This window comes from Triturus cristatus, chromosome 2_2 (genome assembly GCF_964204655.1).
Source record: "Triturus cristatus chromosome 2_2, aTriCri1.1, whole genome shotgun sequence".
Classification (NCBI taxonomy): domain Eukaryota; kingdom Metazoa; phylum Chordata; class Amphibia; order Caudata; family Salamandridae; genus Triturus; species Triturus cristatus.
In genome coordinates, this window is record NC_140582.1 from 1244150973 (window position 1) to 1244223061 (window position 72089).

The 72089-nt window shown below is 47.6% G+C and overlaps 1 protein-coding gene across 1 annotated transcript; it reads right to left on the reverse strand.

Annotated features, from left to right (window-relative positions):
* Positions 1-17002: 17002 nt before the first annotated feature.
* LOC146863498 (uncharacterized) lies at positions 17003-39754 on the reverse strand. Its single transcript, XM_085643379.1, has 4 exons — positions 39600-39754; positions 26652-26761; positions 23425-24176; positions 17003-17267 (listed from the first exon to the last, which is right to left on the reverse strand). Exons 2-3 carry the CDS (start codon positions 26722-26724, stop codon positions 23452-23454), a joined length of 798 nt encoding a protein of 265 aa, XP_085499505.1. The 5' UTR covers positions 26725-26761; positions 39600-39754; the 3' UTR covers positions 17003-17267; positions 23425-23451.
* Between the last annotated feature and the right edge of the window lie 32335 nt (positions 39755-72089).

A 72089-nucleotide genomic window follows, 5' to 3' on the forward strand; every position in this document is an offset into this window, starting at 1 on the left:
AGGGCGCGGCAGCGCCAGCAGGCAGGGCGATAGTTCGCAAGGTAGGGCTACGGCAGCGCCAGTAGTCCGTCAAGGCTGAGTTCTCTCGGTGTCTCTCGACTCCAGGATACAACTGCCCCCCTGCTCCGGAGCTGCCCCAGTTATAGGGCAGGCGCCCTTTGATGTCCGGACCCTCGCACTTGGAGGTCGGAGGGTCCGGGATGAAGGTGTCCAGACACCCAGCAGGGGGTGGAGCCAGCGCCTGGGGGAGCTGGAGGCGATCGGCACCTGGCGGGGGAGAGTCCTTGGCGCTTCGTTCTCCCATTGACCTGCCAAGTGGTCCGCTCACCTCCTGGGTGGATGGTGGTGCCGGGATGTCGGGGCCGGCCAGGCCCAGGGTTAGGGTCGGATGGAGGCCACGCGGCCTCGTGGCGCAGGGCCCAAGATGGCGGCTTGACCCGGCCGGGGGAGCCGGTGGTGGCTTGGGTCCGTGATACATGGAGGTCCGAGGGCAGGAATTCCGTCGGGAGACGGGGTGCGGGTGATTCTCGTGGGTCACGCCTGGTGGGCCTGGGCTGGGGCCCTGTCATGCGGGGAGGGAGCCAGCCCTTCGTGTGGCCTGTCCAACAGGTATACTTTCCACGTTTTCCAGCTCTGGCAAGGTAGGCCCTGAATTCTGCCATCGAGCTTTTCCTGCTTCTGCCTCTGAATGCTCCAGCCTGGACCTGTATCTGTATCCATGACCTTTGTCTTGCTTCCTGCGCGGCTAACGGTGCCTGGCCCGGCCTGTTGCCTGCCAAAATTGTATTCAGCCTTCAAGTTATCTGCTCCGCTCCTCGAGAAACGCATTCCTGTCTAGTAGTTTAGGTAAACATCCTTCCAGCTACAGAGCAAAGGGCTCGGCCTTACTGTCTCCGAGCAAGTAATTCATGGCTTCTGTTGCCATGGTAGGCCCATGCCCCTCGCATCCCATGTAGATACGTAGACGCTTATACACGCACTAGTAGTTAGTATAGGATAGCCTCTGCCTGAGAGACCTTTCCTTCCAGATAATATAGTTCCTTAAACACAAGATATTAGATACGATTTGGGATTAGGTTGTTCTGACATCCCAGACTTCTGTCTCCTCATGTAGGGCTAAATGTCAAGTCCCCTTCACACTCCAGTTACACGTCAATCACACGTCATGCTACAGTGCGCGCATATTTGGCAAGTATTTCTGCTGACTTTGCAGGATTCTCTTATGGATCCACCCACTTGTGTCATCAGCATAATGACGTTTCTAGTACATGCCCTCATGCACGCCTATTGTAACGCCTTTTTCATTACGTATGTGTATTCCTATCTCTCTTCTCAGCTATAACGCCTTCTGCATATGTCTTCACTGTAATACATTTTACTATATATATGACAACCTGTCAATAAAGTATTGCTTCTATCCCTTCCCGAACCTTAGTGGTGACGGAATACGATTGCCTGGTTCGAACCAATTCCTTTGTAAGGAATAAACCCATTTTAAAACCTCAAATGCCACGGATTCTGCCTCTTATTTTTACTGAGTTATTCTTATTTAATTTTACCGCATAAATTAAGTCTAGGTAATTAAATTTACCACATAATTGGCGCCCGAACAGGGACACCTCTCACACCCCACGCGCCGGAGGTGCTTTGCAGACCCGGTCTCCTGCCACAGCCGGACGGACAACTACGCGTACCCGCAGGATTTCCTGTATCTCCCTCAGGCCAACGGGCGTGACTGAGGCTGCGATCAACACCCAGACGAGGCGGTGAGGAGTGCGGAGAATCCCGACCAGAGCCTAGCTGAGAGAGCAAGATCCGAGGTATACAGAGGCCCACCAGATTCCGAAGTTCCGAAGTATCTAAGTCACGAGTCGAGTCCAGTCCAGTCTGGTCTAGTCCAGTCCAGACTTCCGAGGCCTTCTGTTCCGTTCCGTGCTTCCCGGTGAGTACCGTTGCTGGGGACGCATCTAGACGTGCGCATTGGTTTGTGCCGGTCAAGACGGGTTTGGGTACACAGACCTGGTCTGCACTGTTTCAGCAGTGTATCTGTGCTGTTTAGCAGTACATCTAGTATTATGCAGTTAACTAGTTTTATTCTAATTATTATTGTTCGTTCTAAAATGTTTTGATATGTTTTAAATGTCGTGGTACGAGTGATTGTTCGATCTTCATTACTGTGTTTATTGTATTAATTGTGTTCAAGTCCGAGTAAGAACCAAGTAGCAAGGTTCAAGATGCCGTTATTCTCGAAATTAAGACAGATAAAAACTAGAAAAGGGATACTCGAGGAAGCTGTTCCCATTCCACCTAGGGACACTCCAGGGTACTTTATGTACCATAAACATGGCCTAGATGCCGTATTATATCTAGATTTATGGGTGGACTATACCAAGGATTTAGCAGAGAGTCAGAGATGGCCCGCTGCTGGAACATGGGATGCAGATTGCATCATGAGAGTAGAAGAAGTATTATGGAAAAAGAAAGCCAGACAGTCACAGAAAGATGCCATTGAATTATGGCGTAAAGAATCGCATAGACGCGCAGAGAAAGCGTTCAGAAAAGAAGAGAAAGGCAGGGAGAATTCAGACAAAGCCCGAGAAAACATATTAATTGACGAAGGTATCCGAGTAAAAACAGAACAAGTAGACAGACAACGAAACACTCTTCTGAATGGTATGTATCCTCTTCTGGCCGAGGGTTTGCCTAAGGCCACCCTGGAGGTACCAAAAGATCTGCCACCTCCATTACTCCCGATTAAGGTACATCCCAAGACCGCAAAGGACATTTTCCTTTCTTCCTATTTAGATGATGCCGCCCCCGAATATGCTAATGGTGCGCAGCCACGCGCACCACCTGTTGACGACGCTCAACCCCGAGATCATCTGCCCCCACCTCCGCAGCAACAATCTCCTCCTCACGTTCTAAACGTTCCTCCTGTTTCTACAGTCCTTCCTGCATCTACACTCTCTACCCTACATCCAACAAATCCTTTTGGACTTGGCACCTCAGGAGGTGCGACAGGAGGTGCGACAGGAGGTTTTTCCACGCCACCGCCAGCACCTAGGTTGACTTATAGGGATTTAGCACACCAACGTACACCCCAAACAGCTAATCACAATATATTTAATGAGCCTCTTACAGATTGTAGATATGATCCAGTGCCCGGTAAACACGACAGAATGTTGCTATCATCAGTACGTTTACGACGAGTTTCGACCTATCTAATGACGCTACCAGGAATGATTGGTCATCTAGACAAAATATATCACTTTATCCAAACAGGGCAAGGTCCTGAAAGTATTGGCGAGGCCATGGAATACCAGAAAGTGGACATGCAAAAATTATTGTTACGCTTCTTCATAAACTGCTTGATCAGAAACAGAGATAGGCCTGAGGTAGATCCGGAGGAAATGCAAGTACTTACCAGATGGGGTCAGAATATAGCAGACGGAAAACATGATAAACAGAAGAGTATAGAAGTTATGTACCGAAAGATCAGAAAAGAAGTAGAACGAATACATGAAAGAAGATTAGAGGCAGATAAAACTGAATCAGAGGGAGAGGAGGAGGAACAGTCAGAAATGACCACAGGACAATTAGAATTACCAGCTAGAGAAATGATAGCTTATGTAGGTAAGGGAAGATCTTTTAATAATACAATGCGTCCGATACGTCCAGAATGTAACAGAATTTTTCAAGCAGCTATCTCAAATCCAAGGACCCCTGAACACTTATTCCAGGCTACTGATAAAATACTCCGAGAACGAAGGGGGTACCATGTGCTCGATTCTATGGATGAACAAGAATCAGCCAGGTCAGCAGTACAATGGGCTGACAGTTCTGAAAAATACAGTGATGATGCGCTAGCACACACGTTTCTGAATCTCACACCAGACGAACAGCGTTTAGCTGGTATATACATGATACAACACCTCCTTATATTGTATAAAAACGAACACTCCGATCCTGGTCCCCTACCTGATATACTGATAGAATTACTCACGAATAAATGGAGAGGTATGGGTACCGATCTAATTAAAGAAATTCTAGAACATCGGCATCGATACAGTGCCTTCCTATGTCCAGAGCATGATTCAGCTCCCTCCATGGAAAGAAAAATGTATTACATAGACAGACAGAATCCCTTACGCGAAGTACACCCAGTTAGGAATGATGATAATACTTTTAGACGCGTGTTTGTGTACACGCCTATAACTAAAATAGAACTATTGGAAATGAAAAAATTAGTGCCCAGCCATGACAGAGATCCAGCAGGTTTTCACCGTGAAATAAAAGACATGTTACTCATGGGTGATTATACCTATCCTGACATTATGAAAATATTGAAAGTATTATTCGCTGCCGGTATTTACGAGAAACTCAAAGAAAAAGAATGGGAGGTGGGAGAACAAAAGATTGATTGGACAGCATTAGAAAACGAAGAAAATGCCCGAACTGCAGGCGTAGGGCTTGGAGACAAAACTAAAGCATTACCAGGATTATTAGTACAAGTATTGCCACGTTTATTAACTACGAAAAAGGAAGACTGGGGAGCAATATCAGCTTGCAAACAGAAACCCGATGAAGACACTAGTGATTTTTATTCCCGATTTGAAAAATGTTTTGGTATTAATAGCGGCCTGAAAGCAAGTAGCGATTCATATCCACATCTTTTTGTAACGAAACTAGTCGAAAATTCCTTGCCTCAGGTTAAGAACAGAGTATTGAAAGTAGAGAGCTCTTGGCAAGCTAATACCCCGTCACAAATGTTACAAATGTTACAGTATCACCAGAATAGAATTAGAGAAGAACAAGAACACGAACAAAGACGTATGAAAGACACGAAAATGAAAATGCTCGTCGCCCAGTCAGTTCCGGCTGACAGTCATAAAAAGGGTGCGACACAGTCCAGTAACTCAGCGGTTCCCGTTAAAGGGACATGCAACTATTGTAAACAGCCAGGTCATTATATAAACGATTGTGCAGTTCTGAAACATAATATCTCTACGGGTAAAACCAAGGAGAGACCACGTCCGCCTAGACAGGATCAGATCCAACAACAAGCACCTCAGAATGTACAGCCTATGCAAGCTGCACAACAGACCGTAGCGGTACCACAGTCACAGCCTATTGCCGCAACACAAAACACGACACAACAGATGTACCAGTATGCACAAAATGACTATCCAGATTATCAGCGATACACATGAAATAGCCTAGAGAGGGAAGTTGGCGTACCCCTTATTGAGGTTCCCGTAGATCAAGAGGGTCCTTATGTACAGAGTCAAGTATTAGGGAAGGACAGAAAATTTTTAATTGATACAGGGGCAAGCAGAACAACTATAAGTCACGACGAGGTTCCAGGGGCACCCCTCTCAGGCTCACAAAATGTTTCCCTTGGATTTTCAGGACAACCTATTGTTAACGAAGTATCGCAACCTCTGCCTCTTACAGTTGGTCCATTGACACGGACTACAGATCTATTGCTTACAAAATCATGCCCAGAAAACTTGTTAGGTATAAAGACACTGAAAGCTCTAGGAGCTGTAATATGTTGTTCCCCAGAGGGGGTACGACTATTTTTGCGTGACTTTAAAGGTCACTATGTATTTAGAGACATGGATCACAGTTTACAGAATGTCCCTGCACATTTGTGGGCACAAGGCCCTACTGATGTAGGTTGTATGCACATTACACCATATCGAGTCACACTCAAAACAGGAGTGGTATTACCACGAATTCGGCAATACAAGTTACCTCCAGATGCTGTAGTGGCTTTGCTGCAAATCATTGACGAGCTCATTGCACAAGGAGTGGTTGTGGAAACCGACTCCAATGTGTGTAATTCTCCTATAATTCCGTTTCTTAAACGAACTGATCCAAAAGCACCACCAGTTTATCGATTAATTATTGATCTGCGCGAATTGAATAAATGCATACCACAATATCCCGTGGTTCCAGATATCTCTTCATTATTGACAGCTATTGATTCAGAAGCAACGTTCTTTACTGTAATTGACCTCAAGAACGCCTTCTTTAGCGTCCCAATCGATCCGGAAAGCCAATATTTGTTCGGATTTAGTTTAAATGGACGAAGCTTTAAATTTGCACGCGCACCTCAAGGATTCACAGAAAGCCCCAGCATCTACAGCCAAGCACTGAAAAGACAACTTGACAGTATCCACATGCCTGTTAACACTGCACTGCTTCAGTATGTCGATGATCTGCTGATCACCGCCCGAAGCGAACCCGAATGTGAAAAAGCATCACTGACGGTTTTACATTTTCTGGCCGACAAGGGGCACAAGGTGTCCCCTTCGAAGCTGCAATTCTGTGTTCAGCAAGTTGTGTACCTTGGGCACTTGCTGTCCAAGGGGGGAAGACAGCTCACACCTGATCGCATCCAGTTAATTGTAAACATGCCACCACCCAAGACACAAAAGGAGGTGCGGGCCTTCATAGGTCTCACTTCGTACTGCAGACAATGGATTCCCCAGTATGCATTTTTAGTAAAGCCACTCATTCAGTTGACAACCCAGGAGGCAGCGACTTCGACTGTCCTCCCGTGGACTCAGGCACATACACAAGCTTTTGAAGACTTAAAGAAAGCCTTATGTCAAGCACCTGTTTTAGCGACACCATGTTACAGTAAGCCTTTTACACTCTTCGTTACAGAACGCGAAGGTACTGCCTTGTCAGTACTCACTCAGGAACAAGCAGGTTCACACAAGCCGTGTGCTTACTTTTCCAGCACATTAGATCCAGTAGCTCAGGCTCTGCCTACATGCCTGAAATCAGTCGCAGCGACAGCTTTAGCGATCAGACAAAGCGATTCCATAGTATTAGGACATCAATTGACAGTGCAAGTTCCACACTCCGTGGAAGTTCTTTTAAACCGAACTCAGACTCAGCACTTGACTATAGCACGACTGACAGGTTACGAACTAACATTGTTTCAGCCACACATAGAAATCAGACGCTGCAGTACATTAAATCCTGCCACACTTTTGCCATTAAGTGGAACAGACCCACTGGCACATGATTGCATTGAAGTCATTACTATTACGACAAAACCCAGACAAGACTTGACAGATGTCCCATTACCAGATCCAGACCTGACACTTTATGTGGATGGGTCATGCATGAGAACAAGTACAGGAGAATTAGTGACCGCTTACGCAGTCACGACAGACACCGAAGTCATTGAAACAAATTGTATTGACACATTATCAGCTCAAGCAGCAGAGCTCATTGCTCTGACACAAGCCTGTATTCAAGCCAGAAATAAAAGAGTCAACATATACACAGATTCACGTTATGCATTCGGAGTTGTACACGACTTCGGAGTCCTTTGGCGAGAGAGAGGTTATTTGACTTCTCACGGTGCCAACATTCAACACGGTCCCCTCATTCAAGCTCTGTTAGATGCAATACATCTGCCTACTACGATATCTATCATGAAGTGCAAGGCTCATACAAAAGTCACCGATATCATTTCCCAGGGTAACGACCTAGCAGACCGAACAGCTAAGCAAACAGCACAGAATCGGACTCATGCAACTGACTTGACAAAGACAATAGTTCCGACACCGACACACTGCATGACAGTTAGGGATCCCGCCCTTGATGTAATTGACATACAGACACATGCTACACCAGAAGAAACCAAGAAATGGACTGAACTAGGAGGGATCCAAACAGATCAGGGATGGATGACGAAGGGAAAATCTACATGGTTTCTCCCCGACTCAATGGTTCAAGTTATCATTAACACAATACATAGTCCAGCACATCTAGGAGAAAAAGCTATGTTAGACAGTATTCAAAACATTTGGTTTAATAAACACTTACGAGCTGCAGCCAAACAGAAAGTCCGAACTTGTATGATTTGTTGTCAGTTCAACCCAGGTAAAGGCGTACCTGTAGAACGAGGTGGATTTCAACCTCCTGATCACCCTTTTGAAGTCCTCCAGATGGATTATATCCAGATGGAACGATGTCGAGGATTCAAATATGTCCTCGTAGTTGTATGCGCTCTTTCCCGTTGGACAGAAGCATATCCAGTCTCAGATTACACTGCCCCGACCACTGCCAAGCAGCTGGTTCGTGAATTCTTCCCACGGTATGGTTTGCCCCGTATCGTGTACTCAGATAATGGCCAACCGTTCTCATCCGAGCTGATGAAACACATTTCACTCCTGTTAGGTTATCAATGGAAATTTCACTGTGTCCGGCATCCCGAGGCAGCAGGTCTCGTGGAACGTCATAACCAGACTCTGAAAATTCGACTTTCAAAAATCTGTAGAGAGAAAGGCGTCGACTGGATAGTAGCCTTACCAGTTGCACTCTTTTACATGAGAATGGTAGCACATTCTCGCACAGGGCTATCCCCGTACGAGGTGGTCTTCGGTAGGCCACCAAATATGTGGGGGACGCCTATACCTCGTAAAATCACTGATGTTGATTGTAATATGCTGACAGATTACCTTGCTTCCTTGATGTCTGCACTACAATCTTGCCGTTCACAGGTAGCTGCAGCCTTTCCCGACAACACCGAGGTGAAGCCCCATGAAGTGGTTCCCGGAGACTTTGTCTTCATAAGAAATTTCGACAGGAGGAGCCCGTTGGAGCCTCGCTGGCAAACGCCAAGATTAGTACTCCTGACCACGAGGACGGCAGTGAAGGTCGAGGGTCGCAAGGGTTGGCTACACTCGAGCCATATCAAGAAATTTCATGGACTACCGTCTGATTTGAACTCTCAGCCCTGCCCCCTTCCACAGACTGATTTAAAACTCCCCCTGGTCGAGAACACTGTTTCCCAAAACTATAAACTGAAACTAAGGTCTAACAAGTCAGACAATTTGATTGTTTAAGTCCTCTCCTAGGTGAATCGGTTGAATTAGTCTCTGACATGTATCCTCTAGACCGAAATCGAGAGAGAGATAGACAGAAACAGCTCAAGAAACGTGCATATTGTAAATCACTTCATAGTCACTGTATAGTGACATTGTTGATTATGTTTTTTCTAAATTTGTTGATTATTGCTGCAAGTATACTGTTGCACATGTACTATCCTATTTTCAAGCGTGCTCATTCTGCTTACAATGATACTGCCGAACATTCTTTTAGCGAATTACCTTCACATGAGTTGCCCTATAGACTTGCGCTGCGCAACAACACATTCATTAGTATGTTACATCACTCCCATCAGGCCAGCAATGCTACAAATTGTTGGATATGTGGCCGACTCCCTCCCTATCAGAAATACAAAGGAGTTCTGCCTCTCTTTCCGTATCCATTCACACATAATGGTTCCTGTGGCGCATGGTTTAGTTTGATTAATTCTTTAGATTCAAACACTGTAGTTTACCAGAGCAACTGGGTATGGGGAAACCTGAACTTAGTCTTGCTTAAAGCCTGTTACCCTAACAAGGAGGGACTTCCCAAAAGGACAGGAACTGACCTAGAAAATGAAGTATATGGATTAGGTAATTTTACACTCAACCTCATGATTCTGAATGTTGAATCTGAAACTGCACTAGTCTTGCCTGCTATGTCCGTATTACCAGTCAAAGGTGAATTATGTGTAAGAAAGAATGGTTCAGTACACCTGGGTCATAGTAAATGTACTACTGTGATCGAATTCAGTGATAAAGGCAAGTCTACATTTAGAGCTTCCCGTCATTCCTACTTCATTTGTGGTCATACCGCATATATACGCTTACCTCTAGATTGGGATGGTACCTGTTACATTGCATTCCTTCTGCCACCTGTTTTCCTAGCCCCTCCTGATTATCATAGAAATACCAATCTAGTACACAATAGACCCCAGAGAGATATCCCGATTGTTGACTACACTGAAACAGCATGGGAACAATATACAGACTTTAATAAAGGTCTCTTTCCTTACATAGGTGTTGTCTCTAATAGTAAACTGATACGTAGATTAACCAGAACCCTTGAAGCAGTAGTGAATGAAACTACCTCTGCCCTAGGCAACTTAACAGAGGAGCAGTCTGCGATGCGGATAGTTGTCCTCCAAAATCGTCTTGTCCTTGACGTCATCCTGGCCGATAGGGGCGGAGCCTGTAGAGTCATCGGATCAAGTTGTTGTGTTTTCATTCCAGAAAACGCGCCATCCGTATATAAAGCCATAACTCGTCTTCACAAGATTGCAAGCCAGATACATCAGAATCCAGGCACCTGGACATGGTCCGGTTGGTTCTGGAGCGTGTTGTCAGCCTGGGGATGGAAAGTCCTATCCTTCCTAGGTATTGGCCTTCTCATAGTATTCAGTTGTTGCCTGTGTCTACAATGTGGACCAGCGATTTGCGGCCTGTGTGCCACGTCATGTATTCCACGTTCAAGTTCTCATTCAAAATCCCGGAAGAAGAAAGAAGCGCAAATGATGTTACATGAACAGATTGATGGATTCCTGAGGATCGATATCTCATGAAGGGTCCGTAGGGGACAAGGAGGGAATGAGGAAATATGAATTTTATGGTCAATTGTGTCCCCTATCTTAGACCCCAACGGCTCCATGTACATGCTACAAGTACATGTATGTTCCCTCCACTTCAAGCTATGAAGACGCAAATACATATGCGTCCAACGTTAACATGTCCCCTTTCAGATCTGCCATGAATGGGTCAGATATTCCGTTCCTAAGTATGCCTTGCCACCGTCTTTATATGGTATACTTTCCACGTTTTCCAGCTCTGGCAAGGTAGGCCCTGAATTCTGCCATCGAGCTTTTCCTGCTTCTGCCTCTGAATGCTCCAGCCTGGACCTGTATCTGTATCCATGACCTTTGTCTTGCTTCCTGCGCGGCTAACGGTGCCTGGCCCGGCCTGTTGCCTGCCAAAATTGTATTCAGCCTTCAAGTTATCTGCTCCGCTCCTCGAGAAACGCATTCCTGTCTAGTAGTTTAGGTAAACATCCTTCCAGCTACAGAGCAAAGGGCTCGGCCTTACTGTCTCCGAGCAAGTAATTCATGGCTTCTGTTGCCATGGTAGGCCCATGCCCCTCGCATCCCATGTAGATACGTAGACGCTTATACACGCACTAGTAGTTAGTATAGGATAGCCTCTGCCTGAGAGACCTTTCCTTCCAGATAATATAGTTCCTTAAACACAAGATATTAGATACAATTTGGGATTAGGTTGTTCTGACATCCCAGACTTCTGTCTCCTCATGTAGGGCTAAATGTCAAGTCCCCTTCACACTCCAGTTACACGTCAATCACACGTCATGCTACAGTGCGCGCATATTTGGCAAGTATTTCTGCTGACTTTGCAGGATTCTCTTATGGATCCACCCACTTGTGTCATCAGCATAATGACGTTTCTAGTACATGCCCTCATGCACGCCTATTGTAACGCCTTTTTCATTACGTATGTGTATTCCTATCTCTCTTCTCAGCTATAACGCCTTCTGCATATGTCTTCAATGTAATACATTTTACTATATATATGACAACCTGTCAATAAAGTATTGCTTCTATCCCTTCCCGAACCTTAGTGGTGACGGAATACGATTGCCTGGTTCGAACCAATTCCTTTGTAAGGAATAAACCCATTTTAAAACCTCAAATGCCACGGATTCTGCCTCTTATTTTTACTGAGTTATTCTTATTTAATTTTACCGCATAAATTAAGTCTAGGTAATTAAATTTACCACACAGTGGCAGGCGGTGACAGGGGTGCAGGCAACCTAGCCCGGGGACAGAGAGCGGCTCCGGACGGAGCGAGGCTCTCACGGGGTTGAGGCAGGCAAGCTCCTGAGTGTCACGGCCCTAGGAGGGGCGATGAGGGACGCAGTCTCTTTCCAGCGGGATGCACACACGGCTCGAATCGGAGGACGAGCAAAAGCACAGAGAACCCACTGGTCCTGGGGTTCAGTTCAGGGGGCAAGCTCAGATCAAGCCCTTGGAGAATGTTTAAAGCACAAAGCAGCAAAGTCTTTTCAGTAGTCTCTTCCTCTCCTTTCTCAGCAAGGCAAGCAGCAGGCCAGCTCCTCCAGCGTCTCCTTCTCCTTCTAGTCGGGCAGAGGTTCTTTGTGGTAAAACAGGATTCTGATTTCTTAGGAGCCAGGCTCCTACTTTTATACCATGATTCTTTTGTTCTTTAGCGCCAGGGGGCCTGGGCCTGGCTCAGTCCAGTTCTGGAGCACTTTGTTATGGTGACTCTGCTCTTTCCTTTCAGCAGCAGGGCAGAGACATCAGCCGCTCCACAGGGGGTGGCGCCGGCTTTGTGGTGGCAGAGCACAGGTCTATTCAAGAGTCAAGGTGTACTCCTCCCACCCATCCTGGTGTCAACTCTCTACCCACCACCTGGCAGCCAACCTGTCTCTGGGGATTCCCCAACCCTGCTCCTTACTGTTGCTAGGCAGAACACACACACGCAGCAGAGGCGGACTGAAATGGCCAGGTCAGTAAATACTAACTTTCTAAAAGTAGTATTTACAAACCCAGGATATTAAAATAAACTTGACTACAAGAAGTATTTTATTATTCTTAGTTCAGGCATACTAAACTTGACATTCTACCATGCTCTCTGAGTCCACTGGGGTCACAGCGTGTAGTGACTCCAGCAGCCCATTCTGGCCTATGGAGAGCAGGTAGCCTTCAATAGTGAAAAACGAAAATGGCTGTAATTCACTACTAAGACATGCCACACACATGAGGGCATGTCCTACCTTATGCCTACAATGCACCCTGCCTTTGGGCCTACCAGAGGGGTGGCTAATATGTAGGTAAGGGAAGGTTTAGGGACTGGCAAGTGGGGGCACTTGCGCAGTCAGCGCGACGGTCCCAGACCGCGCACAGGGTCTGCGGTGGCAGACCCTAGACACATTTTACAAGGCCGCTTTCTGTGGGTGGCGCAACCAGCGCTGCAAGCCCACCAGCAGCATTGGCATTCACAAGCCCTGGCACCCCTGGTGCACTTTACTGGGGACTGACAGTGAATCCAATAAACCAATCATGGACATCAATTACAGGTACACTTTACCTCGGGAGCACTTGCACTGCGGCACGGATTAGCCGTGGCGCAGTGCCCTGAGCGGACAACACCAGCAAAACAATCGAGGCACACCATCAAAAAGTGGAAGGGAAACTCACGCCAAGGTGCCAGGTCTAACAGTGTCAAACATGAGCACTGTGTGGGACGGAGCGGCGAGAGGTAGAGGAGGTGCAGCGATCACGTTTACTATGGGTGTCAAACATAAGCGCCGTGAGGGATGGAGCGGTGAGAGGTAGAGGAGGTGCAGCGATCACGTTTACTATGGGTGTCAAACATGAGCATCGTGTGGGATGGAGCGGTGAGAGGTAGAGGAGGTGCAGTGATCACGTTTACTATGGGTGTCAAACACGAGCATCGCGTGGGATGGAGCGGTGAGAGGTAGAGGAGGTGCAGTGATCACCTTTACTATGGGTGTCAAACACGAGTACCGTGTGCGATGGAGCGTTGAGAGGTAGAGGAGGAGCAGCGATCACGTTTGCTATGGGTGTCAAACATGAGCACCGTGTGGGACGGAGCGGTGAGAGGTAGAGGAGGTGCAGCGATCAACCATGGGTGTCAAACATGAGCACCGTGTGGGATGGAGCGGCGAGAGGTAGAGGAGGTGCAGTGATCACGTTTGCTATGGGTGTCAAACATGAGCACCGTGTGGGACGGAGCTGTGAGAGGTAGAGGAGGTGCAGCGATCATGTTTACTATGGGTGTCAAACAGAAGAACCGTGTGGGATGGAGCGGTGAGAGGTAGAGGAGGTGCAGTGATCACGTGTGCTATGGGTGTCAAGCATGAGCATCGTGTGGGATGGAGCGGTGAGAGGTAGAGGAGGTGCAGTGATCACGTTTACTAAGGGTGTCAAACACGAGCACTGTGTGGGATGGAGCGGTGAGAGGTAGAGGGGGTGCAGCGATCACGGTTACTATGGGTGTCAAACACAAGCACCGCAAGGGATGGAGCGGTGAGAGGTAGAGGAGGTGCAGTGATCACCTTTACTATGGGTGTCAAACACGAGCAGTGTGTGGGATGGAGCGGTGAGAGGTAGAGGAGGTGCAGTAATCACATTTACTATGGGTGTCAAACACGAGCACCGTGCGGGATGGAGCGGTGAGAGACAGACGAGGTGCAGCTATCACGTTTACTACGGGCGTCAAACATGAGCACCGTGTGGGATGGAGCGGCGAGAGGTAGAGGAGGTGCAGTGATGACGTTTACTATGGGTGTCAAACACGAGCACTGCGTGGGATGGAGCGGTGAGAGGTAGAGGAGGTGCAGTGATCACGTTTACTATGGACGTCAAACATGAGCACCATGTGGGATGGAGCGGTGAGAGGTAGAGGAGGTGCAGTGATCACGTTTACTATGGACGTCAAACATGAGCACCATGTGGGATGGAGCGGTGAGAAGTAGAGGGGGTGGAGCGATCACGGTTACTATGGGTGTCAAATATGAGCACCGTGTGGGATGGAGCGGTGAGAGGTAGAGGAGGTGCAGTGATCACGTTTACTATGGGTGTCAAATATGAGCACCGTGTGGGATGGAGCGGTGAGAGGTAGAGGAGGTGCAGTGATCACGTTTACTATGGGTGTCAAACACAAGCACCGCAAGGGATGGAGCGGTGAGAGGTAGAGGAGGTGCAGTGATCACGTTTACTATGGGTGTCAAACATGAGCACCGTGTGGGATGGAGCGGTGAGAGGTAGAGGAGGTGCAGCGATCCCGTTTACTATGGGTGTCAAACACGAGCGCCGTGTGGGATGGAGCGGTGAGAGGTAAAGGAGGTGCAGCGATCACGTTTACTATGGGTGTCAAACATGAGCACCGTGTGGGATGGAGCGGGTAGAGGGGGTGCAGTGATCACGTTTACTATGGGTGTCAAACATGAGCGTTGTGTGGGATGGAGCGGTGAGAGGTAGAGGAGGTGCAGTGATCACGTTTACTATGGGTGTCAAACATGAGCACCGTGTGGGATGGAGCGGGTAGAGGGGGTGCAGTGATCACGTTTACTATGGGTGTCAAACATGAGCGTTGTGTGGGATGGAGCGGTGAGAGGTAGAGGAGGTGCAGCGATCACGTTTACTATGGGTGTCAAACATGAGCACCGTGTGGGATGGAGCGGGTAGAGGGGGTGCAGTGATCACGTTTACTATGGGTGTCAAACATGAGCACTGTGTGGGATGGAGCGGTGAGAGGTAGAGGAGGTGCAGCGATCACGTTTACTATGGGTGTCAAACATGAGCACCGTGTGGGATGGAGCGGGTAGAGGGGGTGCAGTGATCACGTTTACTATGGGTGTCAAACATGAGCAGCCTCCACCCACAGGCTGCTATTGGGGCGCAGTCCACTTCAAGCAGTCTGAGAGTCCTGTAACTCTCACTTCAGGGGCAGCCACCCTCCTGCTGTGATCAGTGCCCTGCAGCCGCCCCTCCCTCACCTGGTACAGGCTGCTATCAGCCCATTATCATCTGGACATTGGGGCGCTGTCCACTTCAAGCAGTCTGAGAGTCCTGTAACTCTCACCGCAGGGGCCATCTCACCCTCCTGCTGTGATCAGTGCCCTGCAGCCGCCCCTCCCCACCTGGCACAGGCTGCTATCCGCCCATTATCATCTGGACATTGGGGCGCTGTCCACTTCAAGCAGTCTGAGAGTCCTGTAACTCTCACTGCAGGGGCAGCCACCCTCCTGCTGTGATCAGTGCCCTGCAGCAGGCCCTCCCCCACCTGGCACAGGCTGCTATCGGCCCATTATCATCTGGACATTGGGGCGCTGTCCACTTCAAGCAGTCTGAGAGTCCTGTAACTCTCACTGCAGGGGCAGCTACCCTCCTGCTGTGATCAGTGGCCAGCAGCAGCCCCTCCCCCACCTGGCACAGGCTGCTATCGGCCCATTATCATCTGGACATTGGGGCGCTGTCCACTTCAAGCAGTCTGAGAGTCCTGTAACTCTCACTGCAGGGGCAGCCACCCTCCTGCTGTGATCAGTGCCCTGCAGCAGGCCCTCCCCCACCTGGCACAGGCTGCTATCGGCCCATCATCATGCTGTATGTCGGCCTCATTACCACATATAGAATGATAATGGGCCTCTCTGCAGTGACAGCATTGGCTGGGCCTCCTCCCTCCAGAGCCCATGGCAAGCTGCTTCTGTTTATGGTCTCCTGTCACCTCACCAGTAGGGTGACCAACTGACATGGAGGCAAATTCTGGACATGGGTGTAAAAAATTCAGGACAAAGGGTCAAAATTCAGGACAAGACTTCAGGACAAAGGGTCAAAATTCAGGACAAAAACTCAGGACAAAAGGTGAGTTTTACAGACACATCGAAGGAGAGGCCATACCCCACTATTCTATCAATGCGTTTATTTACTATTTTCTGCATAGTAATATACGTTCACTATGGTGCAATCGACTATCTGTTCCTCAGTGCACTCAAATAGCCGGTCATCTGAGCCCTCTCAGTGATTAAAGAGTAGGGCTGTCTCGCAGGCTTCTCTGGTGTTGTAACCCCACAGACCTCGCCATTAGGAGCTAATAAAGAAATGGTCGGTTAAGCAAAAACAGCGTGTGAGGAGGTGAAGCAAAGGTGACGAATAATGTTTCTGTATCATGCTCCTACGCCATATCTTTACTTCAGAGGAAAAAATAATGACACGCAACCCAAATAACTGGAGGAAGGTCTGTTACCGAGAATGATTTCAAAGAAATGTATTTCCGTTTTTATGGGTCACTCGCCGGTGTCTCCGGCCATTTCACACAAAATGTAGCGCGCCTTGCAGTGATGACGCACAGCCTTTCAAAGCGCCCTCTATTGTCTATCAGAGAGGGAACGGGCTGGCGCTTCGAGGATAGGGAGAGGACAAGCAGCGCGAAAATCTGTTTTACCTGCGAATATTTCACCAATATTAGACGCTGGATACAGGGCCCACTGTAATTCAAAGCCATCTTAAAGTTATAGGCTCGCGCATCGCACAGGATGTCTGTTATCAGGACAAATGTTGACACTTCAAGCACCCTTTATTTGAAACGGATTATGGATAGGTTGTACAGCTGCAGAGTATTCGTGCATATACAGCGAGCAGCAGAACAGGAGCTTTCTCCCAGAGGGTCTCAGTCGGTTTGTAAAAATCAGTCCTCCAATCAGGAACTGGGTGTCTTAGAGGGTCTGTAACATTTCCGGATAGAGTGGTGTCCAGCGTTGAACTTCCTGAGGCGTGGCTTTCATCCAGACCCTTTAAACATCTGTCCTATTGTTGTGGCATTCTAGTAAAATGAATAAAAGAAACAGGTGTCAGCTGTAAACTAACTTTACGCCCCCAGTCAGGCAGCAGATACAACAAACCACAACACAAACACACGTTTATATATTTCATTGACCTTCAGCTGCTCCCCCTGAGCAGAGCTCTCTGATCGTGAAGACGTCTTACATGGAATAATAATAAAGATACATAATATAAAGTCATTTTGTTGTTATTAAAAGAATCATCCAGTGAAGAGGAAGAAAAGGGTTCACTTTCCTCAGCCCCCCACCTCTAACAATCACCAAGAAGAGACATGGATGAATGTTTGTTTGATGACATCACCTGGGATTTTGGGTTGACCTGTATTCACAGGATAGACTCCTTCAAACAATGCAAACTCTAACCCTCAACAAAGTTTAATCCATAACACGAATCCTGAGACGCCTAAATAAATAAAAGGGGTGACCCAGAGAACGATGTCACAAAGCACCTCAAAACCCTAAATGACATCATCATACAAAGGGACAGTCTAGACGGAATAGTTTCTGACAGGGAATTTCCATTTATAGTCATAACCACAGAACAGTCCCGCCCACATGCGGGGACCCCGGAGCACTTTTTCACGATATATCTTCCTAAGTGTAGATGTTCACGTTTCTTCAGGAAGGCCAGAGAGTCACTTAGGAATGACCAATATTAAGACGAGGCTACAGGACTGGTCTACAATGGCCCAATTCTTCATCTTGTCCTTAAAAAAGGGGCCAGGAGAATTATATATGCGTATAACTTCATGATGTTTTAATACAACAGCATAAATCTCTTTCACAAACCCTGTTTTGATAGGGAATAAAGAGTAAGGGAAACAGGGCAGAGTAGCCCCATAGGCTGTCATTATATGAACTGCACCTTTAAGAACCCAGAGAGCACCAGTATCCCATCATGCTCAGCTTTTGGCAGTTGCTTCAGTTCCTTTTAAAAGTGATGAGTGATGATATTGAGGTCCCATGGTTACTCCAGCAGGGAGGAGGGAGGGTTGCTTAAGACTAGAACGGAAGTTCCCTTAATAGAGAACTGGAGTTACAGGTAAGAAACGATTCCTTCTCTGGTGGGGGATTTCATTTTATAGTCATGAGCACTGAATAGAGTAGCAAGCCCACCTCCACAGAACGCGGTGGAGAAGACAGAGTGAACTAAGGTAGCCATTTAAGGAAATAGAATTCTGAGAGAGGTCTGTTCTACTTGAGCGTCTGCTCTAGCCTCCAACTCTAGGCAGTAAAGTTTGGTACATGTATGGACAGATCTCCACGTGGCTGCTTTGCAAATATCCGGAATAGGGATATTCCTCAAGAAAGCAGCGGTAGCCGCATAAGCTCCAGTGGAGTGCGCTTTAGGTTTAGCTGCTAGCGTCTTTTCAGCTTTTTGGTAGCACAAAAGGATGCAGGAAATTATCCATCGGGAGATGGATTGTGTGGAAGTGACTAAACCCGTACGGACCGAACCCTAGTTGATAAATAATTGGTACTTTCTGCAAATGTCCCTTGCCTTATCGAGATAGAATTTCAAAACTCTCCTCATATTCAGAGGATGAAGAGATCTTTCAGCTGGAGTAGAGAGGTTCTGAAAGAATGTTGGCAAGGAGATTGTTTGATTAACATGAGTGGAAGACTGTATATGGTTTGTGAGAACAAAGCACTTAGATCTCGCTAACGTTCGTGTATGCGTCATGAGGAAGGAGGTTTCAGGGCTGCTTACGCTGTGTGCACATTGGGTGGAGTAGTCGAAGCATCCTATTTACCAGGAGTCAAGTCTGCACAAGTAGCAGAATTGATAGCTTTAATTAAAGAATGCAAAATTGGGAAAAATTGGAAAGTGACCATATACACAGACAGTCAGTATGGTTTTGGGGTTGTGCATGACTTTGGCCAACTCTGGATGCAAAGGGATATCTTGACTTCTTCAGGAACCCCTATTAAAAATGGACATTTTGTAAAAGAGTTACTTGAAGCAATTCAATTACCAAAAGAAGTGGAGTGGTCAAGTGTGCTGCTCACCAATCTGGAAACGACAAAGTGACAGCTGGTAATCATTATGCCGACCAAGTTGCCCAACATTGTGCCAAATACAAAATGGCAGTAAACAAGCAAATTGATGCATTTGGAATAAGTTGCCAACTTATGCTGCTTGGGGGTGTAGGAACCTGGGAGGAAGTGAGAGAGTTACAGAATGAAGCGGAAATAAAAGAAAAGGCAGAATGGGAGAAAATAGGGTGTCAAAGAAGAGCTGACGATGGTGTAATAATTTACCTAGATGGGAGACCCTTGTTACCTGATTGTAGGCTTGCACCCATGGCTAGCATGTATCATGGAGATACACGTATAGGCAGAGATGCGATAAGACTGTTTAGACAGGATTGGTTTAACGCAAGGTTCAGGAGCGTAGCAGAGAGATTTTGCCAGAGATGCTTAATTTGTCAACAAATTAACTGAGGCAGGAAAACTATAGTTTGTCCTGGATAGATTGGAAAAGCTGAAGGCCCATTCTTAAGACTCCAAATTGATTTAATTCAGTTACCTGTTTGTCGGGGATTAAAATATGTCCTTGTCATCGTTTGTTTATTTTCCAAGTGGGTGGAGGCCTACCCCACCAGAAGGAATGACACTTTAACTGTGGCCAAACTCCTGTTGAGAGAACTCATTCCTGGTTCGGGTTTCCAGTAACGATTTAATCAGACCAAGGGTCTCATTTTTATAATGAAATAATTTGATTAATTTGTGAAGCATTCAAAATTGAGCAAAAGCGGCACTGTGCATACGGCCCAGAGGCTTCTGGAGTGGTAGAACAACTGGTACAATAAAAGCAAGACTGGGAAAGGTGTGTGAATCCACCCCACTGAAGTGGCCTGATGCTTCGCCTCTTGCCCTGATGGGACTCAGAAGCATACCAGATAAAAATACCGGCTCGAGTCCCCATGAGATACTCATGGGAAGGGCAATGAGGCAAGCATGTGTACCTGGACACAAGCTGTTCAATATATCTGATGATTTAGCATTGGAGTATTGCAAAGAGACGGCTGATCAAGTGCGTTCTCTCTCTCACCAGGTTGGGGAAGACGCTGCGACCAGACAGTCGACTAAAGCACATGATCTGGATCCAAGTGCTTGGGTAGCGATAAAAGATCACACCCGATAATCGGGCATAGCACCAAGGTGGGGAAACCACATCAAGCAATACTGGTTACCACCACAGCTGTGAAGTGTGCAGGTTTGCCTAACTGGATTCATGCCAGCCATACCAAAAGGGTAACAGAACCCGACGAAGCAGAGGCTGAAGGCTGTACAGCTGAAGGATCACGAGAAATAGATCCTGAAGTAGCTGATGAAGATCGACCAAGCACCAGTCAGGATGACTGGATTCCAGTAGCAGACATACCTGAAGTAACAGTGAGAACAAGAAGCCAAACTTATTTAGACAGACAGAGTGATAATGAGGATGAGACAGGAATAGAAGAACTCACTCAGATTACAGAAAACAAAGCGCCTAACCAATCTGAGGAGGACCTGATAAGGAAAGAGCAATAAGCTCAGGCAGAAGCAACCCAAAACAGCGCTGCTGGGTCTGAGGAGGGACAGATAGGCATTAGAGATAACGCACAGGCAGAAGACAATCAAGAAATGATAAGACCTGAGCAGGACCAGTTAGGTCAAGTTCAGGAAGAAGAGAAAGAACAAGGCCAAAATAAACAAACTCCTGAACAGGGTCAGAATAGGGTAGAAGAACGCATCCAGGCAGAAACGGCAAAGGTAATAAGCCCTGGACAAGGTCAGATAGAGAGGAATCCTGACGACGAAAATAATCAAAGTGTGTCACCAGTCAACGAAAATAAAAGAACAATTGGAGAAGGCGAAAGCACAGTGCCAGCTAAAAGGCTCAGAAAGGGTGATACTTGGCCGAGTTTTATCAAAAGACTGAAATATCGCCTCAAAACAATAAGTGAGGAACCAGAACAAGTAGACGAAGTAACCAGTCAATCTGGACCCTCGACAAGTAACCCAAGAAGGAGAAGTCCACATTTAAAAAGACTGAATAATAAATTCAAGGGTCCTGAATGGACATATGTAATTCTTGAGGATTTCGAGAATTTGGAATTAAGTGGAGACAGTGATGAAGAATTGAGTGCTGATCAAATTGACTAAGAAGTGAGACCAACTTGAAATATAATATCACACTTTATATTCTGTGTAAAGGTCACAAAGAGGGGATTAAATCTCCAATAGTCAGAAATGGGTGATAATAGAGCGGCTGAAAAATCGAAACAAAACTGTATAAAGACATGTCGTAGAATATGCATATGTAGTATTTTGATAGCGCTTATAGCATGTTAAGGACTGACAATAGCCGTACCCTATTTAATGTCTGCAAAGAAACAGAATGACACTAGTACACGTGGAAAGGTAGCTAACCTTAAACAAGGCAGAGTAGAATTAGAAGCACCAGATGAGATAGAATTACACCACAGTACGAAGAGGAATGGGACAGATCTGAAGGTTTGCTAACCTGTTAGTACACTATGTAGAAACTATGGAAGTTAGTGATTGTTATGTATGTATGAAATTACCGACATCAGTAGCGGAAGGAGTGACATATCATCATTTACCCCTGATATACAGTATTTCATGTAGTATATTAGCTAGTTTATTTTATACAACTGGGAAGTTACAATATTATTATTCTAACTTAGATGTGATTTTTTCTGAAATTCCCCTGCGTAAGAATATGGGAGGGCAGAGATTGTGACCCCTGGCCTCTGGGTCGGGAGGACAGCCCCATAAAGATAGAGATCTGCATTCTGTAACCTCATGGCAGACAGGACGGGAATTTAGGGGACACATCTGTGGTCCAAAGGAATACCCTTTGATCCTTCCCCCAGCTTCAAAGGCCCAGTGGGGTATAGCTGCTACTCAGTGCCACCTCACCAAGAGGAGAGATCCACTTGTGGGGACATAGGACCGGAGAATCTGGTCTGCGTGGTGCACATTGCCAAAGGACTCTGTTGCGCACATGGAGGAAAACTGCTTGTGGAAAGGTCCTGAATAGTGGCTGGTCTGGGCCGACAACCTGTTGATGTGTGGCAACCTGAAGTGGGCTCACAAGGACCAGTTGGCTTGTTCTGCTCTCTTAGAGGTTTCCAGGGATATCACATCTCATACGAGGGGCCCACACCATCTACCGGTGACATCTGGAGAGCGGTGCCCTCTAAGTGCCCGCATCACCTGCATGATTTCCAGGGAGGAACGGAATTGCAACTCTACTTTGTGTGCCCTAAGGTGTCTGTGCAACTCATCTCATTGTGTGCCAGACCCTGTGCCCGGATTGCCATGGCATAGCCCAAATCAAAGTGTAACTGATGGGATGCCTCCTCAAGCTGATAGGCTCCCCTGTGTGTTGCTTCCCATTCACTGCGTGGGCCCTCACTGGCCCCATCATGGTGGACCAACTGCCTTCTCCCCATCTGGCCTTCCAAAGACTTTGTGGCACAGCGTAGGAGAGAAAGGAATTGAATAGGCCAGATAGACACTTCTGAGAAGATTCGGGAGCAGGTCAAGAGAGTGCATGACCTCCCTGTGCTTCGCAGAACTGGGCTTGTGCCAGAAGGCCCTGGTGGACCCCTATGTCACTTAGGGAGGGGCGCCCACCCTTGATTGGTCCTTAAATGTATGTAATGCAAGACCTAGTGGTCACAAACAGGATACCCACAACTCTTCCAGGACATCTATGTCTAGTGTTTCAAAAGTAAACCCCGCTTTGGTGTTTTATTTCTGAAAATCAACAAATAAAGACTGCGGCAAGTGCTGTTTTAATTACATACTGCTCCTGCCTTGTAAGAGAAACTGTCACCCAAGGTCTGGCACCCCTGCCAACATCTCAACCTATTCCCCAATCAGCTGCCATTAATGTGCCAAGGGGTGCTTGTAAAAAGGGAGCCTTGTTACTCATTAGGAGGAAACAATGATGTTTGAGAACAGAGGATGGATGGAGTGTGTTGGCTACACTGACATTAGCATCTGTGCATTTCGAAAACTAACTGTAGGAAAGTTGACTGAATAACTCAAAGGCAAAGCTGAACTAAGAGCTTCTGTGGAAAGTGTTAGAGACGGGCGAGGACATGACGTCATACTTACATAGACAAGGGTGGTGGGGTGTTCTCGTCACTGAGCTGTGAAGTCCATGAATTTAAACAAGTTACTATCACCCCGATTTTGGGCTCTTCCAATCCAGTTGTCGCCCCAAGTTGGCGGAGAGGCCGTGTAGATCTTCCCGCTTGAAATGGAGACACCCCAAAGGTTGCCGTCAGGAGTAAAGGACATAAATCGGCTTAAATTGATCCATCCACCTGCTCCGATGGCCTGGCTTCTTGCAATCCAGTTGTCTCTTCCACCCTTTGGAGGACTTCCTTTTACAAATCTATCCTCAGCAGTCACTGCGTGCAGGATCCCTTGGGGGTCGAAGAAGAGGGCGTGAAATCCATCCCATCCGCCATGACCAACTTTTTTACCTAGTGCGTCCTTCCAAGCCTGGTTTTCATTGATCGGCGGGGGGCCTGCGTAGAGCTCACCTCCATGAGTGACGGCATAAAGATCTCTTGTACTCGGGTCGAAGAAAAGGCGCTTGAATAGATCCCAGCCTGCTTTCCCTACGCGCCTTCCAGGACCTTGGAACCAGTCCCTGGATGGATCTGACGGCATGGGACCGCCATACAGCTCAGAACCTCTCACGACATACAGAAATTTATATCGTCCGAAGAGCACATGGTTTACACCGCTCAGCCTCCCCACAACACGAGCGTTGGAAGTGTAATCATAGCCATTATTTGGGGGTGGGGGCGGTCCCTCCCTGCAGACGCCCTGATTGTCCACAGTGAAAAAGGTCACACCTGAAAAGCAACAGAGAGAGTTATTTGCACCGGATATCTGTTCTCAGCAAACATGAACACATTCATAAGGGCACCCCATAATACTGAACACATTTGTTATTAAATTGTCAATTACATTAGGAAAACTACAATAAGTGCCAAGCAGCCATGTTTGCATTAGGGTCCACAGCTATGTCAGGGATGATTGAACAAGGTGATGATACATGGTCCAAAACAAGTGCTTTTGGTGGGTGAGAGCTCAAGACGGGAGATCCAGGCTCCATGTCATTCGTAGTCTACAATACAGCTGTGAATCCGGGAGGCCTTTCACCCATGGAGCAGGTCCGCACAGGATTGATGGAGAGCATAGTGATAGATGAGAAAGGACTGGAAGCGCTAATCGAGGGTCACAGTGAGAAAGTATGTAGGAAAGAAGTCACAAGGTGCTATAAGGACCAGGTCAACTGGAAATGTGATAAGGAAGAGAGGGTCGGGCATAAAAGAGGAAGAGACAAAACAGAGGTAGGCAATGGAGAGGGTGAGAAAATGGACAAAGGAAATACAAGAGATAGCATAAAAGAAGAGCAGAGAGAAATACTGCACAGGAGATAGGAAAAGCATAATGAGAAGATATCGATGGGATGGGAGAGGAAAAGTAGGAGATAAGTGACAGAGAACAGAAAGAAAACTGCTGGGAGAAGAATGGATAAGATGGTCAGATATAATGAAAACTGCTGGGAGAAGAATGGATAAGATGCTCAGATATAATGGAAAGGAAGAGAGAGGAAGCAAGAGGTAGGAAGGGGGTGAGAAAGAGAAGGAGCAGTGGATGCACTTTTGTCAAAACTGTAGGAAGGGCGGGCCCAATGTTGCATACCCTGACAGAAGTCTGCACCAGGAAACCGACTTAAAATAGGACAAACTCCCCCGGAGTACTGATGGCAGGGACCCTGTAGTGGGTAGACCACCGCCTATGATAGACTGCAGGCAGACGAGGCCCAACTATTACCTCCACTATCCAGGGTTTCTTATAACGGTTGTATTGGTAATAGTGGCGTAACAATAGCCCCTGCAGCCCCTGTGGTACTGCGGGTCCCTGGCCTTACAGCTCCTGACAGGCTCAGAGCATGGGGGCTCCCTCCATATACTTTGCAGGGGGGGCCCTCAAGTTTCTCTACTCCACTGCCCTTGACCTGACGCCAGCCTGCACCTCGGTTAGAACATGGTCCTTGTGCACACAGCCTTGGAGTCGATTTAATATAATTTTGCTGAGAATTTTGCCTGCTCCATCTGAAAGGGAAATATGCCTTAGTTGAAGGATAACTACGGTCTCCTTTCTTATAAATGGGTACCAGGACCACAGATCACCAGGAATGCGGAATAACATGGCCTCTATGGCACCCACTCCCTGGGGCCTCTATGGCACCCACTCCCTGGGACCTCTATGGCACCCCCTCCCCGGGACCTCCATGGCACCCCCTCCCCGGGACCTCCATGGCACCCCCTCCCTGGGACCTCCATGGCAAGCCCTCCCTGGGACCTCCATGGCACCCACTCCCTGGGACCTCCATGGCACCCACTCCCTGGGACCTCTATGGCACCCACTCCCATCATCAGCCCACACAGGATGACAATCATCAGCCCACACAGGATGACAATCATCAGCCCACACAGGATGACAATCATCAGCCCACACAGGATGACAATCATCAGCCCATACAGGAGGACAATCATCAGCCCATACAGGAGGACAATCATCAGCCCATACAGGAGGACAATCATCAGCCCACACAGAATGACAGTCATCAGCCCACACAGGATGACAATGGGCGGGTGCGGCTGCTCTTGTCCTCCAAGGAGTGCGAGGCGCCCCCATCAGGAAGCCGAGGCTTCTCGCAGGGGATCAGCGCCGCTCCCTGCAATGCCCAAATTACGGACAAAAGGCACCCGTAAAAGGGGTCATCTCGGACAATGGACATGAGATCCAAATCACAGACGGCTCGTGAAATTTACGGACGGTTGGTCACCCTACATCCTGTGCTGTTCTCTTCTTTGTTCTTAGCAGATGTCTATACTCTCTCCTATAGGTTTGCAGGAGCCATTCACTGCCACTCCCTGGTGGCGCCGGATAAAAGCCTGTAAAACTTTGTGCATCATGTTACGGCATTCCTTATATTACCAGCGGGGGCAACTGTGCCCGCTTGGACCCCCTTCACTGTTAATACTGGCTGCGACCACAGGAGGTTCAATCCATGAACCGTTAAATCCTACATAAGCAATAATTTCAGGTCAGCGTCCTCTGGGGCATTAAGGGTGCTGGGTCCATATCTTGTCATGATTGCATTCAATAGAGGCATTTCACTGAGATATGTCTCTATACTCCATCCAGTGCTTCTCCTGTTATGAAGGGTCTCCTACTGCTCGTCACAGTGACACTACATTAGAAACGTGCTGATCAGTGCCCCCCACCATCGGCCTCTGTATCAGGTCACTTACTGAAGCCGGAACTGGCATTTACCAAGATGGCAAACATGAACCCAAGGGTGAGAAGGTGTGCTCTGAACCCCATGATGGTCTCGGGGTGCTCCGCTACCGGCGTCTTCTTCCTGTGTGGAAAAGAGAAAAATGTCTGTCACTCACTGACTGCACTCCGCCGCTTACCGAACTCCAGTGTTTGTCACTTGGCGGGGTTCTGCGTAGCGAAACCCCGCGAACTACGCCCAGGCCTAGTGTGAAGACACTACATAAGAACATTAGCATGAGAGGAAACGGGTCCATGTTTGTTGATTTTTAAAAACTGTGACATGGACATGTGAAGTGAGACAAGGCGCAGAAATTACAGATCAAACTTTCTAATCCTGCGATTCAAGCTTCTCAGAGTCCGTGATTTTATCGCATCAGATAAGTAGTGACACCCTCGCATATAATATTCACCCGCTGCGATAAGTAGCGCCTATCACTAGTTTGGGGGGAATAATATGCAGATTTTGGTGTGTAATGCACCTGCAGGGCACTGCATCTCTACAATGTAACATCGGTCTCTGCACCCTCAGGGCACTGCATCTCTGCCCTCTGCCTCCACACCCTCAGGGAACTGCATCTCTACACTGTCACATCTCTGCCTCCGCACCCTAAGGGCACTGTAACTCTACACTGTAACATCTCTGCCTCCACACCCTCAGGGCACTGCATATCTACACTGTAACATCTCTGCCTCCACACCCTAAGGGCACTGCAACTCTACACCATAACATCTCTGCCTCAACACCCTCAGGGCACTGCATCTCTACACTGTCACATCTCTGCCTCCGCACCCTAAGGGCACTGTAACTCTACACTAACACCTGTCTCTGCACCCCCAATGCACTGCATCTCTACACTAACAATAGTCTCTGCACCCGCAGGGCACTGCATCTCTACACTGTAATATCTCTGCCTCCACACCCTCAGGGCACTGTATCTCTACACTGTAATATCACTGCCTCCGCCCCCTCAGGGCACTGTATCTCTACACTGTAACATCACTGCCTCCGCCCCCTCAGGGCACTGCAACTCTACACTAACATCTGTCTCTGCACCCGCAGGGAACTGCATCTCTACACTAACATCTGTCTCTGCACCCTCAGGGCACTGCATCTCTACACTAACATCTGTCTCTGCACCCGCAGGGCACTGCATCTCTACAATGTAATATCTGTCTCTGAGCCCTCAATGCACAGCATCTCTACAATGTAACATTGGCCTCTGCACCCTCAGGGCACTGCATCTCTGCACTAACATCTGTCTCTGCACCCTCGGGGCACTGCATCTCTACACTAACATCTGTCTCTGCACATGCAGGGCACTGCATCTCTACAATGTAATATCTGTCTCTGAGCCCTCAATGCACAGCATCTCTACAATGTAACATCGGCCTCTGCACCCTCAGGGCACTGCATCTCTGCCCTCTGCCTCCGCACCCTCAGGGAGCTGCATCTCTACACTGTAACATCTCTGCCTCCGCACCCTAAGGGCACTGCAACTCTACACTGTGTTAGAAAAGGTAGATGGACCGGGAGGGTCGGCCGGGGTCAGGAGGAGAGGTCTCCGGGGAGAGCCGTCTCCAGCGATCGTACAGACAAGTAACTTCCCCCCCACAGACAGATACCACACACGGATAAGGTTCAGTGTTCTTTATAAGCACTTATTTAAGGTACGGTTAAATGGTACAAGGAGGTCTGGACTCAGGGGTCCCCTCGATTAGAGTCTCACAAGGTAGAGAAGGGGGTAGCGGGACAGTCTATTTACCAATCAGGTAGTTCGGATGAGGTGATGATGAGCTCACAATCCTCGAGCTTGGTGGTTAGGTGGTATGGGCCGCGGCAGCGCCAGCAGGTCCCGGTGTGGATGGTCGATACAACGGGCCGCGGCAGCGCCAGCAGGTCCCCGGAAGCTATACGGTCCGCGGCAGCGCCAGCAGGTCCCGGTGAGGATGGTCGTTACAACGGGCCGCGGCAGCGCCAGCAGGTCCCAGGAAGGTGAAGGTTGCAGAAGGCCGCGGCAGCGCCAGCAGGCAGGACGATGGTTCACAAGAGCGGGCTACGGCAGCGCCAGTAGACCGTCAGGGTTGAGTTCACTCGGTGTCTCTCGACTCCAGGATACAACTGCCTTCCTGCTCCGGAGCTGCCTCAGTTATAGGGCTGGTGCCCTTTGATGTCCGGACCCTCGCACTTGGAGGTCGGAGGGTCCGGGATGAAGGTGTCCAGACACCCAGCAGGGGGTGGAGCCAGTGCCTGGGGGAGCTGGGAGCGATCGGCACCTGGCGGGGGAGAGCCCTTGACACTTCGTTCTCCCATTGACCTGCCAAGTGGTCCGCTCACCTCCTGGGTGGATGGTGGTGCCGGGATGTCGGGGCCGGCCAGGCCCGGGGTTAGGGTCGAGGGGAGGCCATGCGGCCGCGTGGTGCAGGGCCCAAGATGGCGGCTTGACCCGGCCGGGAAGCCGGTGGGGCCGGACCCCGTGATGAGTAGGGGTCCGAGGGCAGAGGGTCCGTCGGGAGACGGGGTACAGGTGCTTGTTGCGGGGATATGCCAGGTGGGCCGGGGTTCGGGCCCCGTCGAGCGGGGAGGGAGCAAGCCGTCTGTGAGGCCTGTCCAACATGCGTCCCCCCCAGCTGAAGGCGGGGAGAGTCACCCATCTCCTTGGGGACTCTCTTCGTCGAGGCGGAAAAAGCGGGACAGGCCATCTGCGTTGGCGTGGTCTTGGCCTGGTCGGTGCTCCACGGTGAAGTCCATTCCCTGCAGGGAAATGGACCAGCGCAAGAGTTTTGGGTTCTCCCCCCGCATCTGCATCAGCCATTGCAGGGGTCGATGGTCGGTTTGTACCCGGAAGTGGGTACCGAAGAGATAGGGTCGGAGCTTTTTGAGGGCCCACACTACTGCAAATGCCTCCCTCTCGATGGTGCTCCAACGCTGTTCTCGGGCCAGGAGACGTCGGCTGATGAAGGCCACCGGCTGGTCATGACCTTCGGGGTTCAGCTGAGAGAGGACGGCCCCGATGCCGTGGTCGGAGGCGTCGGTCTGCACCACAAATTCCCGACTGTAATCGGGGGCCTGGAGCACCGGGGCGGTGCACAGGGCGGCCTTCAGCTCCTCGAAGGCCGCTTGACAATCAGGAGTCCAGTTGACCCGCTTCGGCTGGTTCTTGGATGTGAGACCCGTGAGGGGCCCCACGATGCTGCCGTAGTCCTTCACGAACCGCCGGTAGTAGCCGGTGAGCCCCAAGAAGGCTCGGACCTCGGTCTGGGTGACGGGGGGCTGCCAGGACTGGATGGCAGCAATCTTAAGTTGTAGTGGGGCCACCAGCCCGCTCCCCACTTGGTGCCCAAGGTAGGTCACAGACCCTTGGCCAAGCTGGCACTTGCCGGCCTTAATGGTGAGGCCGGCCCGCTGGAGGGCTTGCAGGACCTCTTGGAGGTGACGGAGGTGGTCGGACCAGTGGCGGCTGTATACAGCGATATCGTCCAGGTAGGCAGCGCTGAATTCTTCAAGCCCTGCCAAGACCTGGTTCACAAGGCGTTGGAACGTGGCGGGGGCATTCTTCATGCCAAAGGGCATGACCTTAAATTGATAGTGGCCATCGGGGGTAGAGAAGGCTGACCGTTCCTGAGCCCTGGGTGTGAGGCCGATCTGCCAGTAGCCCGCCGTTAGGTCGAAGATACTAAGGTAGCGGGCGGCCCCCAGCCGGTCGATCAGCTCGTCTGCTCGGGGGATGGGATGAGCGTCGGTCCGGGTGACAGCGTTCAAGCCCCGGTAGTCGACGCAGAATCTCAGTTCAGGGGCGGAGCCGGGGGCAGCGGCCTTGGGAACTAATACGACCGGACTGGCCCAGGGACTGTCCGAGGGCTCGATGACCCCGATCGTGAGCATCTTGGCCACTTCCTCCTGTATGCAGGCCCGTACCCGATCTGGTACGCGGTAGGCCCGGTGCCGGACAGGGGGACTGTCCCCGGTGTCTACGTCGTGCAAACACCAGGGGGTGACCCCGGGGGTGAGGGAGAACAGGGCAGCGAACTGCAGCAGGAGGTTCCGGCAGTCCTGGCGTTGCTCTGAAGTGAGGGCGTCCGAGAGCCGGACCCCGTCCACGGAGCCGTCCTTCTCCTGAGTCTTCAGGAGGTCCGGGAGGGGCTCGGAGTCTTCTTCTGTGCCACTGTCTGTAGCCATCAAGAGGCTTAGTTCGGAGCGCACAAAGTGCGGTTTGAGCCGGTTGGTGTGGAGGACCCGAAGGGGGTTCCGGGAGGACCCCATGTCGATGAGGTAAGTGACGGGGCTTTTGCGCTCGACCACTTTGAAGGGCCCCATCCACTTATCTTGCAGGGCACATGGTTCGGTGGGGGACATCACCCATACTTGCTGCCCAGGCTCGAATTCAACGGAGGAGGCATTGTGATCATACCACCTCTTCATGTCCTCCTGGCTGGCCTCGAGGTTCGCCTTGGCCATCTCCCTGAAGCGCCGGGTCTGGTTTCGTAAGGCCAGGATGTATTTGAAGACGTCTGGAGGGGTCGTTAGGGGGGCCATCTCCCAACCTTCCTTGACTAGGCTGAGGGGCCCTCGCACAGGGTGTCCGTATAGGAGTTCAAAGGGGCTAAAACCCAGGGACTTCTGGGGCACTTCCCGGTAGGCGAAGAGGAGGCACGGGAGCAGTACATCCCACTGGCGACGGAGAGGTTCTTCCAATCCCCCAATCATCCCTTTGAGAGTGCGGTTAAAACGCTCCACTAGTCCGTTCCCTTGGGGGTGATAGGGGGTCGTGAATCTGTAGGTGACCCCGCATTGTTGCCAGAGGGACTTCATGTACTTTGATATGAAATTCGTGCCTCGGTCGCTGACTACTTCTCGGGGGAAGCCTACCCGGGAGAAGATCCCCATCAGGGCCCGGCCAACCACTGGAGCGGTCACTGTCCGTAGAGGCACCGCCTCGGGGTAGCGGGTGGCATGGTCCACTAGTACCAAGATGAACCTGTGTCCTTGTGCCGTGCGGGGGTCCAGAGGTCCCACAATGTCTATCCCCACCCTCTCGAACGGGGTGGTGACCACCGGGAAGGGTTGTAGAGGGGCCTTCAGCTTCCGGCCACTCTTCCCGCTGGCTTGGCATGTGGGGCACGATCGGCAGTGGTTCAGGACGTCATTCCTCATTTTCGGCCAAAAAAAGTGGGTCACCAGGCGACTGTACGTTTTGTCCTGGCCCAGGTGTCCAGCCAGGGGGACATCGTGGGCTAGGTCGAGCAGAAAGTCTCGGAAGCGGAGCGGTACCACCAGAACTCGACCGGCCCCCAGCTCGGCGATTCTTTGCTCGCTGTAGAGCAGGTCGTTATCCCAGTAGACCCAGTGGGTTCCTGTGGTGTCCCCGGCGGTTTGGGTGCTGGCTTGTTGGCGGAGTCCCTCGAGGGAGGGACAGGTCTTTTGTTCCTGGCGGAACTGTTCTTGGGTGGGCCCCCCTTCTTGCCGCCACTGAGCCAGATCCGGAAGGTCCTGGTGTTGCGCGTCTTCCTCGGTAGTCGGGTCCGGGAGGTCGGACTCGCCGTTGTCCTCTGCGGGGGCAACCGGGGGCGGAGGTGCTGGCCATTCGGTTTCTTCTGATCGGGGGGCGGCACGGGCGGCCATGGATCGGGTGGTTATGCAGGCCCAGTCCGGGAGGCCCAGCATCCCCAAGTGCTCTCTTCTCTCGACGGTGGCCCACGGGGAACTCTCGAGGTCATTCCCCAGGAGGCAGTCCACGGGGGCATCGTCCCGGACCGTCACCTTCAGTAGGCCGGAGACCCCTCCCCATTCAAACGGGACGCAGGCCATCTTACACATGCTCTCAGAGTTATCTGCCGAGCGGACGGGGCAGAGAATGTTCGGCAGGATCTGCTCGGGCTTCACCAGGTGACAGCGGACGGCCGTCACGCTGGCGCCGGTGTCACGCAAGGCCTCGGCTCTCTGTCCATTAATGGTCACCCACTGACCATATTTTCTGGTGTTGGCGGGTAGGGGAGCCCGCGGAACCATGTCCCTTCCCCCTAAGCATGCCAGGACCATGGCGGCCGGTTCCCACCCTTGCTGGTCCGGCTCATACTCCTCGGGTCCCTCTGATGATTGCTCTTCCCCCAGGGCAGCGGCAGCTACCTGGCGGGGCTTGGGTGGTTGGTTTAGCGGGCAGTTCGGATCGTTGGCGTAGTGGCCTAGTCGCTGGCACCGGTGGCACGTGACGTTGGCTCGGTACCCAGGCCGCAACGGGGGGTTGCCCCGGCCGGCCGGAGGTGGGGTGCTGGCCACGGGTGTTGCCGGTAAGGCGTCTCTCCCTCGCCCCTGGCCCCCTCCTCCTCCCCGAGGACGGTGCTGGCCTTGGTTGCTTCTGTTCTGGTCGTGTGGCCCTTTCCGGCCCACTCGGGTGCTTTCCCACCGGTCGGCTTCGGCGGCGAGCTGCCGGGGGTCAGTCAGCTTACTGTCGAGTAGGTGCTGCCTGAGCTCGACGAAACAGTTGTTTGATAGGTGCTCCCATACCATAAGGTTGAAGAGTTGTTCGTAGGTGGTGACCTGATTTCCCTTGATCCAACCCTCGAAGGCCCGGCTGAAATAGTTCACGTATTCCACCCAAGTTGTACCTGGGATCCGGGTGCAATCTCTGAACCTCTGGCGGTACATCTCGGGCGTGAGGCCGTAGCGGGTGAGGAGGGCAGCCTTCATGTGGTCGTAGGACGACATTTGGTGATCGGGGAGCTGCAGCAGGGCATCGCGACCCTCGTTGATGAATCTCCCCCAAAGTCCGGCTCCCCAATCACTCCGGTCGATCCGGTGGGAGGTCATTGCGATCTCATAGGCTTTAAACCACTGTTGTATGTCGTCTTCTCGGACATACTCGCGGACCACATCCTTGGGGATGTGAACTTTTTTCTCAATAGGCCCCGGGGTGTGTGGTCGCTCAGGCACCCCCAGTTCCTTATTCTGTTTGCGCAGTTCTATTTCCGCCAGTCGGCGCTCGTGCTCGAGCGTTATTTTTTTCTCTTCCAGCTCTCTTTGTCTCTGCTTTTCTTCTCGTTCCTCTCGAAGCCGCATATGCTCGAGGTTGATTCTGTTCAGCTAACTTAAGTTCCCCATCCATCTTGAGTCGTGCCATCTCTAATTCGTGTAATCTGACTCTGTCTCTTTCTCGTATCTCCTCCTGTGAGAGGCCCGTTCCCCGCTCCTCGGGAGCCGTGGCGTTCCCCTCTGGTGTGATGCTGTTTTGGTCTGGTGTGACGCTGTTTTGGTCGGAGGGTCCTGTGACCCCAGTTTCTGTCCATGACTCAAGAGCGCGCTTTAGATCATCCTTGGTACTCAGGCCGGTGGTAGCAATGCCAAGTTCTATGCAAAATTGTCTCAGTTCGCGGTGGTTGTATTCTTCTAATTTCTCCATTTGGAACTTCTCGGTGGAGCTGCTATCTTTGGTCGACATCGTGCTTTGTCGTGGGGTGAGCTACTATCTGTACGATTACGCGTTGATTCGGATCGCGCCGCTGGCCACCAATGTTAGAAAAGGTAGATGGACCGGGAGGGTCGGCCGGGGTCAGGAGGAGAGGTCTCCGGCGAGAGCCGTCTCCAGCGATCGTACAGACAAGTAACTTCCCCCCCACAGACAGATACCACACACGGATAAGGTTCAGTGTTCTTTATAAGCACTTATTTAAGGTACGGTTAAATGGTACAAGGAGGTCTGGACTCAGGGGTCCCCTCGATTAGAGTCTCACAAGGTAGGGAAGGGGGTAGCGGGACAGTCTATTTACCAATCAGGTAGTTCGGATGAGGTGATGATGAGCTCACAATCCTCGAGCTTGGTGGTTAGGTGGTATGGGCCGCGGCAGCGCCAGCAGGTCCCGGTGTGGATGGTCGATACAACGGCCCGCGGCAGCGCCAGCAGGTCCCCGGAAGCTATACGGTCCGCGGCAGCGCCAGCAGGTCCCGGTGAGGATGGTCGTTACAACGGGCCGCGGCAGCGCCAGCAGGTCCCAGGAAGGTGAAGGTTGCAGAAGGCCGCGGCAGCGCCAGCAGGCAGGACGATGGTTCACAAGAGCGGGCTACGGCAGCGCCAGTAGACCGTCAGGGTTGAGTTCACTCGGTGTCTCTCGACTCCAGGATACAACTGCCTTCCTGCTCCGGAGCTGCCTCAGTTATAGGGCTGGTGCCCTTTGATGTCCGGACCCTCGCACTTGGAGGTCGGAGGGTCCGGGATGAAGGTGTCCAGACACCCAGCAGGGGGTGGAGCCAGTGCCTGGGGGAGCTGGGAGCGATCGGCACCTGGCGGGGGAGAGCCCTTGACACTTCGTTCTCCCATTGACCTGCCAAGTGGTCCGCTCACCTCCTGGGTGGATGGTGGTGCCGGGATGTCGGGGCCGGCCAGGCCCGGGGTTAGGGTCGAGGGGAGGCCATGCGGCCGCGTGGTGCAGGGCCCAAGATGGCGGCTTGACCCGGCCGGGAAGCCGGTGGGGCCGGACCCCGTGATGAGTAGGGGTCCGAGGGCAGAGGGTCCGTCGGGAGACGGGGTACAGGTGCTTGTTGCGGGGATATGCCAGGTGGGCCGGGGTTCGGGCCCCGTCGAGCGGGGAGGGAGCAAGCCGTCTGTGAGGCCTGTCCAACACACTGTAACATCTGTCTCTGCACTCTCAGGGCACTGCATCTCTACACTGTAACATCTGCCTCTGCACCCTCAATGCACTGCATCTCTGCCTCCGCACCCTCAGGGCACTGCAACATCTCTGCCTCAACACCCTCAGGGCACTGCATCTCTGCCTCCGCACCCTGTTGGCACTGCAACTCTACACCATAACATCTCTGCCTCAACACCCTCAGGGCACTGCATCTCTACACTGTCACGTCTCTGCCTCCGCACCCTAAGGGCACTGTAACTCTACACTAACACCTGTCTCTGCACCCCCAATGCACTGTATCTCTATACTAACAAGTCTCTGCACCCGCAGGGCACTGCATCTCTACACTGTAATATCTCTGCCTCCACACCCTCAGGGCACTGTATCTCTACACTGTAACATCACTGCCTCGGCCCCCTCAGGGCACTGCAACTCTACACTGTAACATCTGTCTCTCCACCCTCAATGCACTGCATCTCTACACTGTATCATCTGCCTCCGCACCCTCAATGCACTGCATCTCTGCCCTCTGCCTCCGCACCCTCAGGGCACTGCATCTCTACACTGTAACATCTGCCTCTCCACCCTCAGGGCACTGCATCTGTACACTGTAATATCGCTGTCTCTGTACCCTCAGGGCACTGCATCTCTACACTAACATCTGTCTCTCCACCCTCAATGCACTGCATCTCTACACTGTATCATCTGCCTCCGCACCCTCAATGCACTGCATCTCTACACTGTAACATCTGTCTCTGCACCCTCAGGGCACTGCATCTCTGCACTCTGATATCTTTGTCCCCGCGGTACACTGCATCTCTACCCTCTGGTCAATCAATCAATCAGTGCGCGATAAGCGCGGCTGCTCACCTGTGAGCGTCTCAAGGCACTGGTAAATCCCCCTCTGTGCCCTCAGTGTACTGCAGCACTACCCCCTGGCACCTCTGTACCCTCATTGAATAACTCTGCACAGTGCAGTGACATCACCTATGTGGTTTTAGGACATATGACATTCATTACTACAACTCACAAGTGAGCCACTTTACTAACCGGGGCCAGAAGGCTGCTTGCCCTAAACACGCTGTGTGTGTAGGACAGAGACATTGGAAGGATTTTTGTGGCCCTGGGTGAAATGTATTTAGGGGGTCCTGGGCCCAATGTATTTTGTGGGCCCCTGTCTGAAACCGCATTGAATTTATGATCCAATGTCAGCTCTTTGCTGCCCTCTTTGGACAGGTCACTCAAAGTGCACAGGTGCACTCGTCTAAATCCTAAATGTTTTTACATCTAATATTCATGGAAAGTGACATGTTTTAAATATTGCAACAGCAGCAGCAGCTCACCAATGTTTGCAAATAATCTGTGACCCCCCCCCCCCCCACTTCTCACAAGCGAGGTCCTATTTTGATCTAAAAGAAACTTTAATGGATGTTCCATGAAACAAACACAGAATTTCTCAGCAAAATGTCTGTATTAAACTCTCACACATCACCCACATTAAAAATAAATTCAACGAAAATGCTAATCTCTCAGTTATGTTATATGGTATTTATAGAGCGCCGCTGTGGCTCCGAGGAGCATCATGGCGCTATAGATGACGGAGTTGCAGGTATAGTGCAACAGCTACTGAGAAGAGGATTGAAAGAGTTCGATCAAGGCTCTGCGTCGGGCATCCGAAGAGGTGAAAACCCAGGTTTTAAGGGACTTTCTAAAGAGGGTTTCTGGCTGGATGAGGCGGAGGTTACAGAGCTGCCTTTAGGTGTTTAATCAGTGTGCCGACAGTTCGCAATTTCCGACAGCGGAACGGGAATTGTCGCCCACGTTTCGCAGACACAACAGGGGCTCCAAAGGCCAGCCTTTTGGTCAGTCAAGCTCTGTGCACCCTCTCCCCCACCCCTCAGGGCCCTCCGGCGGGGGCCATCTTGGCGTAAAGGATGTGGTGAAAACTCTCAGAGGTGTCCGGGGACTCTGGACATGCACGCGCCGCTCTGGCTTTCTACAGCCCGCTGGAGGGGAGAAAAAGAACCGCGGCCTCGTTTCGTCAGGGGTGGCATTTTATAGGAAAGGGGGTGGAGAGGATAAAATCAGGTGCCCCCTAAAAAACACCTGGTGGTTGGAGACAGGTAACATTTTCGGGGGGTATAAGGAACAGCTGTGTTGGCATCTTGCATGAGGATGTTCAGACAGGAAAACACGGTTCCATAACTGCAAACACAACCAGAGACACTGCTCACACCGCATTTAAAAGGCAGCAATATAAGAAGTGCAGGAAGCGGAGCCAATGAAATACAAGAACAACGAACTGCGGGCAAGGAAAGAAAAACACCCTGCGGGTTAAAACGGATTTACGCAAACTTAAGACTACACAACGAGGACAGAGATATCCATAGATATATGTATCTTTTTTTTACAACACAAGAAAAGGCCCCGACAACCTATAAACTACCATAAGGACGCTATAGAAACGCTCCCACCGGACTGGGAAGAGACCCCCGGGATGGATACTGGGAAGAGACCGCCCCGAGAAGGATACTGGGAAGAGACCGCCCCGAGATGGATACTGGGAAGAGACCGCCCCGAGATGGATACTGGGAAGAGACCGCCCCGGGATGGATACTGGGAAGAGACCGCCCCGGGATGGATACTGGGAAGAGACCGCCCCGGGATGGATACTGGGAAGAGACCGCCCCGGGATGGATACTGGGAAGAGACCGCCCCGGGATGGATACTGGGAAGAGACCGCCCCGGGATGGATACCCGGAAGAGACCGCCCCGGGATGGATACCCGGAAGAGACCGCCCCGGGATGGATACCCGGAAGAGACCCCCGGGATGGATACCCGGAAGAGACCCCCGGGATGGATACTGGGAAGAGACCGCCCCGGGATGGATACTGGGAAGAGACCGCCCCGGGATGGATACTGGGAAGAGACCCCCGGGATGGATACTGGGAAGAGACCCCCGGGATGGATACTGGGAAGAGACCCCCGAGATGGATACTGGGAAGAGACCCCCGAGATGGATACTGGGAAGAGACCCCCGGGACGGATACTGGGAAGAGACCCCCGGGATGGATACTGGGAAGAGACCCCCGGGATGGATACTGGGAAGCTGCGGCCGTGAAGGATGGGGGGAATGAATACTAGTGTCAAGCGCCGCTGCCGCTTTGGTACAGGGGCCCGGGGCCCATATTGCAGCACCGTTGGCCCCCAGTAACAAAACCGACCCCTGCCCTTCCGGCCCACCAGGAATGAGCCCGGTGCCCGCTGCAGGAGTGTGCTGTGATGCACATAAAACATTCCTCCGCAGCAAATGCAAAGCGTCCCGGCTCCACTCTTACAAATAAAGCAAAGCCATGAAGAGTTACGAAGCTGCCGCAGCCGCGAGAGTCAGGTCAGCCGCGCTGCTTCCACCCAGACTGGCGAGGGAGCCGCAGACTGAAAAGTAAACTAGCAAGACCACTCGCCTTGCTTAAGGCCCCCCCCCCCCTCAAGTAGATACCAAAACCAGGCCAGAACTTGAACCCTCATACTTGCACCCACTCGACCAATCTCCCCCAAAGAGCCCGGGGTGACCGCCTTGTGCAAACAATAGACGCCCTGATCAGATCACAGCAGCGGCCACCAAACAAGGCAGACAAAGGAAAGAAACCCGCCTCGGACGGCCACAAATTAAGCCTCCTACCAGAAACGCCAGCACTTGAAAAACAAGCGCGCGCGCCTCGCGATAAAAGGGGGGGGGGGGGCAGAGCACACAAAGCACAATGTGAAACCAGACAACCTGGGATTAATCCTGGCTTCCCCACTTTAACCAAACTGTGCGATCCCAGACTAACAAAAATGTTTGCAAGCAGCCGTGGGATCCACTATGCTGGTCAGCTAAAAATCGAAACCCTTCTGGTATAAATTTGAGAGTTGCATAAACCACACAGAAGACCCTCAAAACTGCAAATACTGAAGACTGATCTCCGCCAAAAAGTGTAGAACACTCCAGGGGCCTTCAAAAAGGAAAACCCTATACGATCCCCCCTGAAGATGCGCCCCTGGGGACAGGAGCCGGGCCAGCAGCGAGCACCAGGGGGAAACGCAGCCGCTGAGGCCGGGAGAGCAGGAACGGATTCAGGGGACTCCTTTCGTCGTGTTCCCGCCTCTGCAGGGACCCAGGAGGGGTGAGAGCCTCTTGGAGAGATGCCAAGCAGGGCACCGGGGTGAAGCGCTGCCGCCGCCCCTGCGTGACCCAAGCACACTCATTTGTTTCCAGCATGGGTGGATTGGGGGGGGGGGGGCGCAGGGCACATACCTGAGTTGATGCAGAAGGCCCCTCTCTGGCGACAGTGCCCTTCTGTGCTTCACCCTCGTGATCCTTCTGCCCTCCTGAGCTGGGAAAAAAGATGGAGAAACCAGTCCAAAGGGGCCCTTTTAAAGGGCGTCTGTCCCTTACGCCCCGCAGCTACCTGGGGTGACGTCAGACGTCCGAGCAGCTACCTGGGAGCGGCGTCAGACGTCCGAGCAGATACCTGGGGTGACGTCAGACGTCCGAGCAGCTACCTGGGGGTGACGTCAGACGTTGCTCGGCTGCGCCTCCTCACCCCCAGTGTGAACCTGGTGCCATCAGGTGAGCACGTGTCCGTGGCACAGTATAACAAGCATTGGCATAGCCAATTGGTCTCCACTTTCGGACCTTATAAGTGATTAGTTATCCATCAGAATATCCTTATATGGTCCCAAAGTCGAGACCTATTGGCTATGCCAATGCTTGTTCTTTCTTAAGTAGTCATGTACAGCAAACATCTATCTTTCTTTCGTTCTTTCCTCCATTGCCTGCCCCTCTTTCTTTTCATTTTTCACTCTGTCTATGTTGTTCTGTTCATTCTCCTGCTTTTCGCGGGCTCATCTGTGGCTCATCCGACTTTTGAAATAAAGCGCGTCAGCAGGAATCCCATGTCCTGCAGCAAAATACATCCACGCGGGGGAGACTTCCGGTCGCTCGCGCGGGGCCCTTCGGTGAGATGTCGCGCGGGGCCCTTCGGTGAGATGTGAGCCTTTAAACGGGGATCTGCCAAATATACAGCAGGCACCGCTGGCTCTCACACATTCTGGGCTGAACAACTCAAAGCCCAAGTTTGAACCATTTCCGGGGGGGGCACTGGACAATAGCAGACATCTCACCGAAAGGTAAACACTGTCTCACTAAAATGACATTTGTTTCATCTTTGGGCAATGTATACGTGCGAGCTCCCTCGAGGGGCAGCCTGCCGCTGGGCTCAGGTGTGGCTGCCAACGTGGGGACTGTAATAGGGCGAACCGTGGTGTGCAGACTGCCTTTCATCTGCGCTAGATCCTACTTCTAACACCGCCTTAAGCCAGGTCTGGGACAGCAGGTGGATCGATACTTTCTGTACATTCGTCATCGAACCCCGAAGTTTAGTTGTGTCTTTTCGCGATGCGTCTCAGCCACCGTCTCCCCTTTCAGGTGACATGCATGCAAACACGTGACATGCATGCAAACACGGGTGTGAGAAGAGAGAGGGCGCGCGCAGGGCTTCACATATGCATACAACATGCATGCCTTGTTTTTAATGTCCAACTAAAAGCTACAAATGAAAAATGACACGTTGCGGAGGGACAGGTTCATTCGTGACAACAAGAGCTTGGAATTAATTTCTCCTAAACTTCAGAACCGTTGTCGACCGTTGTACATTCCTAAATTATTAAGAACCATAGGATCCCAAAAATAAATACAAGAAAACGAGTTAGAAAAGGATGTCCACATTTGATGTTAGCGCCAAGAAGGCCCTGCAAGGTTAAATATTTCACTTCATGAAACACGTAACATGCTACAAGTACAAATGCGCCCATACTGTATGTATGTCCATATGCGTGTTTTGGGTAAAATACACAATTATTCACAAATTGGAACATAAGCTAGCCTTATCTTCCTTCATTTGCTGAGTGAATAAATAGATGCGCGTACAAATGTATGATCAATGGCACGATTCTTGTCTTATTCTAAATGTTATCAATAAAGTGTATACACAGACGAATATGTACTTATTCATTATTAGAGCTATATGCAGGTGTTATATATATATATATATTACCTACTGGCGGTCGCCAGTAGGTAGTTATAGTTAGGACCACGTTTCCATAGGAAAACCTCAACATTCTATTTTGAATAACTTTGGTGCCGGTCGACGAATCCTCGCGAATTTCTCAAAATAGGTGGGGCGCTACGGTCCGCTCCTACCCTGAAAGTCTCGGGGGGATCCGTCAAGCGGGGGCTGAGATAAAAGGGGGGTCCCAAAACGCGTTTTTCCCATGCATTTTTCCATAGGACCTTTAGAACGACCTACAGCCCGAACGGCTGAACAGAATTACTAGAAATTTGGCAGAGAGGTAGTCCGTAGGTCAAGGAAGTGCCTTTTGTAGGTTTGGTGTAAATCAGTTCAGTAGATTTTGAGAAAATAGCCTTTAAATCAATATATATATCTGAGCCCGCTTACGGTACGCTTACCGTACGCTTACGGTAAGCGTACGGTGGCGTGCGCGAGCGCGATTCTGATTGGCTCTTAGATCTTAGTAAACATTCGAATCGGCCGAAACCAGGAAGCGGCGGCCGCCATTTTGTGTATTTCACTCTGAAAAAAAAGAGTGAAAACAAGGAAAGGGGGCAATGAGGAGAGTTACAGACCCCCTAACAATTGTAAGGGGGTCAAAGAAGGACAGAAAAGTACAAAAAAAACATTTATTGATTTTAAAAAAAATAACGGGGTACGCGTACGGTAAGCTCACGGTAAGCGTACGGTAAAAAAAATAAAAAAAAATAAATGAAAATCAGATTTAAGAGTTTAGAAATTAGGGAGCTCTAAAAAGAGCTGTTGTGTTTATGGAGTCATTTTTTTAGTGGTACCTACAAGTAAGTACCGATGCAGAGTCTAAGGTTCAAGAGGAAGACTCTGTTCCCTTCATCATTGAAGTGCACACCATCTCCTCTATAAATGTCTTGCATGTCGTAACGCAAGTTGTTGTGGTAAATGGCACCCATACCATAGTCACGGAGGAAAGCAGAAACAGATTTGTTGACGTGCTTTCTTGCTTTGTCAATCTGTGGACAGAAATGATTGGACCAGTTCCATTTTTGCCTTTGGCATATGTTGGAAAACACAAAGGCAGTTTTAGGGAAAAGTGTAAACAGTTGTGCAAAGGTGTCCTTCATAAGCATTTCCAGACCTACCCCAGTCAAAGTGCCTAGGTCATTGCCACCACAGTGCACTATTATGAGGTCAGGGTGTTGGATTTGCATGAAGGATTTCACCAATGGCATCAATTGGTGCCACTTTAACCCTCTCTGACCAATCCATTTAATGTCTACATTTGGCAAAGCAAGGTCTCTCACCATATCTGTTTTCTCTGCAAACTTTTCACTCCAGAAGACATAGCTGTGCCCTACAATCCACACTGTGAACATCTTCAAAGGAGAACTGGATGCACTCAGGAGGTGTCTTTCAGTAGAATGGCAATATGAAAAGAAAGACAGTTTGGAAATGGAGGCATACATATTTTTAACAAAACAAAAAGAACTGATTGGCTGTTTCATACCATTCTAGAAAAAAAACTAGGCTGTATGTGAAAATTAATAGAAGCATGTTTTGTATTGGTACAAAAAAATGTGTAACCAAAGAACAGTACTATGGATTTGCAGTTAGGATTGAAAAGTCAAGCACTCTTGCTCTGTGGAATTGAAACATTGTGTGTCGAACTTCTGACCTAACTGCACACAGCAGTGTTCCATGAGCTGTTGCTATGGTAGCAGGCAGAAGTCAAGTTGGGGGAAGGGTACTAGGCAGAAGTCAAGTTGGGGGCAGGGTACTTTTGGAAAAGGGTTGGTTTTCAACCAATAGAAATGTGTCATTACATTTGAAAAAAAGGGGGAAGCACTGAGATTTGAAACTTACATGTATATGTGTGGAAAAATAGAGGGAAAGTTTGCCATTATCTGGTTCTGCTGAGAGGAGAGAGGTGTACAGAACAGAGATCCTGGCTCTGATAATCTGCTGTTTGAGTGACACATTTCTTTCACAACTAACTAATTTTAAAGGTGAGTTTACAGTTTGAGAGGGGATGTATGTGGTAACTTAAGAAATGAATAATAGAAATGGGAATTGTTTTTGTTGTAGTTACACATGGTGGATTCATAATGTGTCAGTCTGTAAAAGAGATTTTCACTTGGCCCGAAAAAAAAAGAGCAGTAAGTGTGCTTTCAAATTGGCAAAGAAATTTCGTTTTGGCACTAATGTGAAAACATGACTCTGTGTCCATAGAAGAATTATAGGCAGAAATTTATTGCGTCTTGCTCTGGTGATTTCACAGTTGCAGTAGATGGAAAAGAGGAGCGAATTTTTGGGGGAAGAAGCAGAGGGTTAGCACACGCCCATGTGCTTGCCATGTATAGTCATGCACAGTAATTAGAAGCGAGTGGGGTTTTCAGGTTTAAGTCTGTAATGCAAATACATTCAGCATCACTAAGGCTGGTTGCTCCTGCTGGAGTGTAGGCAGTCACAGAGAATACACACGGTGGTGGTCTGAAAAAAAAACAGCTTGGACATGTGCATTTAAATAAATTTAAAAAAAAGGTTTCAGAATGTGTCAGTCTGTAAAAGTGATTTCAAAGTGTAAAAAGAGATTTTCACTTGGCCCAAAAAAAAAAGAGCAGTAAGTGTGCTTTCAAATTGGCAAAGAAATTTCGTTTTGGCACTAATGTGAAAACATGACTCTGTGTGCATAGAAGAATTATAGGCAGAAATTTATTGCGTCTTGCTCTGGTGATTTCACAGTTGCAGTAGATGGAAAAGAGGAGCGAATTTTTGGGGGAAGAAGCAGAGGGTTAGCACACACCCATGTGCTTGCCATGTATAGTCATGCACAGTAATTAGAAGCGAGTGGGGTTTTCAGCTTTAAGTCTGTAATGCAAATACATTCAGCATCACTAAGGCTGGTTGCCCCTGCTGGAGTGTAGGCAGTCACAGAGAATACACACGGTGGTGGTCTGAAAAAAAAACAGCTTGGACATGTGCATTTAAATAAATTTAAAAAAAAGGTTTCAGAATGTGTCAGTCTGTAAAAGTGATTTCAAAGTGTAAAAAGAGATTTTCACTTGGCCCAAAAAAAAAAGAGCAGTAAGTGTGCTTTCAAATTGGCAAAGAAATTTCGTTTTGGCACTAATGTGAAAACATGACTCTGTGTGCATAGAAGAATTATAGGCAGAAATTTATTGCGTCTTGCTCTGGTGATTTCACAGTTGCAGTAGATGTAAAAGAGGAGCGAATTTTTGGGGGAAGAAGCAGAGGGTTAGCACACACCCATGTGCTTGCCATGTATAGTCATGCACAGTAATTAGAAGCGAGTGGGGTTTTCAGGTTTAAGTCTGTAATGCAAATACATTCAGCATCACTAAGGCTGGTTGCCCCTGCTGGAGTGTAGGCAGTCACAGAGAATACACACGGTGGTGGTGTGAAAAAAAAACAGCTTGGACATGTGCATTTAAATAAATTTAAAAAAAAGGTTTCAGAATGTGTCAGTCTGTAAAAGTGATTTCAAAGTGTAAAAAGAGATTTTCACTTGGCCCAAAAAAAAAAGAGCAGTAAGTGTGCTTTCAAATTGGCAAAGAAATTTCGTTTTGGCACTAATGTGAAAACATGACTCTGTGTGCATAGAAGAATTATAGGCAGAAATTTATTGCGTCTTGCTCTGGTGATTTCACAGTTGCAGTAGATGGAAAAGAGGAGCGAATTTTTGGGGGCAGAAGCAGAGGCTTAGCACACACCCATGTGCTTGCCATGTATAGTCATGCACAGTAATTAGAAGCGAGTGGGGTTTTCAGGTTTAAGTCTGTAATGCAAATACATTCAGCATCACTAAGGCTGGTTGCTCCTGCTGGAGTGTAGGCAGTCACAGAGAATACACACGGTGGTGGTCTGAAAAAAAAACAGCTTGGACATGTGCATTTAAATAAATTTAAAAAAAAGGTTTCAGAATGTGTCAGTCTGTAAAAGTGATTTCAAAGTGTAAAAAGAGATTTTCACTTGGCCCAAAAAAAAAAGAGCAGTAAGTGTGCTTTCAAATTGGCAAAGAAATTTCGTTTTGGCACTAATGTGAAAACATGACTCTGTGTGCATAGAAGAATTATAGGCAGAAATTTATTGCGTCTTGCTCTGGTGATTTCACAGTTGCAGTAGATGGAAAAGAGGAGCGAATTTTTGGGGGAAGAAGCAGAGGCTTAGCACACACCCATGTGCTTGCCATGTATAGTCATGCACAGTAATTAGAAGCGAGTGGGGTTTTCAGGTTTAAGTCTGTAATGCAAATACATTCAGCATCACTAAGGCTGGTTGCCCCTGCTGGAGTGTAGGCAGTCACAGAGAATACACACGGTGGTGGTCTGAAAAAAAAACAGCTTGGACATGTGCATTTAAATAAATTTAAAAAAAAGGTTTCAGAATGTGTCAGTCTGTAAAAGTGATTTCAAAGTGTAAAAAGAGATTTTCACTTGGCCCAAAAAAAAAAGAGCAGTAAGTGTGCTTTCAAATTGGCAAAGAAATTTCGTTTTGGCACTAATGTGAAAACATGACTCTGTGTGCATAGAAGAATTATAGGCAGAAATTTATTGCGTCTTGCTCTGGTGATTTCACAGTTGCAGTAGATGGAAAAGAGGAGCGAATTTTTGGGGGAAGAAGCAGAGGGTTAGCACACACCCATGTGCTTGCCATGTATAGTCATGCACAGTAATTAGAAGCGAGTGGGGTTTTCAGGTTTAAGTCTGTAATGCAAATACATTCAGCATCACTAAGGCTGGTTGCCCCTGCTGGAGTGTAGGCAGTCACAGAGAATACACACGGTGGTGGTCTGAAAAAAAAACAGCTTGGACATGTGCATTTAAATAAATTTAAAAAAAAGGTTTCAGAATGTGTCAGTCTGTAAAAGTGATTTCAAAGTGTAAAAAGAGATTATCACTTGGCCCGAAAAAAAAAAGAGCAGTAAGTGTGCTTTCAAATTGGCAAAGAAATTTCGTTTTGGCACTAATGTGAAAACATGACTCTGTGTGCATAGAAGAATTATAGGCAGAAATTTATTGCGTTTTGCTCTGGTGATTTCACAGTTGCAGTAGATGGAAAAGAGGAGCGAATTTTTGGGGGAAGAAGCAGAGGCTTAGCACACACCCATGTGCTTGCCATGTATAGTCATGCACAGTAATTAGAAGCGAGTGGGGTTTTCAGGTTTAAGTCTGTAATGCAAATATATTCAGCATCACTAAGGCTGGTTGCCCCTGCTGGAGTGTAGGCAGTCACAGAGAATACACACGGTGGTGGTCTGAAAAAAAAACAGCTTGGACATGTGCATTTAAATAAATTTAAAAAAAAGGTTTCAGAATGTGTCAGTCTGTAAAAGTGATTTCAAAGTGTAAAAAGAGATTTTCACTTGGCCCGAAAAAAAAAGAGCAGTAAGTGTGCTTTCAAATTGGCAAAGAAATTTCGTTTTGGCACTAATGTGATAACATGACTGTGTGCATAGAAGAATTATAGGCAGAAATTTATTGCGTCTTCCTCTGGTGATTTCACAGTTGCAGTAGATGGAAAAGAGGAGCGAATTTTTGGGGGAAAAAGCAGAGGCTTAGCACACACCCATGTGCTTGCCATGTATAGTCATGCACAGTAATTAGAAGCGAGTGGGGTTTTCAGGTTTAAGTCTGTAATGCAAATATATTCAGCATCACTAAGGCTGGTTGCCCCTGCTGGAGTGTAGGCAGTCACAGAGAATACACACGGTGGTGGTCTGAAAAAAAAAAAAAGCTTGGACATGTGCATTTAAATAAATTTTAAAAAAAGAGCAGTTTGTGTGCATTCAAAATGGCAAAGAAATTTCGTTTTGTGACTGTTGTGAAAAGAAATGTAGTAATATATTTAAATACAATAAAGGATTTTTTTTTTTAGTTTTTTTCAGGTATTGCTGAAGAACAGTGAACAAAATTTAAGATGCCTACAAAATCTCGAGTTCAAAAAACGCTAAAAAAAAAACTATATTTGAGGACAACTGGAGGACCAAAGTTAGTAGAAGATGCTGATGTTGGGAAAAAGAAAAAATCTTCTGGTAAGCAAAAAAAACAATTCCTAAACAAAATATTGAAAACAAACAAAAATGTACAAAATGTCTGTTCTCGGAAAAATGTAACAAAACCTACAGAACAGCAAAAAATTGAGGATTTAGTTAATGCAAATATACCTTGTGCAATTGAAAAGTTTAACATAAACAGAAAAACAGCATTTAAAGAGATACGTAGAAAAATGTTTCAGAGAAGAGTTATGTCCAATTTGATAAAGGATATAAAGAAATATAAGCAAAAGGCTAAATATTATAAGAGAAAAAAAGAAATTGAAGCCATTGCAGCAAAAGCATTAGAATTAAAAAGGAAACTATTCATATTAATTTTGAATAGGATGCGTACATTAGATAAAATGGTTAATGTACTGAAATCACAAAGCAAAAGCAAAAGAGTAGTGAACAGAACAAACTTTTGTAAAGTGTTTTTAGGAAAGTGGATGCATAGTTCAAGTAGTGAACCTTTTTTTAATGAAGAAAGCTATTTTCAAAGTAATAGTTTGCTGCATGCAGTTGACACCAGAGGTCGTTCATACGAAGTAAAAAATGGTTGCATAATGGAGAAGGAGATAATGGTTCCAAGAGATGAGGTACAAGTGATGGCAGATGAGGCAATGGGGAGACGTCCTAAAGCCCCAGTGTACACTTGGAATTGTAGTAGTATTTGCACTGTGCGTCAGGAATCTATTGACAGATTTCGAGAGTTTCTAAGAGAATATAGTAAAAAAAGTGTAAAACAAAAGATTAAGGTGCTTCAAAGTCTGGATCCATGCAGAGTGAGAGAGAATACTGGTTTGCAGGGTCATTCTCTTGCTTGTCTATCTAGAAAAGTGTGCAATAGTGTTTTCCATCATTTTAGGATGCTGGCTGTTCATCATACTGAAATGAGAAAGTTTGTGAGACGGTTGTATTTTGCCAAAAGTCCAGCAATAAAGTTAAATGAATTGAATAGGGCTCTGTTCCGAGGAACGGTATCAGATGTAGAGAAGGTTGTTGATGAAATTCAGTTTTGTTACTTTGGTCCTGAAGAAAACAGTGCAGAGAAGGACACAGTAAATGAGGCAGAAGTGGAAGAGAATGTAGAACCCTCTGTAAGTAACACATTTAATGATCACATAACAAAATTTGCAATAGTCTCTAATGAAAGACCAAATGTTACTTGTATTTGTTGCCGCAGAACTCATTATAGAAAACAAACTAGGAATGTTGATCTCTACAGAAAGAGTGAAAATGAAGATAATTATAAGTGGATGGATTTTGCCACATATATATTTCTTGAAAATTGTTTTGAATTGGGTGAAGATCAGCGTATTTGTAAATACTGCTACAACAAGTTAGAGGAAAATAGAATGCCGACCAGAGCTGTACATAATAATTTAGAATTGGATGCTATTCCTGCTGAACTTTCTGAATTAAATACATATGAGTCTATACTCATTCAATGTGTTCATCCGTTCCAGACCATAGTACGTATGGAGCCCAAAACTGGTAAATTACCTCCTTCAGATTTACTGAGAGGTTTAAAAGGTAGAGTGGTGTATTTGCCCTTGGATTTGAAAAAAAATATGGAAACTATTGATGCGGATACTTTGGAAACTGAACCATTAATTATTCTGGTTAATGGTGTACCTACAAAGAATAAGAAGATTTGGCAGGAGCTGGTAGATGTGCGGAAAGTACAAAGAGCAAATTTGTATTTGAAAAAAAATAACAAATGGTATGAATCAATTTATATAGAAGAAGAAGAAGAAGAAGAAGAAGATTTACAAGGAGACACAGAAACACCAACTGGACAAATTGAAAAAGTGGACAAGTCAAAGGAAGAAGAAATTTATGAACATTTTAGCATACATCCTCTCCATTCGAAAGAAGTTATGGGAGACAATATTGATCTCTTTCAGATGAAGAAAGCAAAAGGAAATCCCGTGAGTGTATGGGAGGAGAGCTTGGAAGCTCGATGTTTTCCCCAGCTGTTTCCTAAAGGAAAAGGAGGACGATACGATGAACGTCCAGAACAGATTCCAGCTTCTGAGTATCGGACTACAAGACTATATGCTGAAGATCCCAGATTTCGACAAAGTATCCCTTATTTGTTCCATCTTTTATTTGAAAGCGACTTGTCTGCACTGTCTTATGCAGTAAATCACATTTTAAAAAGTGGAGTACATTTACAAAATGTGTCTGCTAAGGATTTTATGGAGAAAGTGCAGCACCGAGATGATCATTTGTTAACACAACTGATCAATCTGATGGCTTGTCAGCGTGGGACAAATGAATATTGGTACCGACGCCATGGTGAACTAAAATGCATGTTACGCAACTTAGGAACACCAACATGGTTCCTTACCCTAAGCTGCGCCGAGTACGCTTGGGATGATTTACTGGATTTTCTACGAGAGGCCAATTCAAACATTGAAAACATCGAATACAAGACAGCAGGAGAACTGTGCTCATTGGATCCGGTTAATGTTTGCAGATATTTCAATCATAGATTTGAGGCTATGATGTCCTTCATCTGCAATAAAAAAAATCCACCCCTTGGAGAAGTAGTGGATTTCTTTTGGAGAAAAGAGTACCAGGCAAGAGGTGCTCCTCATATTCATATGCTGCTGTGGATCAAGGATGCCCCAAAGTTTGGGACAGATACTGATGAAGCAGTGTTATCTTACATTGAAGAATATGCAACATGTGCTATACCTAAAAGCACAGAAGAGAACAAGTTAAAGGAGCAAGTTTTACGTTTCCAAAGTCATCGGTGTGGAAAATACTGTCGACGGAAATACAAGAGCAAAGAAAAATACTACACTAAATGTCGATTTGGATTTCCTAGACCTGTTCTTACAAATGGAAGAGTCAACAGTTTTATGTCAGCTGTGAGACATACTATCACAAGAAAATCACCTAAGAATACCTACAACCTTAAAAGAAAAGAAGAATCAAAAAATATAAATGACTACAACCCAGTCATTTTATCCATGTGGAACGCTAACATGGATATACAGTATGTTGCTGACAATTCCATTGCTGTTGCTCGATATGTAACGTCTTACATTACGAAATCAGAAAAAACAGAATTGAAGGAAATGTGGGAAGAGATTTCTCACGAGAAGACTGTCAGTAAGAAGCTGTACAGTTTCAGTTTGAAGATGTTATCGCATCGAGAAATTGGATCCTACGAATGTTCAGATAGGTTATCTTCTGCAAGTCTCTACTCGAAGTCAAGAAGAATAATTTGGGCAAGTTTAGGCCTTGCAGCAATGAGAAATCGGGTACTGAAATCTGTTGGAGAAATTGAATATTTGGCTGAGAATGACCCAGAAAGTACAGACATATTGAAAACAAACATGTTGGACACATATTATCCCAAGAGAAGTCATCATCTGGAGAACATGTGTCTCTATGAAGTGCTGCAGAACTACATTTATTCACGGAAAGCTGCAGAAGACATCAACAGTGGAAAATATAAAGTTGTTGGTGAAGAAGGATGTTTGGTGAAGCAAACCAAAGGAAGTTTGATAAATCACCGGAAGCTGAGTTGCGACACTACCGACAAGAAAGAATTTTACTACTTGGCTCTTTTACAGTTGTTTAAACCATGGCGTACAGAGGATGAACTACTGGGAGAATTCCAGAGCTATGAAGATTCTTTTAATGCTTGCAAAGACAGCATACAATGCAGTACATTCTCAACTTATCTGCAAATGTTAAATGAAGAAATTGAACAGGAAACTACAATTGCAGCAGAAATAGCTAGAGACAGTTCTCAGGACAGCCAAAGTTCAGGAACACACAGTCAAGATCCCCTAGGACAACCAATCGTTGAAAATGAAGCATCAATAGCCATGAATGAAGTGGAAACGGCTATGAATCAAGCTCAAGAAGAATTTATAGACTTAGAAAATTTGGAAAGACAACTGAATCAAGAGCAGCAACAAATTTATGAAGAGATCAAAAACAAAATTGATCACGGATTTCTACATATCAAAAAAGAGTGCTCATGCACATCATTTCATCCAATCAGGATGTATGTAAGCGGACAAGCTGGCACTGGAAAAAGTTTCCTAATTAAAGTCATCAGAAGCTACCTAAAGCAAAAAACGGATTCTACTTTGTCTTGTGTGGTTACTGCTCCAACTGGGTTAGCAGCATATAACATAAAAGGAATCACCTTACATCGTTTGCTAATGTTACCAGTGGAGCATGAGAACAAAATACAATTCAACAAGCTAACTGGAGAAGCATCCTTGGAAGTTTCACGAGTATTGAAGAAGATGCAAGTTCTCATTATTGATGAGGTGAGCATGGTATCAAACTTAATGCTTGCCTTTGTGCATTTAAGAATGCAGCAAATTTTGAAGACAGACTATGACGTGTTATTTGGTGGAAAACACGTCATAGTTTTTGGCGATCTTTTGCAACTTACTCCAGTTAAAGGACAACCAGTGTTTAATACTGTGACACATGAAGACACAAAGAAGTCATTGGGAAGCATTGGAAATACAAATATTTGGTCCTTCTTTGAGTACAAGGAACTTACAACTAATATGAGGCAAGCAAACGATGAAGAATATGGAAGTATTCTGAAAGATATCAGGATTGGACTACTCACAGATGTTGGGAAAAAAGCATTACAGAGTCGGCTGCTACATAATTTATTTCCAAAGGAAGAAATAGTTGCAGAGAAAATATACAAGAATATTGCAGAAAACAAAAGTGTCATCTGCTTAATGCCAACTCTACGTGAATGCTCAATATTTAATGAGGAGCTTTTGAAATTGGAAAAGGAAGACATCAGGAAATTGGAAGCAGTGGACAAAATTGAGGATGGAAGAATTACAGTCACAGTAACAGGCAAACTGAAAAATAAATTGGACTCACTAGAGAAGAACATCTCCAAAACAGCAGGATTAGAAAAAAATCTTTATGTTTGCATGAACTGTAGAGTGTTTTTAAGGAGAAATTTGGATGTTGAGAAAGGCTTAGTGAAATGAAGAATATGGAAGTATTCTGAAAGATATCAGGATTGGACTACTCACAGATGTTGGGAAAAAAGCATTACAGAGTCGGCTGCTACATAATTTATTTCCAAAGGAAGAAATAGTTGCAGAGAAAATATACAAGAATATTGCAGAAAACAAAAGTGTCATCTGCTTAATGCCAACTCTACGTGAATGCTCAATATTTAATGAGGAGCTTTTGAAATTGGAAAAGGAAGACATCAGGAAATTGGAAGCAGTGGACAAAATTGAGGATGGAAGAATTACAGTCACAGTAACAGGCAAACTGAAAAATAAATTGGACTCACTAGAGAAGAACATCTCCAAAACAGCAGGATTAGAAAAAAATCTTTATGTTTGCATGAACTGTAGAGTGTTTTTAAGGAGAAATTTGGATGTTGAGAAAGGCTTAGTGAATGGAGCGATGGGAAGAGTTGTGGGTTTTATTAATTATCAGAAAAAAGAAGGAATTGAATGTTTACAGATAAAATTTGATCAGATAGAGGAAGTTAAAGACATTTGTCGTTGTTCAGTTCGTTTCATGCTTGTGAAAGACTTATATGTACGTAGGAAGCAGTTTCCGTTTTCACTAGCATATGCTGTAACTATCCACAAGTCTCAAGGATTGACTGTAGATTGTGCATTTGTGAACATTGGTTCAACTGTGTTCAAAGAAGGTATGGCATATGTAGCTTTGTCACGAGTCAAAACATTATCAGGTTTATTCATGATAGACTTTGATGACTCAAAAGTTAGTGCTGATACAAACTGTGTAAAGGAGTATAATAGATTAAGAAGAAGCTATGCTCCTCATTTAGGTCAGTATCCTGTGTTGGAGAAACGTGTAGTTTCTCGTAAAAGGAGAAATGAGAATATCTGTAATGAAGATGTAGAGAAGAGGAAAAAAAAGAGGAGTGATGTAATTGCAAGCAAAAAGAATAAGGAAAATGAAGAACAGGTTGTAGGATGTCATTTTGAAAATAGCTCTGGTGTCAACTGCTACGCTAATGTAGTGCTGAATGTTGCATTTTATCTGGAAAGTTTGCAAGAGCAGATAATAGTAAATCAGGGAAAAAGATTCTGTTCAGAGCTCAGTCTCCTTTTTGAAAAGCTGAGTAAAGATAAAACTCAAATAGAAAGTGCTACTGAAATTAGAAAACTTTTAGATGTATGTTCAGGACGAACACAGTTTTCTCAAAATGAACAGCAAGATGCACACGAATTTTTGATGTATTTTCTTCAGGTAGTGGAAGAAGAAGGAGTTCCCATTGACATTTTTTTTGGTCTCTCTTATAAATGGGAACATAGTTGTGATAATTGTTATAATATATGTGGCTCTATTGTTGATAATGAAAGGTTTATTTATTTGACATTGCCAGAGAGTAAAACAGTCACTTTTGCAAAATTAGTTAAAGATGCTAATCATAGCATGAAATGTGGTGAGTGTAATTCTGACATGTTTTCAACATTAATTTTAAGGGAATACGGACAGTATGTAATTTTAATGATGCAACGATGTAGAGCTGATGGATCAAAATTGGATACTTTAATAAAGAAGTTTACAGGACAGCAATTATCAATTTCAGGAAAAACTTTTGTAACTGTTGCAATAATTTTCCATGATGGACCTACTGTTACTTCTGGACATTACACAGTTTATCTAAAATGTGAAAAAGGCTGGACACTGTGTAATGATTCCCAATTGATTTTCAAACAACGTTTGCCTTTTGATTTAGCAAATTCCTATCTAATCTTCCTGAAACCTAAATTTTAGAGAGATTTGGCAAGATCTGGACAAAATAATTTTACCATTTTACTGGATTACCATTGCAATTTTGTAGAAAAAAGATTTTTAAAATTATCATTTGGCCTAAAGGAAAGATAACCAATTGTAATGTGGACTTTTTTAAATTTTAATGCAATTTTCAAAAACCAATAATTTAGAGATAATCGGTAACTTCTGCACATTTTAAATTATGGAATGCTATTGGACTGCCATTGGAAATTTTTTCAAAAATGATTTAAAAAATTACTATTTGGCCATGTGGAAAAGTAAGCAATTCTATTGTGGACTAAATAAATTATTCAAAAAATTTTCGTGAACCAAAATGTTACAGAGAATTGGTGAGATCTGGACAGATTAAACTTTAGAATTTTAATGGTTTTCCCTTGGAAATTTATTCCAGGAAAAAAAAAAAAATACTATTTGGCCTAAAGGAAATAAAATCAGATGTATTTTGGAGTTATTTGAGATATAATATTGTGATTATACTTCTGAAACAAACATATCAGACGGTATTTTAAAGAAAAAAGTATTGTTTTTAGATGATATTTTTTTAGAATAATATGCATTTCTGTAATGATAAGTTTAAGTGAGAAGACATTCTGGGCTTTTTTAATACAATCTTTGTGATTGTTAATTTTTTTTGCCCGCTGTAAAATGATGAATGCAATTGCTTTCACAATTAATAGTGAAATGCAATATATTCTGAAAACAGCAAAAATAAGGCAAAAATATTTTTTTGTAAAAAATGTAAATATGTGTATTGTATTATAAAATGGATAAAAAATATTAATACTTTTTTCTTTATTTTCAGATCGATATAGAAAATTTTCGGAAACTACAACCATTTTAAAAACTATTTTTTAAAAAAACAAATGAATAAATATTTTTTTGAGTGAGTATGGTAAGTTAAAAATAAAAATTGTAGTCTCTCAAGGACTTTGTAATGAGATAAATGATTTTTAGTGTTTTTTTTAAAAAAATAAAAAAAAGGTACGCTTACCGTACGCGTACGGTAAAAAAAAAAAAAAAAAGTTTTTAAAAAAAAAGAAAAAAAAAGATGAAAGATAAGGTTGGCTCTTAAAAGAACCGTTGTGTTCATGCAGGGACAGAGGAAAGAAAGATTGGGAATATTAGACGGTACGACAAGTGTGCTGATCTATTTTACTGTTCACCAGGGAAACACTGGTCTCCCTATAAGTAATTAGATCGTGACAAGTGGCGCACCGTACTTCAACCCTCGCAAACCGAGGGTTAATTTCCAGAGGGCCAGCAAAAGGAGATTCTCCCCCCACAGATGAAGGGCTCACCTGACCTGCAGAAGAAGGAGTCTGCCCTGCAGATGATGGTCCAGGCTGAGCTGCTGTGGATGTACTGGCTCGTCTTTCTGAAGAGTTACCTCCAAAAAGATGACCATGTGTCCTTCTGTGTACTTCCTGGAGGTGTCTCTTCATGGTGTGATTCCCAAAGGAATACTTCCTGTTAGGATTACCTCTAGAAAGTACACGCTTACACAGCTTGCAAGTAACTAAGGGTGCATTCACCTTTTGCTGGCCTTCTGGAAAAGTAAAATACTCCCAAACGTAAGAAGGCTTTACTTTCCTCGCTCTCTGCCTCAAGACAGTGCTGCTGGTGCTAGCCTCACTCTCAGAAGAGCTCTGCTGTTCTGCCATCGTATCCCAAAGACAAACCAGCTCCTTCTCCCAAGGGATCACAAGCAGAAATGAGGGGAATGGGTGTGGAGTAGGAGAGTTCTAGAACTGAAAGTAGTTTCAACCAATCAAAAGTTGTGTTTCAAGATCACATGACCTACCGTACGCTTACGGTACGCTTACGGTACGCTTACGGCAAAAAGTACGCGTGCGCGTAAAAAAGACACGCGCTTGCGCGCATGCGCATAACAGTCATTTCCCGGCACTTCCGCGTAACGTGCGCGTGTTGCGTAAGCGCGCACGCGTCCCACGCGCAGTACGCGCGGCTACGCAAAGTACGTAACTATGCGCAAGCAGCGTAGATAGATTACGGACGTTGCGTAAACCGTACGCTTACCGTGAGCTTACGGTACGCGTACTATAAAAAAAAAATACAAAAAAAAAAAAAATCTGGAAATACATTTTACATGTTTATTTTAAAAAATATATATAAAAAAAATATTTAAGGATTTTAAAAATTTAAGCATAGTCTTTATAAAAGATAAGAAAATTAAATTAAAAATATGTTTGAAAAAAATGAAGAATAAAAGAAAAAAATAGCATTTAAAAAACCTTGCAAATTCACTGAAAAAACCATGGGTTTCACACACGTTATAGTTAGGAATTAGCATTTAAAAAACCTTGAAAATTCACTGAAAAAACCATGGGTTTCACACACGTTATAGTTAGGAATTAGCATTTAAAAAACCTTAGAAATTCACTGAAAAAACCATAGGTTTCACACACGTTATAGTTAGGAATTAGCATTTAAAAAACCTTAGAAATTCAGTGAAAAAACCATAGGTTTCACACATGTTATAGTTAGCTGGACATTTTACTCGTAAAAAACCAATGAAATTGCCCCGTTATAGTTAGTTCAGCTAACTATAACTCGCGCGCCCGCAATGCACTGCTGATGACGTCACATATTACATCACTCATGACATGGTCAGTGACATCACTCATGACATCACTGATGACATCTCAAATGACATCACTGATGACATCACTGATGACATCATCCTTGTGATAGAGTGGCAGACCTCCTCTCACCTTAATATAAGCTTTGATACACACATTCAAAAATAGAGACTAAAAATTTCAAAACAATGGACATACCAATACCAGTTACAACAACCTCTTCAGTAATTCTAAGATCCACATACACATCCACTCATTCACCAACAGTCCTATACAGTCACTCATACATGTACTCACTCATCATATGTACTCATACACCTATACATCCTGTTACACAATGCCACTCATCCATAGAGTTACTCACACACATAGTCACTCATGCTAATAAAGAATCAAACATACATTCACCTGCATATACAGTTATACACACACCACCACACTTACTTCTACGGAAACTTACACATACTTAGTCTTTTAAACAATCACTTATAGAAACACATACTTATTCATACAGGAACTCTTTCAATCTCTCCCTCTCACATATACTCACATATATACACCAATAGTCACATATACTAGTTTAAAACATATGTAGTTACTCCTGAAGACACTATTGAGACAGTCATTCACTCACTAACACACCCATACACACACTCATCCACCCATACAGTCCTGCACACATGCTGTCTTCAACACATACAAACAGTGAGTCACTCATTCATGCACCTATGCACTACGTAATACCCCCCACCGAACCATACAGACACTCAGACTGATACTCAAAAAAACAACTAATAACCTATATAGACACCCATGTAGCTACTCACCAACCCATGCAGCCACTTATACACAAAGTGAGAGATACACTTAATCAGTCAGTTACACAATCAATTTTTCAAAAACAAATCATCCATTTAGACACTTATATACCCATTTATTCTTCCATCGACCTTGAGATATACATATATAAAACATATTTAATTTTCAGAAAAACACACATTCACTGGATGATGTCATCAGTGAGGTCATCAGTGATGTCATTTGAGATGTCATCAGTGATGTCATGAGTGATGTCACTGACCATGTCATGAGTGATGTAATATGTGACGTCATCAGCAGTGCATTGCGGGCGCGCGAGTTATAGTTAGCTGAACTAACTATAACGGGGCAATTTCATTGGTTTTTTACGAGTAAAATGTCCAGCTAACTATAACATGTGTGAAACCTATGGTTTTTTCACTGAATTTCTAAGGTTTTTTAAATGCTAATTCCTAACTATAACGTGTGTGAAACCTATGGTTTTTTCAGTGAATTTCTAAGGTTTTTTAAATGCTAATTCCTAACTATAACGTGTGTGAAACCCATGGTTTTTTCAGTGAATATATATATATATATATATATATATATATATATATATATATATATTCACAAGTACATCAATGTACACATAAACCTAAACCTTCATTGGACATTGTATAATCATACGTGTACACGCGCGGGGAAGTATTACCTACTGGCGATAGCCAGTAGGTAGTTATAGTTAGGACCACGTTTCCATAGGAAAACCTCAACATTCTATTTTGAATAACTTTGGCGCCGGTCGACGAATCCTCGCAAATTTTTCAAAATAGGTGGGGCGCTACGCTCCGCTCCTACCCTGAAAGTCTCGGGGGGATCCGTCAAGCGGGGGCTGAGATAAAAGGGGGGTCCCAAAACGCGTTTTTCCCATGCATTTTTCCATAGGACCTTTAGAACGAGCTACAGCCCGAACGGCTGAACAGAATTACTCAAAATTTGGCAGAGAGGTAGTCCCTAGGTCAAGGAAGTGCCTTTTGTAGGTTTGGTGTAAATCTGTTCAGTAGATTCTGAGAAAATAGCCTTTAAATCAATATATATATCTGAGCCAGCTTACGGTACGCTTACCGTACGCTTACGGTAAGCGTACGGTGGCGTGCGCGAGCGCGATTCTGATTGGCTCTTAGATCTTAGTAAACATTCGAATCGGCCGAAACCAGGAAGCGGCGGCCGCCATTTTGTCTCTCGCACTGAGAGTGATTTTTAAAATATCAAGCCCAAAAACATGTAAAGGGGCTGTTTTGACAACTCCCTCCCACATAGTCATGTTGAGGGAGTCCCCAAACATCCCCCAAGTGCAAAAACGGTTTTATTTTTTTTTCGGCAATTTCGCGGGGTACGCTTACCGTAAGCGTACGGTAAAAAAATAAAAATAAAAAAAACACTATCCACACTTACCCCACCCCCTGTGCTTTTGGTGGCCGAAGGCCACCAAATGTACAGGGCTTATGTTAAGGGCAAAAAACACTATCCACACTTACCCCACCCCCTGTGCTTTTGGTGGCCGAAGGCCACCAAATGTACAGGGCTTATTATAAGGGAAAAAAACTTAGCATTTAAAAAACCGTACTAATTCACTGAAAAAACCATAGGTTTCACACACGTTATAGTTAGGAATTAGCATTTAAAAAACCTTGCAAATTCACTGAAAAAACCATAGGTTTCACACATGTTATAGTTAGCGGAAATTTTACTGATAAAAAACCAGTGAAATTCCCCCGTTATAGTTAGAGCAGGCAACTATAACTCACGCGACTGCAATCTTCTGCTGATGACATATGTGTCTTTATGAAAAAAAAATATTTGTAATATATGTATAGCTAAAAATGTATGGAAGAAGACATGGGCAAATAAGTGTCTAAATACAGTATTAGCATCAGCAGAGGATTGCAGTCGCGTGAGTTATAGTTGCCTGCGCTAACTATAACGGGGGAATTTCACTGGTTTTTTATCAGTAAAATTTCCGCTAACTATAACATGTGTGAAACCTATGGTTTTTTCAGTGAATTATATATATGTATATGTCTGTGTTTATATCAATGTTTGTGGGTTTTATACACATTCGCATGTAAAAGTGTCTGCGTGTACGTGCGAATGACTATGCTGGCATGCTTTCAGATACCAGCACATGTATACATACATATATGTGTACATGTTCATGTTACGTGCGGTACATACATAGACATGTCTATGGCCATGAACTGATGTCTATGACTTCATTGTCTTTGTCTGAGTCCTTCTCCCCAGAATCAGGACTCCCTTCGTTGATGTCGTCACGCGCACACATGACAAGAGAGCAGTCGCTTGGGCCCCAGGGTGCTGTGAACTGGACTTCCCAGTGGAAACTGTGTCGGATTCATATATGAAAAGAGACGCCATGTGAATGTCTTTTTAACGTTGTTTGTTTGCAGTCAAATGATGAGTGAACAGTAAGAAGTACGTCTGTCTCAAAAGCACTTTGGAACGTGATATATTGGGTGCTTGCTTTTGTGTCTTTGTGTGTGAATGTGTCTGTGTTGTTTCGCGTATTGGTTTTCGCGAGAGGGTTAATGTGCCCATGCGTGTCTATTTCTGTCTGTCTTTTGTGAATATGGCTGTCAGTGCCTGTTAGTTGTTTATCATGGATGCGCAAGTGTGAGTGTAAGTGCCTGTTTGCAAAATCTGTTGCAAAGTTTGTGTGTTTTTATTCTTGCATGTATGCTTGTGTGTGATCTATGTGTTTGTATGTGTAAACGTGTGCCTGTGTGACTGCCAGAGTGTGTATGTGCCTGTTGGTGGGTGTCTGTGCCTGTGTAAGCCTGTGTTTATATTTATTTATTTATTTATTTCGGAGTTTTATATAACGCTAGCCAGACCCGAAGGTATCGGAGCGCTTTACAACATTTGTTAAATAACATTTTGTGAAGTAATATACATACAGTGTTCAAAGATAGGTCAATTATTCAGTATAAGTCAAATATAGATGGAATGCAGAATAGCAGTGTAGGTGGTAATAGTCTTGGCGGGTAATGTGAGGGGTAGGAGTAAGATGCTGTAAGGAGTTGGTCTTATCGTAGTGACTGGATCCCCAGTTGATGTCGGATCGGTAAATTGTAGGACCTTTGTCATTTTGGTGGCGCTCGATTGAGGAAGACCACTTTGAGCTGGCATTTGAAATCTTTGAAGGAAGGGTTTGTCCTGATATGTGCAGGGATGGCGTTCCAAATTCTGGGTGCATTTCCAGAGAAAGATCGAGATAAGGTCTTTTGTTTCCGGGTTTTTCGGGGGGATGAGTAGCATAGTGTTGGTGCTCCTGAGATTTCTTGTCTGTCCCGCTTTGTAGAGTTTGGCGGCTAGATCGGAGGGCTGGCCAGTGTGGAGAGCTTTGTGGGTGAGACAGGCAGTCCTGAAGTTGGCACGCAATTCAATCGGGAGCCAGTTGAGCTCTTTGAGAGCAGGGGAGATGTGATCGTATTTTTTTATCCGTCACCAATCTGGCAGCTGCATTTAAGGTAGATCTAAGCGGAGCAAGGTGTAGCTTAGCCGTGCCTGTGAGGGTGGCGTTCCCGTAGTCTAGCCTGGATAGCACTAGGGATTGTGGGACTTGCTTCAGGTCTTTTGGAGGGATGAACGGTTTGATTTTGTTTCGTAATTTTAAGTTGAAGAAGGCACATCTTGCGGTGTTTTTGATGTGCTTGATCATGTCAAGGTTGGGGTCTAAAGTTATTCCCAGTGATTGCACGGAGTCTGCCGGGGTGAGAGAGTAGTTGAGAGCATCAATAGACTTTATCCATTCCGTGATTTGGGGGGGTCTGTTCTTTGTTAGCTATGAGTAGGATTTCCGTTTTGTCCTGGTTCAGTTTCAGATAGTTTTGGGACAGCCAGTTTTGGACTTCTCTCAGGGTGTCATTGAGTCTTTGCATGTCTGCTATGGAAGAGGTTTCTAGGTAAATCTGGGTGTCATCGGCGTAGAGGCGCGTGGGACGGAGCGGTGAGAGGTAGAGGAGGTGCAGCGATCACGTTTACTATGGGTGTCAAACATGAGCACCGTGTGGGATCGAGCGGTGAGAGGTAGAGGAGGTGCAGCGATCACGTTTACTATGGGTGTCAAACATGAGCACCGTGTGGGATGGAGCGGTGAGAGGTAGAGGAGGTGCAGCGATCACGTTTACTATGGGTGTCAAACATGAGCACCGTGTGGGATGGAGCGGTGAGAGGTAGAGGAGGTGCAGCGGTCACGTTTACTATGGGTGTCAAACATAAGCACCGTGTGGGATGGAGCGGTGAGAGGTAGAGGAGGTGCAGCGATCACGTTTACTATGGGTGTCAGACATGAGCACCGTGTGGGATGGAGCGGCGAGAGGTAGAGGAGGTGCAGTGATCACGTTTGCTATGGGTGTCAAACATGGGCACCGTGTGGGAAGGAGCTGTGAGAGGTAGAGGAGGTGCAGCGATCACGTTTACTATAGGTGTCAAACATGAGCACCGCGTGGGATGGAGCGGTGAGAGGTAGAGGAGGTGCAGTGATCACGTTTACTATGGACGTCAAACATGAGCACCATGTGGGATGGTGCGGTGAGAGGTAGAGGGGGTGCAGCGATCACGGTTACTATGGGTGTCAAACATGAGCACCGTGTGGGATGGAGCGGTGAGAGGTAGAGGAGGTGCAGTGATCACGTTTACTATGGGTGTCAAACACAAGCACCGCAAGGGATGGAGCGGTGAGAGGTAGAGGAGGTGCAGTGATCACCTTTACTATGGGTGTCAAACACGAGCAGTGTGTGGGATGGAGCGGTGAGAGGTAGAGGAGGTGCAGTAATCATGTTTACTATGGGTGTCAAACACGAGTGCCGTGTGGGATGGAGCGGTGAGAGGTAGAGGAGGTGCAGCGATCCCGTTTACTATGGGTGTCAAACATGAGCACCGTGTGGGATGGAGCAGTGAGAGGTAGAGGAGGTGCGTGATCGCTGCACCTCCTCTACCTCTCACCGCTCCGTCCCACACGATGCTCATGTTTGACACCCATAGTAAACGTGATCACTGCACCTCCTCTACCTCTCACCACTCCATCCCGCACGGTGCTCGTGTTTGACACCCATAGAACGTGATCACTGCACCTCCTCTACCTCTCACCGCTCCATCCCACACAACGCTCATGTTTGACACCCATAGTAAACGGGATCACTGCACCCCCTCTACCCGCTCCATCCCACACGGTGCTCATGTTTGACACCCATAGTAAACGTGATCGCTGCACCTCCTCTACCTATCACCGCTCCATCCCACACGGCGCTCGTGTTTGACACCCATAGATGGGTGTCAAACATGAGCACTGTGTGGGATGGAGCGGTGAGAGGTAGAGGAGGTGCAGTGATCACGTTTACTATGGGTGTCAAACATGAGCACCGTGTGGGATGGAGCGGGTAGAGGGGGTGCAGTGATCACGTTTACTATGGGTGTCAAACACGAGCGCCGTGTGGGATGGAGCGGTGAGAGGTAGAGGAGGTGCAGCGACCACGTTTACTATGGGTGTCAAACATGAGCACCGTGTGGGATGGAGCGGTGAGAGGTAGAGCAGGTGCAGTGATCACGTTTACTATGGGTGTCAAACATGAGCACCGTGTGGGACGGAGCGGTGAGAGGTAGAGGAGGTGCAGCGATCACGTTTACTATGGGTGTCAAACATGAGCACTGTGTGGGATGGAGCAGTGAGAGGTAGAGGAGGTGCAGTGATCACGTTTACTTTGGGTGTCAAACATGAGCACCGTGTGGGATGGAGCGGGTAGAGGAGTTGCAGTGATCACGTTTACTATGGGTGTCAAACACGAGCACCGCGTGGGATGGAGCGGTGAGAGGTAGAGGAGGTGCAGTGATCACGTTTACTATGGACGTCAAACATGAGCACCATGTGGGATGGAGCGGTGAGAGGTAGAGGGGGTGCAGCGATCACGGTTACTATGGGTGTCAAACACAAGCACCGCAAGGGGTGGAGCGGTGAGAGGTAGAGGAGGTGCAGTGATCACCTTTACTATGGGTGTCAAACACGAGCAGTGTGTGGGATGAAGCGGTGAGAGGTAGAGGAGGTGCAGTAATCACGTTTACTATGGGTGTCAAACACGAGTGCTGTGTGGGATGGAGCGGTGAGAGGTAGAGGAGGTGCAGCGATCCAGTTTACTATGGGTGTCAAACATGAGCACCGTGTGGGATGGAGCGGTGAGAGGTAGAGGAGGTGCAGTGATCACGTTTACTATGGGTGTCCAACACGAGCGCCGTGTGGGATGGAGCGGTGAGAGATAGAGAAGGTGCAGCGATCACGTTTACTATGGGTGTCAAACATGAGCACCGTGTGGGATGGAGCGGGTAGAGGGGGTGCAGTGATCTCGTTTACTATGGGTGTCAAACATGAGCGTTGTGTGGGATGGAGCGGTGAGAGGTAGAGGAGGTGCAGTGATCACGTTTACTATGGGTGTCAAACACGAGCACTGTGCGGGATGGAGCGGTGAGAGGTAGAGGAGGTGCAGTGATCACGTTTACTATGGGTGTCAAACATGAGCACTGTGTGGGATGGAGCGGTGAGAGGTAGAGGAGGTGCAGTGATCACGACTATGGGTGTCAAACACGAGCGCCGTGTGGGATGGAGCGGTGAGAGGTAGAGGAGGTGCAGCGATCACGTTTACTATGGGTGTCAAACATGAGCACCGTGTGGGATGGAGCGGGTAGAGGGGGTGCAGTGATCACGTTTACTATGGGTGTCAAACATGAGCGTCGTGTGGGATGGAGCGGTGTGAGGTAGAGGAGGTGCAGCGATCACGTTTACTATGGGTGTCAAACACGAGCACCGTGCGGAATGGAGCGGTGAGAGGCAGACGAGGTGCAGCGATCACGTTTACTACGGGCGTCAAACATGAGCACCGTGCGGGATGGAGCAGTGAGAGGTAGAGGAGGTGCAGTGATCACGTTTACTATGGGTGTCAAACACAAGCACCGCAAGGGATGGAGCGGTGAGAGGTAGAGGAGGTGCAGTGATCACCTTTACTATGGGTGTCAAACACGAGCAGTGTGTGGGATGGAGCGGTGAGAGGTAGAGGAGGTGCAGTAATCATGTTTACTATGGGTGTCAAACATGAGCACCGCGTGGGATGGAGCGGTGAGAGGTAGAGGAGGTGCAGTGATCACGTTTACCATGGGTGTCAAACATGAGCACCGTGTGGGATGGAGCGGTGAGAGGTAGAGGAGGTGCAGTGATCACGTTTACTGTGGGTGTCAAACATGAGCACCGCGTGGGATGAGCGGTGAGAGGTAGAGGAGGTGCAGTGATCACGTTTACTATGGGTGTCAAACATGAGCACTGTGTGGGATGGAGCGGTGAGAGGTAGAGGAGGTGCAGTGATCACGTTTGCTATGGGTGTCAAACATGGGCACCGTGTGGGAAGGAGCTGTGAGAGGTAGAGGAGGTGCAGCGATCACGTTTACTATAGGTGTCAAACATGAGCACCGCGTGGGATGGAGCGGTGAGAGGTAGAGGAGGTGCAGTGATCACGTTTACTATGGACGTCAAACATGAGCACCATGTGGGATGGTGCGGTGAGAGGTAGAGGGGGTGCAGCGATCACGGTTACTATGGGTGTCAAACATGAGCACCGTGTGGGATGGAGCGGTGAGAGGTAGAGGAGGTGCAGTGATCACGTTTACTATGGGTGTCAAACACAAGCACCGCAAGGGATGGAGCGGTGAGAGGTAGAGGAGGTGCAGTGATCACCTTTACTATGGGTGTCAAACACGAGCAGTGTGTGGGATGGAGCGGTGAGAGGTAGAGGAGGTGCAGTAATCATGTTTACTATGGGTGTCAAACACGAGTGCCGTGTGGGATGGAGCGGTGAGAGGTAGAGGAGGTGCAGCGATCCCGTTTACTATGGGTGTCAAACATGAGCACCGTGTGGGATGGAGCAGTGAGAGGTAGAGGAGGTGCGTGATCGCTGCACCTCCTCTACCTCTCACCGCTCCGTCCCACACGATGCTCATGTTTGACACCCATAGTAAACGTGATCACTGCACCTCCTCTACCTCTCACCACTCCATCCCGCACGGTGCTCGTGTTTGACACCCATAGAACGTGATCACTGCACCTCCTCTACCTCTCACCGCTCCATCCCACACAACGCTCATGTTTGACACCCATAGTAAACGGGATCACTGCACCCCCTCTACCCGCTCCATCCCACACGGTGCTCATGTTTGACACCCATAGTAAACGTGATCGCTGCACCTCCTCTACCTATCACCGCTCCATCCCACACGGCGCTCGTGTTTGACACCCATAGATGGGTGTCAAACATGAGCACTGTGTGGGATGGAGCGGTGAGAGGTAGAGGAGGTGCAGTGATCACGTTTACTATGGGTATCAAACATGAGCACCGTGTGGGATGGAGCGGGTAGAGGGGGTGCAGTGATCACGTTTACTATGGGTGTCAAACACGAGCGCCGTGTGGGATGGAGCGGTGAGAGGTAGAGGAGGTGCAGCGACCACGTTTACTATGGGTGTCAAACATGAGCACCGTGTGGGATGGAGCGGTGAGAGGTAGAGCAGGTGCAGTGATCACGTTTACTATGGGTGTCAAACATGAGCACCGTGTGGGACGGAGCGGTGAGAGGTAGAGGAGGTGCAGCGATCACGTTTACTATGGGTGTCAAACATGAGCACTGTGTGGGATGGAGCAGTGAGAGGTAGAGGAGGTGCAGTGATCACGTTTACTTTGGGTGTCAAACATGAGCACCGTGTGGGATGGAGCGGGTAGAGGAGTTGCAGTGATCACGTTTACTATGGGTGTCAAACACGAGCACCGCGTGGGATGGAGCGGTGAGAGGTAGAGGAGGTGCAGTGATCACGTTTACTATGGACGTCAAACATGAGCACCATGTGGGATGGAGCGGTGAGAGGTAGAGGGGGTGCAGCGATCACGGTTACTATGGGTGTCAAACACAAGCACCGCAAGGGGTGGAGCGGTGAGAGGTAGAGGAGGTGCAGTGATCACCTTTACTATGGGTGTCAAACACGAGCAGTGTGTGGGATGAAGCGGTGAGAGGTAGAGGAGGTGCAGTAATCACGTTTACTATGGGTGTCAAACACGAGTGCTGTGTGGGATGGAGCGGTGAGAGGTAGAGGAGGTGCAGCGATCCAGTTTACTATGGGTGTCAAACATGAGCACCGTGTGGGATGGAGCGGTGAGAGGTAGAGGAGGTGCAGTGATCACGTTTACTATGGGTGTCCAACACGAGCGCCGTGTGGGATGGAGCGGTGAGAGATAGAGAAGGTGCAGCGATCACGTTTACTATGGGTGTCAAACATGAGCACCGTGTGGGATGGAGCGGGTAGAGGGGGTGCAGTGATCTCGTTTACTATGGGTGTCAAACATGAGCGTTGTGTGGGATGGAGCGGTGAGAGGTAGAGGAGGTGCAGTGATCACGTTTACTATGGGTGTCAAACACGAGCACTGTGCGGGATGGAGCGGTGAGAGGTAGAGGAGGTGCAGTGATCACGTTTACTATGGGTGTCAAACATGAGCACTGTGTGGGATGGAGCGGTGAGAGGTAGAGGAGGTGCAGTGATCACGACTATGGGTGTCAAACACGAGCGCCGTGTGGGATGGAGCGGTGAGAGGTAGAGGAGGTGCAGCGATCACGTTTACTATGGGTGTCAAACATGAGCACCGTGTGGGATGGAGCGGGTAGAGGGGGTGCAGTGATCACGTTTACTATGGGTGTCAAACATGAGCGTCGTGTGGGATGGAGCGGTGTGAGGTAGAGGAGGTGCAGCGATCACGTTTACTATGGGTGTCAAACACGAGCACCGTGCGGAATGGAGCGGTGAGAGGCAGACGAGGTGCAGCGATCACGTTTACTACGGGCGTCAAACATGAGCACCGTGCGGGATGGAGCAGTGAGAGGTAGAGGAGGTGCAGTGATCACGTTTACTATGGGTGTCAAACACAAGCACCGCAAGGGATGGAGCGGTGAGAGGTAGAGGAGGTGCAGTGATCACCTTTACTATGGGTGTCAAACACGAGCAGTGTGTGGGATGGAGCGGTGAGAGGTAGAGGAGGTGCAGTAATCATGTTTACTATGGGTGTCAAACACGAGTGCCGTGTGGGATGGAGCGGTGAGAGGTAGAGGAGGTGCAGTGATCACGTTTACTATGGGTGTCAAACACAAGCACCGCAAGGGATGGAGCGGTGAGAGGTAGAGGAGGTGCAGTGATCACCTTTACTATGGGTGTCAAACACGAGCAGTGTGTGGGATGGAGCGGTGAGAGGTAGAGGAGGTGCAGTAATCATTATGGGTGTCAAACACGAGTGCCGTGTGGGATGGAGCGGTGAGAGGTAGAGGAGGTGCAGCGATCCCGTTTACTATGGGTGTCAAACATGAGCACCGTGTGGGATGGAGCGGTGAGAGGTAGAGGAGGTGCAGTGATCATGTTTACTATGGGTGTCAAACATGAGCACCGTGTGGGATGGAGCGGGTAGAGGGGGTTGTGAGAAGTTGGCCTGATATGTAGTGCTCACTATTCTAGTGATCACTGTGTATCATTCCAAACGACCCTTATTGATGATTGGTTGTAAGTCAACCTTATAGACCAGCTATCCTAGTAGCGTGGATACGAGCAGTCTTAGGCTAAACTCTAGAGGGCGTGTTAAGCCAGCAGTTTACCATCACATATACCCCTTGAACACCAAGTGAAAGGACACCACACAAGTTGTTATGAAAATAAAAGGATATTTATTTATAACAAGACTACCTGGCTCTTTATGAGTCAGGGAGCTAAGCACACTACAAAACTCTTAGGAAAATACTTCAGTTGCACAATTTACACAAATGCCCGAGGGGCACGAGAAACCATCTACACTAACAACGAAATGCGAATGGTTAGAGCCTGGAGGTACTGATTCCGGAGTGTTCCGATCAGTGGGACTAAACGAAAAAGGAACTGGACACTTGTAGAGCGAACCTGCGATGGAGCACCGAGATGCTCGAGTTACCTAGCCCGGAGGCTGCGGCTGCGTGAAGTTCGGCAAGATGTCGGGAGTCCTCGTGTAGTCTCAGGAGCCTGAAAAAAGAAGTTGCTGGCAGGCGACCAGTGACGATGTTCAGAGCTATCCAAGCCTGGATCGGTGATGAAGGAAACCTGAAAGCAGAGGGGACTCAGTTCTCAACCGCTAGCCAGCGATCGTGTGGGTACCAGGGGGGGTACCGGCTGAAGTCACCTCGACCAGGTGAGTGGGTGACGTCGGACTCGGCTGTTCCTCGGACCCGGAGGCGCGGCGGCGACCAGGATGGAGGGCGAGCTGTCCCACGAAGGTGTCTGCTGTCGATGATGCTGGGCCCAGGCAGGGGCAGCGGATCTTGGCAGTGGCAACCCAAGCGGGGGAGTCAAGATGGCGTCGGGAGTGGACCAGGAGGGTCCGTGGTACTCCTCTGTTGAAGGGGAGCAAGAGCCAGTCTGGAGCAACCAGACCGGGGATGCGAATAATCTTGGAGCGTCGTGAAGAGGGCCACAAGCCGGTCGGCGAGTGGTCGGACAACGCTGGGAACAGCAAGAAGCGGAAGGGCCCCCACGCAGATCTCGTGGATGCTGGGGAGACAGACTTCGATGCTGGAGCTGCTCAGGGTTTAGGGCTTCTCAAACCCTAGGTGCACTCACTCGAGGGTCCCTCGGTGGCGTGCTAGATAAGCGTCGTGCAGGTTCTGAAGATAGCCGGTCCCGCAGGTCTCGTCACACCTACGACTCTCAGCTGGGCTGATGAGGTAGGTAAAAGGTCAGAGATGGCAGGGAACTCGGGTCTCGTCGAGCTGGGCAGTCTTGATCCGTAGGAGACGTACAGCAAACCGCAAGCGCTTAGGTGGTGCCTGCTGGTGCAGGGTGGCTACTCCTTAGCCACAGGGGAGAGTCTTCAGAAATAGTCAAGAGTTCCTTTCGTGGAAAGTGGTTCGTGATTCGGAGTTATCCGATTATCTGATTATCCAATTTGGGAAGGGGACTCGCTCCTACCTTTATTCTAAGAAAAGGGGCTGGCCCGTGACTAGGTTCTACCTATGGGTGGAGCCAGGAGGGGGGTGGTTACACCCCTATCCTTTGTCCGGCTTCGCGCCAGCTCAGGGGCTGGTGTGCCCCCGAAACTGGTTTGAGCCGGGCTATGCACAGTGAGCACCGGGGTGCCACTTGCAATCACCTTCCTTTCAGCCCTGCCTACCTGGGATACACAAACCCTGTCTGGGATGGTGCTAACACCGCCCTCGACAGGAAACCCTTTGTCCAAGCTCCCCTTGCTGGAAGGTCCCCCAGCAGCAGGAGGTCAGACTTGTGTCTGGTGGCAGCATCCATTTTGTGATGCTGAGGCTTGAGTCAACTTTAACCGGGGTTCAAGGTTACTTCCATGTCGTGTCCCTCTAAAAGGGGGGAATGCCAACCCCGTCGCCAGGACTGGCGAGGGGTTCGTATTCCCATTCGTATGACACCTTACTCGACATGTGTAGGTGATGTGAGGCCAAAGTTAGCAAATAACCGCAAGGATTATAATGCATTAAAAGTAGTTGGCCCGCGTCACCATGGAACGGCTATTAGGACTTGGTTCCGCAAGCCGTCGACGGGCTCAGCTCGCGCCAGAGTACCGTCCCACATGGTTCCCTGCACTCTGCCTTCAGGATTGATAAGGCCTGCTATAGGAGTGACTGATAGGAATCCAAGTGTCCATTTTAGGGTTTAGGTGTAGGAATACTACACCTACAGCAACGGGTGATTACACCACGTGGCCCCAGCTGTCGTGCAGCCAGTTGTGTCAGATTTGGGCGGCCATTCCAGGGGTGGCATAATACATGCTTCAGCCCCTGGTAGGCCCTGGGTACACCGATGCCCTGGATACCTGTGGTATGCTGAGACAGGGACTGACAAGGCGGCCCAGTTCCAATTAGTGGATGCACCTAATGTACATGTGTGTTAATTTCGAGAGAGAACAGCTAGGCTGTGGGTCTGATTGGCAGGCCCACAGCCGGAGAAAGTCGTAAACCAATGAAGCAAAAGCAAAAAAATCTGGGTGATCATAGGATTGCAGACCCTACTCTCCTACATGACCCCCCCCCAAACTTTGGGACAATAAGCTAACCTTGACCAAGTGAGTCTTCTTGCTCTAAGTGGAAATACCTGGAGAACCCATCTGCATTGCCATGATCAGTGCCAGGTCTATGCTCCACTGTGAAGTCCATCCCCTGTAGGGAAATGGACCACCTAAGTAGTTTGGGGTTTTCACCCTTCATTTGATTTAGCCACAAGAGGGGCTTATGGTCGGTCTGAATCTTGAAGTGAGTGCCAAACAGGTATGGCCTCAACTTCTTCAGGGCCCAAACCACAGCAAAGGCCTCCCTCTCAATAGCTGACCAATTCTTCTCTCTGGGGGTCAGCCTCCTGCTAATAAAAGCTATGGGCTGGTCATGACCATCAAAATTCAGTTGCGATAGAACAGCTCCCACACCCAGCTCCGAAGCGTCTGTTTGGACAATGAATGGTTTGGAGTAGTCTGGACTCTTTAGGATAGGTGCTGTGCACATGGCCTGCTTTAGGTCATCGAATGCCTTCTGACAGCTTGCTGTCCACTGAACTTTTTTTGGCATCTTTTTACTTGTCAGGTCGTTTAGCGGGGTCACAATGGATCCATAATTTCTGACAAATTTCCGGTAATAACCAGCCAGGCCCAAGAAAGCTCGAACCTGAGTCTGGGTGGTTGGAGGAGCCCAGTCCTGGATGGCCTGTATTTTGCTCTCCAATGGTTGAACCTGGCCTCCACCTACAAGGTGGCCCAGGTATACAACCTGTGTCTGCCCTATCTGGCACTTGGTGGCCTTGATAGTGAGGCCTGCCTTCTGCAGGGCCCCTAACACTTTCCTCAGGTGGACCAGGTGATCCTCCCAGGTGGAGCTAAAGACAGCGATATCGTCCAGATACGCCGCACAGAAGTCGTCCAACCCAGTGAGAACTCGATTCACCAGCCTTTGGAAGGTGGCAGGTGCATTTTTCAAACCAAAGGGCATTACCACGAACTGATAATGCCCACCCGGGGTAGAAAATGCTGTTTTGGGCTTGGCCTCCTCAGCTAACCTGATTTGCCAATACCCCGCTGTCAGGTCAAACGTGCTTAAGTAGTTGGCCGAGGCCAACCGGTCGATAAGTTCGTCTGCTCTTGGTATCGGGTGGGCGTCAGTCTTAGTGACCGCATTGAGACCTCTGTAGTCCACGCAAAACCTCATCTCTTTCTTACCGCCCTGGGTGTGAGGTTTCGGCACGAGCACTACGGGACTAGCCCAGGGGCTGTCCGAGGGTTCAATGACTCCCAGCTCCAACATTTTCTGCACCTCTGTCTTGATGC

Excerpts from the sequence above, each read along its gene's own strand:
- LOC146863498 (XM_085643379.1), bottom strand. The coding sequence starts at position 26,724 with ATGGGGTTCAGAGCACACCTTCTCACCCTTGGGTTCATGTTTGCCATC. Across the intron at positions 24,177-26,651 it reads AAATGCCAGTTCCGGCTTCA|GTGTGACCTTTTTCACTGTG; the intron begins GTAAGTGACCTG and ends GTTGCTTTTCAG.